This window comes from Argiope bruennichi, chromosome 3 (assembly GCF_947563725.1).
Source record: "Argiope bruennichi chromosome 3, qqArgBrue1.1, whole genome shotgun sequence".
Taxonomy (NCBI): domain Eukaryota; kingdom Metazoa; phylum Arthropoda; class Arachnida; order Araneae; family Araneidae; genus Argiope; species Argiope bruennichi.
This window is the reverse complement of record NC_079153.1, coordinates 35,532,503-35,604,591: the sequence shown is the minus strand read 5'-3', so window position 1 is coordinate 35,604,591 and position 72,089 is coordinate 35,532,503. Positions and strand designations below refer to the sequence as shown.

Genomic DNA, 72,089 nt, shown 5'->3' with positions numbered 1-72,089 from the left:
ATGCGCAAAAGCGCACAGATTTTTAGAATACGCTGATGAACAGTAATTAGATTACTCTTTTTTAACTATGTTAAGAGACAGCAACGAAGGATCATCTAATTAGATAGATGGTCTGAATATTTATTAAACGTGACTTGTGGCGGAGAATTTGCTAATATTAAAAACAATATAGGCTCAGAAACAAAAGAGTATATTCTGTGTAGTGGTGGATTTAGACATTTTTAATCTTTCGCATACAATGGCGTGTCTAACACGCGCATCGAATTACTAAATTTTTAGTTTTAAGTTTGCAATTAAGCGACAAAATTAAGTCTTTAAAAATGCAAAAAATCATTTAGAAAAGCTTCAATATCTCAAATGCTCCTTATACTATTATAAGATTCAAAATAACAATGAATGTCCAAAATAGGATGTGTCATCTAATTAAGAAGTTAAATACATTCGTATTTCTAGGGGTTAGGTTCCAAAACAGTGAATATTATGAGGTCTCCCTTTTTTATAACTAGCCAATTTAATTTCACATATCAACAAATTCTAAACTTAATTAAACTTTTAATAATTTACTTAAAAAATGTTTTTAGTTTATTTACTTTATGAATATATATATATTTTAAAAGATTAAAGTGACAGAATAACTGAAAAATTAATCGTAATTACTAGTTGATCATTTCTTTAGTTACAAATAAAAACATTTAATTGTTATAATAGATTAGAAGGAAAAATTAATCTTTAAATAGATATAATATTAAAAATTGTTATTTTACTTCATATATATTTTACTTCATTATGTTATTCGTAGTAGAAATATAATACAACCAGTTAAATGAATAGTTAATATTCCAAATATTATAAATACGTATTTAAATATGCTTTAATATATTTAATAAAAAATTTAATAATTTATTATAGCTACACATTGAAATCTAATATTTTATAATTCGTAGAACTTAAATTTTTAAAAAATTTATTGTCTAATAACTAGGCTAATAAAGATTTTTTTAAAAAAAATAATCTATAGATCTATGGATACTCAACTCAAGAAATCTGCCTAATTAGAAAATTCACCAATGATTATTCTATGCAAAAAATGAAATATCTTCTGATTTTTCTGAACTTTACCCTAATTTATATACTGTGAACTATGGTTGTTTAAATCATTCATTCGAGTATTTTAAGTAATGCAGTACCAACGTGACAAGAAAAAAATGCTAAACTCGAAACAAGATGATTTAGTTTTGGAAACGAACCATCTTGAATTTAATTTTCAAGCATAAAGCATCCGTTTTACTTTGTTACTTTGCCCTTTAGAAAGATAGCATATTTAAAAAATGAATCATAAAAATAATTCCTTTGAACTTGACTTTGTAGTAGCTCCAGTGAATGAGCTACACTGACTGAAAGAGAGCGAGTGTGTAGTAGTGTTTCTTTCGCATTAATTGTGTGATAGATAATGGGTGTTGTTCAATCAACCGGGGAGCCCAAGTGTTTACGGCTGTCCCGCGGAATTGAGATGCTGATGGAAAACCGTATTTATGTGCTTCAGAGTTAGATAACTCTGTTCCAGACTTTGGACCGCTGATCCCAAATAGATAATTAAAAGTTGGTTCTGTGCAGAAACATTCCGTTTGTCCTACATCTTGCATCTCTTGACTTAATAATGTTCTCATTTTTATTTTCAATTTTTTTTTATTATTGTTGTTTTGTTGAATTGCTGTTACTAACCAAATGGGCCGTGGAATTATTTGAGTAGAATAGTGCTAGATTTTTAAAAGTTTTAAATCTGTCATTAAAAGGAAGAGAATGGTCATATTAATTAAAGGTTTTCAGAAATTCAGGAGCATTGAAATGTTCAGAGAATTAATTACATTGTTTTATTTTAAGTACAGTGGAAACCAGCTTAAAGAGCATATCTCGTTGCTCAATCTTACACGTAATGCGAAACGCTCGTTAAAAGAAATAATTTTTTTCCTCATAGGAATCCATGTAAAATAGAACAATACGTTCCATTCCAGAAAAGAAAAAAAAAACCTTCACAAACAAATTTATAATAATGTAATTTATTATTTTGAATGCATGCTTTTTTTATTATAAAATTGTCCAAAGGCATTTGGTTTTTCCCTACCATTCTCAAAATCTCTTGGAAATGTGACACAGCATTATCGTTAAATGTATTTAAAAAGAGCATAACTATTACTTATCAGTGTTGTACTTCTCACATAAAATGCAATAAGTTTCTATTTTTTAGGAGCCTCCTTGTTTCATTGAAAAGTGATTGCTCCGTTACTTCTATTATTTCTTCCTCTCCTCACCAAGTTTCCTCCGCAGCTTTTTGTTGTGACACAGAATGCAGCTCCATAAGCTGCATTCTGTAAATTCTGCATTTCTGAGAATCGTGTTCAACAACGCTATGCAGCCAAACCGTCTCTCATGTTAAGCTTAAACATTCTCTTCAAACAAGCTCTCACTATAGGCTGATTCAGTTCAATCCAGCATGTGAAATAACGGTTCACCTCGCCACTCGTTCTGCGAAACATCGCTCGATAGCGAGTCACTTTTTTGGATTTTGTTTTGCTCATCATGAGAAGTGCTCGTTAATCAAGGTTTGTTCGTAATCATATTTTCTTAACTTTGAGCAGGGACGCTGGTTGTGGAAAAAACGGAGAGACAGAGAGTATTGATAACATCTAAAAAATGTGCAAATAAAACATAAAATGAAGTAATTTTTCAGAAATAATAAGTTACTTCATTATCTTAAAAGTAAGAAAAATTTGCTAATCTATTACTATATTTTCTTCGTGCTAATTCACTCACATTAAGAAGATTCCAGAGAATCGGATTTTGAAGAGAAAAAAAATTTTCAAAGTTAACTGTTAGAAAAATTAAATGTAATCAATTTTTTCCATTATAAACTATTTATTAGACAATCTTTTCAATTAATTAATCTTTATTCATTATAAACTATTTATTAATAAATAAAAGGTGGGGTCATCACGATATTCAACTTAAATATCATTTTTTTAAAACCCAAGTATAAAAAATCGAGACTATCCTGGTTATTTCAGGAAATCTGGTCACTTTACAAAGACATCAAAAAGTTTGAGAAGTTCAACTTTTTTGAAAATCTAACTTCTATAAAATTAACCTTCTTATTATATTTTAATATGAGCTATTTACTTATAATTGAATTACGTGATATTCCAGAATATTCGATTAGAAACAATTGCAGTATGTCGTGGCGTGGCATCTATTTATCTTTATTTAATCAAAATTCTATTTTCAAGATTCTAATCTAGAGTTAAGGATCGATAAATAATGATTTTCGATCCTCAATAAATCGCACAGAATAATTTTGAAACACTTACAAACACATAACGCTTTGGTGGATTAGTAATTAGGTGAACAAAACAGTTTCAATTCGTTATGTTAAGGGAGGTTGTTGGCAGGTCGATTAAAAAAATATTAATTTTGTTTTCAAATAAATATATTTTTAAAAATTATGAACTCTATGAATTATAAAAGTTAGGACTGCAATGGGTGCTTATATAGAATTATTAAAATCATTATTCCATAAGTTAAAGTATGATTAATCAACTTTTTGCAATCTATAGGAATGTTAATTATTCATTTAATTGGTTATGTTATTTTCCAATTGACAGGTATGGTAAAATAACAATTTTTAATTTTATATTTGTATGAATATTATTATTTCCTTATAATCTGTCAAATAATTAAATATCGTATTATAATAATTATTTACTTTTGCCTACTAATAGAACTAAGGAAATTATTAATTAATGATTACAATTAATTTTTCAAGAATTTTGTAGCTTCAATCATGTTTTCCATCCTATATATTTTTTAAAAAATAAAGAATATATATTTCACAATTTTTTTTAAAGTTAACCAAAAATAATTAACATGTTGAATAAGTTAAATATTTTTTCGAAATGAAAAATTAAATTGACTAGATACCAAAAAAGAAGCCACTGCCTTGGACCGAAAAATGCCTACTTTCACTTCTTTTTTAATATGAACCCTTTGAAGTTGGATATCTTCTCTGAACTATTATTCAAAACGATGCACTAGCTTGACGTTTAATTAATTAATTTTTTTTTTCAATTTTAATGATTAAAATACGTAGTGGGAAAAGATGTAGATTAATTTTTCGGAAAAACATATATTTATTTTTCGAAGTAATAAAAAAGTCCTTGTATTATGTGAATAATTATGCATTGAATTATTTTTCCGTGTGGAAAGGGTCAATAAGCAGGAATAACCAGAAAACCATTTTAATTTTTGTTAAAATTATTCAATTATAATTTTTTTACAATTTATTTGAGTTTTGAAGAAATTTTTATGCATTATGTCAATGCCCTTACTTTTTTTTTGTCTCTTTTTTTGCTATCGGAATTATTAAGATTAGAAATTATTATTTCTGTTTAAAACAATAAATTCTTTATCAATTTTTTTCCCGTGAATACATGCAAGAAAAATTAATTGTATTTGGAAGAATACAACCAGTTATTCTAGATTTTAATAGAAAATTCATAAATCGATAATGATGCACAAGTTATGACACTAATTTAAAAGAATATCATATAAAATTGAAACTTTTAAGTTTTGCGTCGCATTATCCAATTTACTCTGTAATCTAACCTCCAATATCACACTCAAGGTCATGATATTAATTTCACTGCCACCGCAGATTTCTTTTTAAATCTTCTTTTGAATCTCGACACTTGCATCTTTTCCATTCAATTCAGAAGCTAAGCAAAATAGTGGCGTGAGTTACATAATAGAAATGGACAACATACGTATAGCTCACAGAAAACAAGACTGCAATTCGCTGATTAAGCAATTTATAAAAGATTCTTTTCGAGCGACTGAATACGGCGCTTTTTGCACACAAAACAGAAAATGAAGACAATAATCGGAATTATTTCAAAAATATAATGATAAAAAGTTTTCCAAGTATTATTTTTTCTCTGAGATTTTATTTTTCTTTTCATTTCAATCATTAGTGCAATAGTGCTAAAGTTTGTCCCATAGTATTTTAAATATACTACTTAAAATTATGATAAAAATTTGATAGTTAAAAAACTTAACGATAAAAATTTTCAAAAATTTTAGCAATTGCTATTGAAACCGATATTTTTATATATAAAAAAAGATATTTAATTTAAAAGCGATATAAAGGACAAGTGATCGAAACGAAATCCTCTGAGATTTGAAAATGTAAAAACTCTGCATAATAACAAAAACAAAAAAGCTTTTGTTTAGAAAATAATTAAATTAATATAATATTTTTTATAAAATAATAAATTTATAAAATAATTAAATATAATTAATTTTATAATGATAATCGAAATTTTTATATTTTTTTTTCCAGTAATGTCGGAGTATATTATGACACAAAATCTTTTTTTATACAACTTTAAAATTAAAAAAAAAATTCTGTATCACCAAATTGATGTCAGTGAACTTTTTTTCCTTGTTTTTAATAACTTTTTCAAAATTATCGCAAAACACAATTTTGTAACAACGTTTTTTTTTTTTTTTTTTTTTTTTTTTGTAACTCATTGCTACAAAATAGCAAGATTGTGAATAACAAATATGAATGGTTCAACAACCGTCGTGCAGCTAAGCAAAAATAGACATATTTTTCAGTTTATTACAAATTAATGCTTTAATATCATTAAAAACGTTGGATATAGTATTTCGACCTGTTAATAATTTTATGTTGCCATTCTTTCTCTAAACTACTTGACGTAAAAATAGCTACATAGATAATGCAAAGACTGATACAAGCATCTAAATTGAGATAATATAGAAACCAGAAACATTATCATGCTGTGATGTTTCGACTATAGATTCAAGATTCTTTTTTTTTTTTAACAGGTAGTTTTTTTTTTTTTTCAAGAAATTATCTAACTTCCTAATTTCTTTTTATTTATTTCAGAATCAAATAAAGATTTTCTCACAGCATTCATTGTAACTACTGCCACAATGGAAGAAGCTACTCTTCCATTCTTGAAAACTTTTGAACATCATTGCAAATGTTTATTGGCCTCCATCAATTCTCCACTCTATGAGAAAACCACTATTGGTCTCCAAAATATGAAGTTCAATCCTATTCATAAAAGAACAACAAGGCTATTTTTTTTTGTTAGAATTTCTACTGGGCAGCAAAAAATGATTTAGAGATTTAGTTAGCAGCAGTTCCAAATCATTTACAAGCTTCACGTCTAAATATGGTTGAATTTCTTTCACTTGCATATAATATTGCATTTTTAAATATTATTTCTATCTAAGTAAAATATATTTTTATGTTTCATGATAAAAGTTGTTCATGAAATTCATGTATTGTTGTTCATGATAAAAGTTGTATCATGTATTGTTATTTCTTCAGTAAATTTATCAAACAAAAAGCATGTAGAATTGCTTTAAAATTCGAAATTGAAGATAAATAAACGTAGTGATAGGCCAGACATCCCTATGTATATTTATTGTTCGATTGTAATGTAAGATTTTTTATTTATCAAAATAGTTTTGAACAACTTTTCATTTTTGTGGACATTGTAACAACTAGCATAAAGAATAAGTTCATTTAAATAAATGATAGTTTTTCTGTTACACAAAATATGCGAGGTTTATCCTTAATATTAAATACAGACTATGTCTCGATTTAGATACATGTCATAATGAAATTTGATCTGATACATATCATAATGAGACTATATCTCGATTTAGATACATGTCATAATGAGACTTATCTAGATTTAGATACATGTCATAATGAAATTTACATGTCATAATGAGACTTATCTCGATTTAGATACATGTCATAATGAAATTTACATGTCATAATGAGACTATATCTCGATTTAGATACATGTCATAATGAAATTTGATCTGATACATGTCATAATGAAACTATATCTCGATTTAGATACATGTCTTAATGAAATTTACATGTCATAATGAAATTTGATCTGATACATGTCATAATGAAACTATATCTCGATTTAGACACATGTCATAATGAAATTTGATCTGATACATGTCATAATGAAACTATATCTCGATTTAGACACATGTCATAATGAAATTTGATCTGATACATGTCATAATGAAACTATATCTCGATTTAGATACATGTCATAATGAAATTTGATCTGATGTATAATTAATACCCTTATTTGAAACTAATTGGAGGCTATTTTGAGGTGAATTATTATAATTTAAAATCAAGTGTGATCGGTAATTTATTCTTCTCATATCCATGCTAAACCAATAAGATGTGTTCGAATGTTCATGATAGATTTAATGAACACCTGATCAATATATATATATATATATATATATATATATATATATATGCAATGGATTTTTACATAGAAACTATGTCCATCGTCTTTCGACCGTGAAGTCGATCCCTTACACAATGCGACTGAGCTATGAAGAACGGCAGCTAAATATGAAATATCAAATATTTTTGAGCATTTTATAAATTTGACGGTTAGTTGCTATTCCTATTGTTTTAACTTTAGATGGATACATTTAAAACTACATAGTAGATACATTTAATACTATAAAAAAAATAATACTTTGAGAAAGAAATAATGTGGAAAAGATAAAATGATTTTTTTTTCTCACTTTCTCGTTTACGAAGAGAAGATTTTGTAGTTGTCAAAAAATTCGAACTCAAGAGTTTCAAGAATTTTCACGTTTAAGACATTGCTGTGACTGGAAAACAACTTTTTAGAACTATATCTGTTTATCTGTGAGCATGATAATTCAAAAACTCTTAGATCTAAACGAATGAAATTTGGTATATGGATTTTATATTAAATTTATATCAAATTTTGAACAAAATACATTCAGAGGAACTCTATTTGCCCTCATACAAATGAAATCAATAACTACAAATTGTAGATAAAAACATTTTACGATACACGATTTAGCATAAAAAGTAGATTTTTTAAAATCAAATTCTGAATCAAATCTGTCAAGTGTTTACTTTCATATTCATGCAAACGCAATCACTCAAAAATGCAGTGTCTTAAATAAATGAAATTTGGTATGTGATCTTATGAGTATAATTATAGTTCGATAAAAAAAAATTTAGTACCAATAAATCCGTAAAATAATGTTTAAAATACATATTCGGGTTTTTTTTTTTTTTTTTTTGGCATTTATGTATGAACCGCATCCCAAAGATTACTCGCCAAAGATCGCACGCTAATAAGTTGCTTCGTAACTATTTTCCGCCAATAGCATAAAGTTAATAATACAGGGACACCAGTTTTCTAAGTTAAACATCAAAAAAAAAACAACTCTAATATGCGGGTCTGTGAAAATAAATATCTGAGCTCTCAGGGTCTTGTTCAAGGTCCCCAATTTTGTGCGAGACAGGGGAAAAGGATAATAGGTTTATTAGAGAGTATATGAGAAACTTTTGAGGAAACTAGTTAAAAAAATTGCATCATGCGATCATTAAATCACTATTAGGTAATATACAGGGTGGTCAAAAAAAAAAAAAAAAAACTTCCCCTATATATGAAACCCTAGCGGCCTATCCGCTCAACCAATCGAACCAAAATTTCAGACATGGTCGTTTGAAGGTATGCGCTCGAGATTGTGATGATTCTAAACAACACAGGGTTAACGGTTACGGGTACAGTGAGAGAATTTTGAAATTTTCGAATGGCAACACCCATTTTTTCCTTGCGCAAATTGATCAGCGTATTGAAAAACCACAAATAGCATTGGAACGATTAGCGTGTGACGAAAATTGCCGCCGTAAAGCATTTACAAAGAAGAGCATTATAAAGGGAAAATGACAACACAGAGAGGAAAGAGAAAAACAGTTTTTATTGGAATTGAAAGTTATAATTACAGGTTTTCAACGTGTTCATCTTCGCAGGCGACAATGCATTGCATTCGAGAGATTGTGGACAACAATGCCGAACGTAACATGAAAGGAGGAATCTGCATAACTTGACGTGTTATCGCATCTTGCAATTCTGACACAGTTGCAGAATTCCGTTATTCCTGAATTGCAGCAACGAAATGTCATTAGGGACATTGTATGGATGCAAGATTGGGCTCCTCCACACGTCGCCCAATGTGTTCGACCAGTGCTGCAACAACACTTTGGTGATAGTGTCATCTCTAGTAACTTTGCAGTTTCGTGGCCACCGCGATCCCCCGACTCACTCCTATGGATTTCTGGTTCTGGGGTTATCTGAAATCTAAGGTGTACACGCCTGGTTCACGAGATGTGTCAGAATTGCAAGATGCCATAACACGTCAAGTTATGTAGATTCCTCCTTTCATGTTACGTTCGGCATTGTTGTCCACGATCTCCCGAATGCAATGCATTGTCGCCTGCGAAGATGAACACGTTGAAAACCTGTAATTATAACTTTCAATTCCAATAAAAACTGTTTTTCTCTTTTCTCTCTGTGTTGTCATTAGTCCTTTATAATGCTCTTCTTTGCAAATGCTTTATGGCGGCAATATTCGTCACACGCTAATCGTTCCAACGCTATTTGTGGTTTTTCAATACGCTGATCAATTTGCGCAAGGAAAAAATGGGTGTTGCCATTCGAAAATTTCAAAATTCTCTCAATGTAACCGTGAACGTTAACCCTGTGTTGTTTAGAATCATCACAATCTCGAGCGCATACCTTCAAACGACCATGTCTGAAATTTTGGTTCGATTGGTTGAGCGGATAAGCCGCTAGGGTTTCATATATAGGGGAAGTTTTTTTTTGGACCACCCTGTATATATATATATATATATATATATATATATATATATATATATATATATATATATATAATATGTAATTTAATATACAGATAATTTTTCAACAAATTTATCCCAATAATAATTAATAACATTCGATATCAATAACAGGAACTAATAACAGAATTTGATTAATCAAAAACTGAACTTTTTACTGAATTTATTCTACTAACCGTCGAAGTCCGACGAGTTATCAAACTTGTACGCAAGCTCGTTCGATATACAACATCCAGATTCAAAATCTAAGCGATAAATATTTTTTTTTTAATTTTAAAATCAAAATTTAAAACGGCGAGAAAAATGCGTTTCGAAACTAATTTTCAAATTACGAGCTGAAAAGCAGCTTAAACAGAAACTTCGCTAATTTTTCTATTGACATTATTCGAAAACTTTAAGAGATCTCTTTGAAACAGTGATGATAAAAGTTGCTTCATCTGATTAAAGTAATCCTTTGAACCCAAGCCTGTGAGAATTATTTATTCGCTTTAAAGACATGAGTATTGCTCAAGTCTGCAACCCATGCAAAAATTTTCAAGGTCTTTTGGTCGCTGAAAATTAAATTTTAAATTCGATAAAAACTGTTGAAACATCTTAACAGAATAAGAATAATGCATTTAATACTTGATAAACTTGTAAACGTGAGTTTAACAAATTAAAAAAAAATAAATGTACTGTCTAGCACAATAGGATAGTTTTATCCTAATAGGAATAGTTCCATAGTTCCAAAATAGGAAAAAAGTTTAATGTTTTGCGTGTTTATAATAATAATTTTCCTCTGATCAACACCATGGTTTTGTATTTATCTAGAGAGTAAATGTACAGAGTAGGTCAAAATGAATGCTCTAGTTTCATAGGTGCACCACACAAAATGTAATAAATGTATTAATTAAAAATGCACATACGTCCAGAGTTAATATAAGCAAGTTTTGAATGTATTCGTTACAATTGTTCGCTATGCTCGCCTTTTGTTATACGGCATACATGAAGTCTAAAATGTAATTCCATGTATGCCTTTTGTTATACGGCGTACATAAAGTCTGAAATGTAATTCCATGTATGCCTTTTGTTATACGGCGTACATAAAGTCTGAAATGTAATTCCATATATGCCTTTTGTTATACGGCATACACAAAGTCTGAAATATAATTCCAAGTATGCTTTTTTTTTATACAGCACACATAAAGTCTGAAATGCAATTCCAGCCAAACTTTGTGCAGGATATCACTATTGATGCTGCGTTAGTAGCTGTAATATGGGTTTTCAAATCAGTTATGGTAGTTGGACCTGGAGGCACGTACACACCATCTTTTACAATTTGAAAGCCCGAGCATCGAGGCAGATGTACACAAGTTTGGCAAGAATTACACTTCAAATTTGATGTATATCGTATAACAAAAGGAGCGCATATAAAACATTTATGAGAAATACAGTCAAAATTCGCTTATATTACCTCTGCATGTACGTATTATATTTTTAATGAATACATTTATTACATTTTGCGTAGTGCATCTATGAAACTGGGGCATTCTTTTTGTCGTTCTTTGTAGTAACGCTAAAACTGGTTCTTCTGCCAAAAAATATAAGCAAACTCTAGAGCATCCAACAGAAAAACATAAACAATCATAAGAATGCCAAATCTCCATCGTGTGCATATTAGTATACAGAGTAGTTTGAAGTCTCCAAAATGTTTCAAAAATGATGAATAAGGAAAAAAATATATATATATGCATGCATTCTCTTATGGAAACTTAATTAATTTTTTGTCGGAAAATAATTCTGTAATAATCAAAGTGCATATTAATAACGATCATTGAGTGTTATATTATTTAAATGTTCATAATATTACTTGTAATGAATATAAACAATTAACTTGAACATCTAAGCACCAATTTACTTAATACATACCAGATAGAGTTTTATGTTTAAAAAAAAATGCTCATTTTTACAGGCCCTTTCTTTTCTTACTTATTTAATTCGGCCATATATCCGATTACGGAATATATTTCCTATAGGAGTTGGAGAATGGATGTTTGATGGCCATCTTACCACAGACATCTTACCATTAACCAAAATGCCTGTATTATTAACCGCGGTGAGCGAATTATAAATAATATAGACACTGCATTATTATTATTGGTAGTAGTAGTAGTAGTATTCAATATTACTCAAGCACTAAAGAAAAATAGGAATCATCATTTATGGCTTACTTATTCATTTATTTTTCCTTCCATTGCATCAACCAGTTCTCTATATTATTAATTGCATACCACCAAGACATGTATTATATAGTATCCAGATAGTGAAGTATACTTTGAGCCCGCACAGTTACATAATCTAGAGCATATATACTTATATTCATACGTAATTACAGAGATATTATTTGTAGTCAGAGAATTAAATACATTTAAAGTATTGAGGCCGAGTGCTTCTAAACATATGCCTGACCAAAATTTTTGTCAGAATCAATCTGCGACGTCCAGCCACTGTTATGGTTAGATTGCAATAACTCTGGTTTTGCGTCTACATTCGGATAGCAAAGGAAAACATCTGACAAGGCAATCAACATTTTACGTTCTCGTCTTATGGGGTCCACTGGACGGATACGGCACAGCTATAATTGTACTATATAACAGTATAATTGTTTAGGGCCAAAATTAATTGAAATACAAAACAGGGATTAATGCAAGATGTTTTCAGATTAATAAAGAAGTTTAATCTAATAAAAAGTTATTAAAAATTCTGGTCCATCTACATAAGCAACGACAATATCAACCGGAAATAACACTAAACGTCTGAGAGCATTAAAACAAGTAATATCATTTATTCCAAACAATGATGGAAACAGCTCAAAGTATTCTAAAAATATTTAAATCTGAGTACGTCTAGTCCCCTTTTCCTTATTTTGTAAATACTGCTTACACAATTACTTTTTACTGTTTATTTATTAGAATGATATTACATGATTAAAACAATCACAAAAACAACAACAATGGAAGTAACTTCCTTATTTATTGATTATGTAGTAAGTTACTAATTTTGTAGTAACTTCCATTACAGACATTCAAATGCGAAAATATTAAATCTGTTGTTAAATGATTATTATCTCTTAAATTTTTTAAAACAATAGAGAGCGATATATTAAATTCTCTTAGATTAAAATAAATAATCATGTGTTCTGTTTTTTTTTTTTTTTCTTCGAAAAAACTGAAGAAGAAAAAAACGCTTTAGTTATTTTCTTGGGAGAGGGTGTAAAAAAATTTAATTCTTAGCGTCATACTTAATTTTTACATGAAAGGTTTTACCCAAAATTCGTGTTAAAATTTGTAGTTGCGGGTTACTTGTTAATTTCTTAAAAATGAAGTTATTGTTTCGAATACAATGTAATCCTAAAGTATTTCCATTTAACAATAGATTTTTATAGCATAATAATGTTTGAAGAAGAATTTTCTTGACAAAACAAAAGTATTCAGAAGGAATCAAGAGACTAAACTAATTCAAAATAAAGGAACAAGTAGTTGACTGAATAGAAGGTCACTATCATTTATCTGGAAAGGGCTACCAAAAATCTAGTTCCAACACTAACAATGCAAGAGCATTCCTTAACATGCAAAAAATCGTATTCATCTGCAATTTTACATAAAATTTCCATTTCATTTGCCATTATTTCTTATAATGATGTCGTTATTTGGTGCTTCTGTTTCCGCCCATTGACCGGGTGGTCCTTGTTCGAATTGTATAAACAATCCCCCTTTCTCTTGTTCTCCATTGTCGGCCTTTATTGGCGGAGGAGCAAAAATACGATCGCGTTCCCGAAGCCCCGCCTCGCTCCGATAGGGTGTTGACGGATACGCCGACTTGTCCCGTGTGCTCTTCTTTTTCTCAAGGATGCTCCTACTTTGATCATTCTGCTGGTGTCAGGGTTGCCATATTATGGTGTAACTCGCTGATTTGGCTAGATTGTAATTTCAGTATCTGTAAGAAAAAAAAAGGAGCCATCAGATTGGAGGAGATATCTTTTTATTCGCAAATGTTTACGTATAATTGGAACTTAAACTGCGATAGAGGAGCTAAAAAGATAGAAAGATATTTTAAAATTACATTAAACTAAATAATTCAATTATAAAAATGAAAACAAAAATATCTGAAAACAGAAATAATAATAATAATAAAGCTGTTACAGTATTGATTGTGTTTACGTATATAAGAGAAATACAAAAGCAAAATGTGCATTCAGCATTATTATTTGCACATTTGTTTCTAAAATATAAATATAGAAAAGGAAATATTTTACATTATATTATATGAAATTTAAATCATTCAAATTAAAAATATCTTCAGAAACAGTATTATATAGAAAGGCTTTTATTGGGCATTTCTAGATATACTTTCAAAAAGAATTAGCAATATTGTTATATTTTAAAAACAACTAATATTACAATCTAAAAAGTTTATCTTGAAAAATAATTTAATAAATCATTATCTTGTTTGAATTAAAATAGAAATAACAAAGAATAATTCTAAGATAGTACCTTATATATAAATAAATATCACTCAAAACAGCACACAATGTTAATTATCTGAAACACATTTGAAGTATTCATTTGACTATTGCTAAAAAATGATTTTATTTTTCTAACCATTTGTTTTCTTTTATATTTTCAAACCATTTATTGTATCTTGTTGACAGAAGAAAGAGAATAAAGCCAATTAAACGCTTGAATAAAGGTTCAAAATGACATAAAATTTTTGAAATCTACAAGTTGGTGGATTTCTTAAGAATTAACTATATAAGTACAGACCTAGAGAATTAACTAAATAAGTGTGTAACTACACTTGTATACACCCAGAGAATAAACTATTAATGTAATTTAAATTAATTATATATATGTATAACTAACTACACATGTTCCACACATGTATACATCCAGGGAAAAAAAACCCTTCATACTTTGATTAAGAATTAAGACGAAACATTTGAATGAAACGAACGTAAAGAAAGTTTAATTATAGTTTTTGGAAGGAATTAAAAGAAATAATTTTACAGAAATGCATTATTTAAATCAAAATCTGTTAATCAATAATACAGAAGTGGGGGCTGAAGGGTTCCGGCCTCGAAATGTGATCCGATTACGTCGTAGATATATACGTGACCTTGATACAGATTATACCTTATGTCGAAGGTTAAACGCTCTTCTGCCGATTAAGTGTTGAAGTTTGTAAAAAGAGAGAGATGTATCGTTTGACAGTTAACTATCTTTATACTGCAAATTTTCAAAATTACGAAGTTCGACACAAAATAGCCCTCACATAGTATCAAAACTGGACGCTAATATATATATATATATAAACTAAAAAGTGAAAATATAGCATGTGTAGTTGATATTAGCGAATTGAGTTGGCAAATACTGATAATAGATTATTAATATTTACATCCATGTTATAGCATTATCTGCAATAAAATAAATAGATTGCCCGAATTTCAACCAGTAAAACTCTATACAACCAGCGGGAAGATATTCAAAGGAGTTAAAACGAATTCCTTTCATACTTTCCCTTTAATCCGTCTTTCTTTTTTTTAAACAATTGAAAACAAAATATTTTAAAAACGACACAAAAATAAAATACTAAAGAATTTGCAACCAGTAGTAGCTTTTGTATTTTAACCGCAGAACTGTTGCAATTTAGAAAACATATAACAGAATACATTTCTGTACAACAAAAATGCAGTGAAATTAAAAATGAAAATCAATAAATTATTTTTGGCTTTCCTCTTAACAAAGAAATCTGAACTCGGACACTGCTAACTGTAAATTAATTTGATTTAAAATTTAATCGTAATATGTTCTTTATTTCTTTCCTTTCTTATAAACTTATACCTTTCTTATAAAGACATATGAAACTGAAGGTTGAAGAGTAAGATTACAATAAATGGTGTTTCAAATATATCTAAGACCTCTTTTCAACAGACTCCTTCTCATATAACTGCACGTAAACAGTAACACTGCGTTATTGCTACGCAAGTGCAGTAGAAGGAAATCAAGAATGTATGAAATAAACCATTTCAAAAGACTTTTCGCTCTACGTTTCAAGTTTTTTAAAGATTGAGACTTATGCGGGATTTCAAACACGATGCACAAATATATTAATTGCTGATTAAATTTACACATTCAAAAAGTTGGGAAGGTTGGAGGTCCACAATGTTTATACGTGAGGCGTCACTATTTGAAATAAACAAGAAGGAACATATGCTAAACCTTAAATATGATTTACTGTTACTTTCACTACATTTTCTTCCTGGATTTCTTTCCAGAGATATTTCCTCAAAAGAAATCACAATTCATCACAATTTTGAAGATAATTCAACGAGTTTATTTTCATTAACTTGAGAGATATTATTCGTAAGACAATATATATATATATATATATATATATATATATATATATATATATATATATTTTAGAAAAACAATTTGAACCATTTAAATTTTTTTAAAAATACATACAGAAAAATACTAATTAGACTTGGAAATTCAAAAAAAGTAGCGTGATCATATTCTGGGTCTAGTAAACTTGGAAGGTTACCTTTTTAAAGGATGATTTTCAGAAATTATATTTTGTACATTTTTTGCAACTTTTTTTAAAATATTAAATACATAGTCATCTTTAAAAAAATGTATAATTCAGTAATTTTTTTTCAAGTGGAAATGAAAGATTATAAACCGAGATTGTCCTGGCTGAAAAAAGGACTTTTGTTCACTTTAGTCACCACTTAATAAAAATGAATGTCTAGAATCCGTCTCAGACAGTGTCAAAAAATATTGAACCATTAATGTCGCTTTATAAAGCCATATATGATGCAGAGGAGCAATAAATGATATTATGGGTAGAGTAATATTTTTCATTGCTATACCATTAATGTTTACATAGATGAAAAATTCATATTAAAGCCCTAACACCATCTCGTAATGTTCTAGTTTCGAAAGGAACATTTATTCCATCGTTGAACCGCCGTGTAAGCAAGTCTAGTGTTTGCGTTGGAACCAAGCATCCACTCACTGGTGGACGAAGATGCTTGGAGAAAGAATGCCAAATCGGGTGTCGTCCCCATCATCTGACCATGATTCAAAATTATGATATCCATTCCAAAATAGCCCTATTGTTACTTTAAAAAGGAAAGTTATAACAACTAAACAAAACCGGAAGCCTACTTACACATGCAATGATATTGATCGTAATTCCAAAATAATAATAATAATAATTTATTAATTATAATAATAATAGTAAAGAAATTACTTATAGTAAAAAGTTATAGTAGCTGAGCAATTGGACTTCAACATCCATCTTATGAATATTATTGAATAGTGTATCTTAATTCGCTTGTTATGGTATTGAATTTTTTCCACAACAAACTATTTAGAAAAACAATAATTACTTTTAGAAAAATACTGCATTAAAATTTTTCTGCAATATTTTTTTTAATAGTTGTAATTCAAAATTTGTGAGTGGGAATTGCTCGCCAAATTCATATCTCTACTAAAAATAAAGAAGATTATGTGAATGCCTAATGTATGTGTGTATGCATGTGTTCGCTTTTTTCAGACCAGATAGTTTAACGTAAAGCTACTAAATTTGGCACATATACCTTGGAGCGCGGGAATAAGCGCCTTGGGGTGACTTATTTGTAATTTTAATTACTTGAAAATTAAGCCCAATTTTGGTTATTTATCCACTAAAATTTCTGAAAATATTATTACAAAAAATAAATTTTAAACTCATTTACAAATGTAAAAATTAACTTTTTAATGAGAATTTAATAATTGTGCAAATTTTTTTCTGAATTTTGACAAATGACAAATTTACTATCTATTTATTTTCCCCCCTTATTTTTAACAATAGATTACATAGTTGCCTTGATAATATAAATGTTTTCACTGATGCATCAAATATTTAATCGTGTGATTTTCTTCCACAGTTACAAGCTAGGGAAAATGGATTCTGTTTGACATCTGCATAGTATTCATAACTATACAGATTACAAGACGAATAAAAACGGGAAGTTACGACACCGAGAAATTTGAAGATAGATGAACCAGATATAGGCGTTTTTATTGCAATATGATGCCATGGAGCTAGTCTCTAAATGAAAAGTTCAAGTGCACAATAAACAGAATATAAGTAACACAATTAAAATAACACGTCTTTAATGTATGGCAATTTGGTGGAATCACGGACATGAAGTTATATCTGAACGATTTTACTGAAATTAAATTTTAACCAATATTCCCAAAGCCAGGTGATTAGTGTTTAATAATATTCCATAAAATATTCAAAATTATAACCTTCAGCATTTATTAAATGAATTTTTAAGTTATTAAATATTGTTTCATATTTAATTCGTTATTATGATAAATGAATTAAAGCTCAATTCATTGAATTGACTGTTATATTTCTACAAACCTTGCTTTCACGCATATTTTTCATTCAGTTAGCGTTAAATAATAGTTAGTAATATTTTGCTTAATATTACATCGCGATGCTTCATAATGTTATTTATAATAATTAAAAAGATTTGATTTAATTAAAATATAGTTATGGTTATTCAGAAAGAAAATAGTTCTATCTCAACTAATTCCTTTAAAGTAATTATATTAAAATATCCTGAAGTCATCTAGTTATTTTAACGACAGCTAAGAGATGACATTATCTATATAGCAAAAACGTAACCATATTTATAATTTCTTTTAAAAATAAGCAATTATATAAAAAATAACCATATACTGTTAAATTATAACTATATTTATAATTTCTTTTAAAAATAAGCAATTATATAAAAAATATGATGGATTGTTTCGCCACATTTTATAAGTATTTGTGTATATTTATCTAAATTCGTGTTATGAATTTGATTAAAAATTAAGTTCTCTGATTATATTTCACCTTCAACAATTAATGAGCTAAAAAGAAATTCAAAAACCAACAGAGAACTTTAGCAACTTAAGATAATAATCTTGTCTATAAAAAAAATTAAACAGTAGCAAGATAGATTATTTTGAAATCCACAAAAAGAACTTAAAACAGTTTACAAGAATGCACATTTTTTTTTCTTAAATTACATCTCTAGAAGTATATTAGCTTTCAACAGTTTAGTGAATTAGACAAGTGACGTTTTTAAAATACTTTAAATCAGATACACTTTGTTTACTTTTTTAAGGTGTCTTATTTATAAATATACCATTATCTAGTTTCTAATTCTATCGCGATAAGCGCTATATAATCGAATTGAAACCTTGCTCAGATATTAACTTTTATATCAATAAACATTACATTAAACACACGCTGCTAATCTAAATAATTATATTAGAAAAGTAATCAATGATAAGGAACAAAGCATATTCTTCTAATGTCTCTACCTTAAATAAATATAAATTTTAATACACCAAACTTTATGATAAGACATGATTTTTTTTCGAAATTCATGACTAGACGATGATTTTGTTATTTTTTATTTGATTCTAACTATTAGAGCAAATAGAATTAGAAATTCCTTTACAAAAGTGATATTAATAAAAAATATCAATTTATTAAACATCATTTTTAGAATTTTATCTAAGTTTTTAAGTTTTCAATGGCAACATCAGTTCCAGTATATTATTTTTCAAAGAACATATTTTTTTTTTTCATACTTATACACAAATTGCGATTCCTAATTAGATGATTATAAAAGGAAATCGATTATAATATTTAAGAATATAAAAATATTTGTCTAATAAGTGAAAAAAAATAAAGTATTTATGTTTTTAAACTTCATAATTACAGATTTGGATTCTCTTTTAAATCAGAACTTTAAAAATAGTAACTATTAATAATTTGAAATTGTAATTGAGAAAAGAAAGTGGTGTTTTTCATAATAATTAAGGATTAATTTTTAAAATAAATTATGAAAAAAAATTTGATGAAATATTTTTTTTATTGATGAAAATGTAGCATTTAGCATTAATTTAGGAATAAATCAATATTATTTAATTTAATTGCTTTTACTTAATATATTTAGCATTTAATTCTTATATTTCCTAATTATATAAAAACATACAACTTGTATTAAAAAATTTCGAGAGTAAAGTGAATGAAATATAATAATTACATTCTAAATGAATTTTAAAAAAGTAATTATTATTAAAAAAAGGCAATGTTATGGTTTCATTAATAAAACATTTTTTTTAGGATAGAAACAAAAAACAACAATTTTTTTAAATAGTAATTTTTTACTTTTTAATTAATTTTTAATTAAAATAAATTTCGAATTTATTTTTAAATTAATTTAATTACATTTTTAATTAATTAATTTAAATTCAGTTTTTTATCATTATGTGCATGTAATGGCCTATTAGAATAGAAGCATGCCTCTTAAAATTTGAATTATGTCATAAACAATGTAAACATTTAGGATGCTTCTCTTTAAATAGAGATGTGTAATGTAAATTTTTAAAAAATTAGTTTATATACCATTTTTAATTTATCAATTGTTTCTTTCAATTTCTAAGGCTTGTTTTCAAAAATTTTTCTTTAAAAGATATGAAATTATTTTGATTCTTAATAACAATTTTTAAATTTCTTAATTGCTTTAAAATAATGTTCAGAAAAAATTATTTTTCGATGCTAAATTTGTAAGAAATAAAGAAAACAATAATATTATAACGATTCCAAGAAAATAAAGCATGCTGATTTTACAATTTTAAATATCATTATATAAATTGGCAAAATCATTATATCGTTAAAAGCAAATTCGCTCCTAAAAATTAAAACATTTAACCTTTCAATCCATAAATAAATAAATAAAAGCTTATACATTTTCCAAAAACATAAAAAAAAGAAATTAACACAAAATAAATCATTAACATATTTATTATGTTTAATATGCATTTACATTTGAAATTAAATTTGACTTAAGAGACCTTCATAATATCCCTTACCTTGGGATACAAATTGCCTACTTTTCCTAAAGAATATTATATTCCACAAGTGTTTAAGAACAAACCAAAAAGCAAGCCTGCCATTCAGCTCCCCTCTTCCCCATTTTTTTTTGGTCGATTTTTAAATACGCCGTTTTAAAATTCGTTGTCATTTTTTAAAATCCTGAATAAATTAATAGCTCTACTTGTAGCGCTTCATTTTTTATCTGCTTCAATTGAAATTTTATTAAAATTCCGCTTATATGCTAAATTGAAATCGAATAATTACTAATGACTGCAGAATCAACTTTAATCTGTATATAACTCCCACTCCTTTAAAAATAGATTTAACATTCATTTTTAGTGTAATACTATTTTTGTAAATCATTCAGCAAAAAGTTTGGACCTTTTTTTGATCTAATAATAAATTTATTTTTTAATACACACACACACACAATTTAGTATGAATTTTTATTGTTGTATTTTAATCTTGATATACCAATTAATTTTCCTCTGGTTTTCTATATGTTTTATTTTCTTAAAGCTGCAGTTCTAATAGTATTTCAAAAAAAAAAAAATGTAAGCCTTTTGTGCATATTTCATTGGCATAATTCAACCACGAAAAAAAAAAAAAAAAAGGAAAAGAAGAAAAGAAGGGGGAAATTTAGACAAAGCTCACACAAAGGAAGAAAAAGTCAAAATATTAAAATTAAATTATTAGCAAGGAAATATTGAGTATCTCTTTGAAGATCGCAAATATAAAATTTTTATTAGTGTTACAATTATTAGTAGAATAATTCCATTCTTTAATATTGTAGTCATTCTACTTAATAGTTGAAATATTTATCAGTATGCTGAATTGGACTCAGTAACACAAACAGGCACAACTGGCAACTTAATGGATTTCAGATGTATTTTTTAATTATTCGATTTGTACATTGTACCTCAATGTAAATAGTTTGCATTCAAGAATACAGACAACTCATTGCACAATTGATTACATAGTAAATATTAATTTAATTTTGCATAAATACAGGTTTTCTTAAATATACGCAGCAAAGAAAAGAGTACATTTCAATTAGTAGTATAATTATTAACAGAACAGTTCCACTCTTGTAGTAAATGTTTCCTTAACTAGACGCACTTACACAAAAATATGCTAGTAACAATTTAATGGATTTCATATCTACTATTTATTTTGATTCATATTCATATATACTACTTAATAACCTCAATGTTAGTATGCATTCGAGAATGCATACAACTTGCATAATTAATTACATAGAAAAAAATAATTTAGTTTATAATAAATACAGAATTCCATAAATATATTCCTTAAAAAAATGAGTATATTTCGATAAGTATTACAATTATTAACAGAATTCATTTTTTCTGAGGAAAGAATTCGACTCTTTTAGTAAAATTTTTCTTTTAGAAATTAAAAGAGGAAAGGAATCATTATAGCTGAATATCTAAATAATCGTCAGCATGCTGAATTGGGCGCAGTCACACACATACCATCAACAACTGAATGGGTTCAGATTTTTTATTTATTATAATTGTATATATAATACCCCAAAGTAAGTAATTTGTATTGTAGAATGCCTACAACTCGTTGCACAATCGATAACATAATAAACAACTTTTCTTGGCTCCTAAAGAAAAGCCAAAAAGGCTGAAGCTGAAATGAGCGATGGCAACCATCTAAACCTGATCAGCTGAGCCGAACACACCGGATGTTACACACAGGTAAACCATTTTTTTTTCTTTTTGCTGTTGTACGAAAAAGAATATGAATGTAGATGCATATCAGAAGATGAATGAATGATTGTGTGTGTGAACATATCACAAGTTCATGTAACATCATGCATCATGTTCATCACATACATCATGTTAGTAAGCATATTCTTTTCTAGCACATCTCTAATAAGTAAATAATTGTTAATATTCCCGATCATAAGGTTGAATAAATAGCAACAAGGTTTTATTTAATTAAAGATTAGGCCTAATATTAGATTGCCATCCGTTAATATTAGGTGCTTAGGCACAAAAACCTATCATTGGTGTGTAATAAACAATAATTTAGTTTAGGGAAAATACAAAATTCCTTAAATATATTCTGCAAAAATACGTATATTTCAAAATGTATGCCTTAGAGTTTGCTAATAATAGCACAGTTACAACAATTATTAAAATAGTTTTATTTCTCTATAATAATACTTATATATCCCCTCCCCAGCAACTGTAATTCATATTCAAACTCTATTTCCGTTGGGGGAAAAAATGAATAATTTATATAAAATATTATCAACCAATAAAAATCGATGACCAGCAAAAGAAACATGATTACGAAAGAACAAAAAGAATAAAACTGCGTTGAAGAACAATTTCGTTTTCAGTTTCCATCTTTCGCGAAACACAGTTATAACCCTAAAGACCGAGCCAAGGGGGAGGAGTGTGGGAAGGAGGGGGGACGGAGCTAAGTTACCGTTTCGTCATCTCCGGAGAGATAGAAAGTGTGATTTAAGAGATACTACCAAGAGATCGGGGAGGAAGAACTTTGGAACGTCAGAGGGAGAGAGAGAAAGGGATGGACAGATACTACACCTCATGTATCGAGTTCTCTTCAAAGAATCACCCCATCTCTCTGGCAATGCGTTGTTGGTAGATCACGTTTTCACCCATGCGCTCCTGAATTGACGTTTTGAAGTTCATTTCGAGTTTTGATGCAATGTGCAAGAGCTTTGTGTTACACGGTATGAAAATATTGCGGTAGTTGCCTCTTAACAATGTTGTGTCTCATGCACTCGAAATTTTAATAGAACAACAGAGTAGTATGACCTGCTTTATGTATTGTTTTTGAACTTGTTGGCTGTGGTGATATTTTCTTAGATCTATAACTAGATAGTTATATTTTCAACTATTTTCAATTTTGCCATTATCGTGAAATTTTACAGAAGTTAGCAAGGAGTTTGATTATTTATAAGTGTTCTTCGATTCACCAATGTTGGAATTTTCATCTGTCTACTAGATACCATGACTCTCGATGATTTAAATATCCAGTATTGTAGAAATACGCCAAATAACAACCATAAAGAGACAGTTTATGAAGATACGGACAACGCTGGTATGAACGATACATCATCCGCCCAGAACTGTATTTTCAATATGCAGAATAACGAACGTTTGTCATCGTGCGCGGAAATTAATTCCGAAGAGAATGACAGAAATAACGCATACAGAATGTTTAATAACATGTTCCAAAGACCTAATTCTCAGTGTTTCAAAAATGAATTACAGTACGATGAAATGCAAACATACGTTAATAATTCATTTCGACAAGCAATGATGCCTGAAAAACGAATTGAAAATCAGACAGAACCTATTCCTGCTCCGGATATAAAATTGGAGAAATATCCTCAAATGGTTTCCAATAATGTTAATGATTCGGGACAAGAAATGATGGGACAAAACCTTCAAAATAGAGATTCTGCAGAAAATCTTTCTAGTAAAGAAGATGTATGCATAGTTGACAGCGACAGGGGCACTGCTTCTTCAGATAAAACAGATGAAGATATGGGATCAAAAGAGAAAGAATTTAACACGACCAAAAAGACTGGATCGGGTATGAGAAAATTAGAAAAACCTCCTTACTCGTACATAGCTCTCATTGTAATGGCCATTCAAAGCTCTCCAACGATGAAATTAACTCTTAACGAAATATATGAATATTTACAATCAAAATTTTCATTTTTCAGAGGTGAGTATAAAGGCTGGAAAAATTCAGTCAGACATAATTTATCTCTCAATGACTGTTTTATCAAACTTCCTAAAGGTGTTGGACGGCCTGGAAAGGGCCATTATTGGACAGTTGACCCAGCAAGTGTCACAGTTTTCCAAGACGGTTCATCAAAGAGAAGGCCTAGAGGATTTAAAAGAAGGTGCCATCTACCAGACATGCAAAGATATTCCATGTACTATACCGGTGTACCTAGTCCTCCAATGATGGGATTCGACATGATGGGCCAAGGTAATGTATCATGTGGATCTTTGCAACAAACTGCTTTAGCAAATCTACTTCAACCGTATCCATCAGAATCAAACGATATCTTAGGCAAGAGGAACCATAGAATAACTGTCAGACGAAAATGTGGAATGCCTTTCCATCCATGCTATTACCCTAACTCTACACCAGGTGGTCCAGTAATTGGTTACGATGGTCTCAACCAACACAATCCAGCAGTACCTCCAGTTTCAATAGGAACAGTAAGCACAAACATGTCGGGACTGCAAACATACTTGTCGTCCAGTGAACAAATGATGATGCCAGGAATTTCAGGCAATCCACAACCTTATGGATATTCTCTGAACAATAACAATCCAGCACTGAATATTAATTCGGCTGGAATGGCAAGCAGCGGTCATTATATGCCCAGTTGTGCGATCGCCGGCACAGCTGCTACGTTAGGACAAACATCGCCTATCAACTCGCCGGCGACGGGATCCGACTTTGGCGGGGTGGCCACGACGGCACCTCCGTCGATGGGTTATGGAGGGACCGCATCGGATCAGAATCCGGTGGTAGGTTCTTGGCCGGTGCTGAACGGCGTTCCATCCACTTCGGACCCTTACATTAAACAGTCTCCTCTCAGTCCAGCAAGCAGTGCAGGTTCTATTTCTCCAAACATAGTAACACCAGGTACGCCAACGGCTGAAGGAATAAATTATACACCAACCGGTTCTGAACAGGTTTGCCAGAGACTCATGAACAACGATTCTGCAGAAATGCAAGTGTCAGGTGAGGATAGTTTCATTTTAGTAACTCGTTTTCTTGTAGCGAAATTTTTTCCATTAACTTTTTTCATTAATTTTTTTCTATTTAATCTAAGATATTAATACAATTACTGTATCCGTTGAATGGTAATAGAAAAGTGAAAAAAATCATGCCACTAATGTAATTTCGAATCTATGTATTTGTATGATATGAATAACGCAACTAAAATTTCTGATAGTCAAAATGATACATTTAATGAAAAAGAAAATCGCATGAAATCGATCAGAGCGCATTAAAATTCATTCATTATTATTTATGTTAAACACATCGATATTTAAAAGTTGCTTTTAAAAACTATCTGCATCTAGTGTGAATGCAATTCAATAATTTTATTCTGTTTTATATAATTTCTCCATATCAAAGTTAATATTCTTTAAGGACCAAAAAGTTGCAATCCTTTTTGAACAATAATCCACATTTAATGTGAATGCATTCCAAATATTATATGTTTTCCTGTGTAATTTTTCCATTTTCAGTATTATCTGTCCATAACTAAATTGATTTCATTCTTCGTGGATTAAAGATAAAGGAATTGTTTTGAAATCGTTGCTTTTTAAAAAAATTTCTGCAAAGACAATAATTTTTTAAAAATAGTTTTCTAAATAAAGGAAATTACTATTATGAAGTTTTTAAAAATTTCTACTCTGTTATAATAATAGCAGGAATTTATAGAATATAATCAAATATATAATTAAAAATCAGTATATTGCGACGATTTCTATGATTAGATTTGCTTTTTCAAATAATATGGAATATGAAAATAATATTTTGTTTTCACTTATAATATAAATGAATTTGAATTTTAGTTCAAACTTAAAACTTAATAGGATTAAAATATGAACCTTTAAATTACTACATTTTCAATATTTGTAGCATAAAAAAAAATCTTTTAAATATATTTCAGAAATTTAACATCTTTTTTAAAGACGATTTAAAATTAATTGACAATCTATGTAAATTATATTCTGTGTCTTGTAGTTATTTCTGTAACTGCATTAAAAATGAAATGAAATTAAAATTGTTTAATAGCATTAAAAATTTTCTTTATTCATAAATGTATATTTTGTTTTTATCAATATAATTCAATTCCTTATTTTACAATATTTTCTGTACTTTTTTTTAAAGAACTTCTAAAATATTTTTATTGTTTTTTCGAGATAATTTCATGTATTTACTATACATTTTCATGAGAGAGGATTTTTCCCCACATCTTTGTGATACAACATAATCAATTGAAGCAACTCTGACGAATTTTGATTTAATTTTTGGGGTTTAAAAATTTTTTAATGTGATTAAGGACGGTTATAAGCATGACGTGAACGTTAATATGTCACATTCTGCTTATAGTCGCTTAGATTATATTCCTATATCTAATGCTTGAATTTTAAAAGTAAAAATCTTGCTATTGGAATAATTAGAAGTATGAATTACATAAAAGATGGCATATGCTTGAAAACACTTCTATATTTTATATAATTACATTTTATCATATATGTTTAAGAAGTAAAAACATCAACAGCATATCAACTTTTGTAATACTATCCGATGCAAAAAAAAAAAAAAGCTTTTTATTAGGTAATTACGAGATTCAACTTTATACAGATTATTTTTTATTCGAAATAAAAATGTGAAAAAAAAATATTTCTATTCACTTTTATTGCAAAATTTTTGAATAATTTAATCTTATACTTTTAATTGCTAATTAGTTATGATCTTTATATTATTAATAAAATTAAGTCGGTGGAGTAAGACTATATTAAATTTCATTCTATTAGGAATCAAATCTTTCATCAGAAGTTGTATCAACTAAGCAGCAATCAAAAGGTTTAATTACTTTTATGCATTGACACAAAAGAAAGTTTTATTTTAAGTAATTTCTACTGTAAATTTTTCAAAACTTATCTGTTAAAAAATGTAGTGAATTCATTCGATCAATATATATTTCAAGAAATTTGTAATCATTCAAAATTAACCATCGTTCTGTGTATGTGTGTGTGTGCAACTATTTTCTGAAAGCTATTATCAAGTTTAATTTGACCAAATCGCAATTAAGTTATGCAAGTTTATTTCCATTTCTTTACATCTCATTTTCAAATGGAATCAAGTTAAACTACATGGAATAAATAAAAGGATATTAATTCAATTTTGAAATTTGTTTAATTTTGCATTTAAAATTATTATTATTATTATATTATCTGACAAATATGAAATAGATCAGCTAAAGCAATAAATTCGGTTCATTATTTTATATTTTTCAACTGACTTAACAAGCATTTCTTTTTTGTTTGTGAAAATTGTATGGAAAGGAACAAATAAGAATTATTTAATTTTATTACTTGTTTGTAATAACTAATTTGAAGAGATTCAGGTTTACTGCTCCTCTAAAATAATGATCCTTAATCTTAAAATTTGTTATTTAGAGTTAATATCAAATCGATAATTTATAATTTGAATATTTCTAATTTTAAATGACTTTAAATTTGTTCACATTCTCTCATTGAAAACTTTAAAAGTGCTTGAATTTAAATTTAATTGTTTTAATCTGTAATAATGATTCTCACCCAAAATTTTTTAATTTAATGATAAAATTGAAGCCTTTTAAAATAATCAAAAATTTCGAAATCAATATTTAAACGATAATAATAGAATTCCAACTTTTTAAATTTAGTAGAATTTCATTATGAATATCAGTCGACTCAAATGCTAATTTTTCCTCTCTAATTTGAAATTTTGGTTGGAAAATTTGAAAGTTTCACTTGGTATGAAATTTTAAAGACATCATTGACGGTGTACTTGCTTTTTGTATGATATTTTTATTTTATCATAGAATATTAAAAATTAAATTATATCATGGAATTAAACACAAAATTTGTTTGACACAGCACAATCATATCCTGCTCATGTGCTAATAGCCCACCTCCCCCTCAAAAGAAGCAACCAACCAACTATAAGTTGTACAACAGTCATGAAAGTTTTTTTTTTTTTTTTAAAGTTTAATAATTTTTTTTAAAAAAAATTGTAAAATAAACAGTAAAGAATAATAGAAATTTACCCAGCTTTTAGTTCTCTTTAAATGAAAATTTTCACTCATTTAAATATTTCAGTAAAGGAAAAAAAAAAAAAAAAAAAAAAAAAAAACGTATGATAGATTTATTTCATTTGTTCCATTCTTGAGGTCAATTCTATATATTTATTTATTAATAATTTAGTAGTTATTGTATTATTTAACAAAATAGCAATAAATTTTTATTTCGTTTCATTAATAGTTCCAAACTAATGCACAATTTTGATATTGCATAGTAAAAAAAACAAAAAAAAAAAAAAAAAAAAAACTAAGTTCTCATTAGTCTCTTTAAGTCTTAAATTGCGTTAATGTCGAAAGATGATTTTTCATGCTTTCATATATGAAATTTAATCAACGATTCGAGAACTCTTTCGTTACTAATTAAACACGGTTTTTATCCAGTAAGAAAATCTTTTTAACATTAAAAAGAAACAGAAGGTCAAATGCAACTGGAAGTTCTATTTTTAATACAATAATTTGAGCAATGCAAAAAAAATCGAAGTAGCACTAAAGAAATAAATTAAAATTTGAATAAAAATGCTGTTTTAGAATAATTTATTTAATTATTTAAATTCTTAAAATTTATATTTTCGAGATTTTTGTTCTAAGAATATGTAACGCGAGTTCCAAAATTAATAGATGTGTATTTTTAAAAGTCATGTTTTCGTTGAAATTAAGAATTGAAAATATACCTCTGCTGTTTCAAAATATAAAATAATTGTTCTTTTAATTAATAAAATTGAAGATTTTGAATAATATTTAGTAATAATCTTTTAAACTAATATTTTAGGAATTTTTAGGCCGTATCGCCTATTTATAAGATCGACAATTAAATTAATTAATTTTTAAACTATAATACGTACTTTAGATTCCTTTTACTTAAAATTTGCCAGTTTTCAAAAGATCTTCTCATTTCTGAATTTATAGTCTTAGAGTCAGCGAATTAACTATTCTAAGAATTTTTATAAAATTTATGTTTCCAAATTTAAATTTTATAAAGATAACAAAATTTTTTTCATCTCTATTTATAATATATAATCAGGATTTCATCTTTCTTACACTCTATGGTGTTTCAGCTGAAGAGATATTTCGATTAATTTTTACTTTACTTTCTACAGCTGATAGTGAAGCTTGGTGAAGGTTTAAACTTATTGTAGTCAGATTATTATTTAAAATATTTGCTTTTAAATCAATAAGAAAAAAAAATGGCGTTAAAGGAATCATGTTGAAAATCAATCAGCATTCTGGTGGGATTAAACCTATAAGGATTTTAGTTGTATTTCCATGATTTTTTTTAACAAAAAACCGATCCGATTAAATGTCACCTTCTGCTGGATACAAAATAAAGAGTTTTATAAATATATGCGTTTCAGGGTGGATCATGCGAAAAGTTGCATGAAGGTATTTACTCATTAACACAATTGGTGCTATGTTTCTCACACTGCTGAAAATGGTGTTATTAAATTCATTTTACTCATTTAAAAAAAAAAACTGAAATTTTATACTAAATTTTCGTTTTTACTTAAAATTGTTATGATATATTTATTATTTTTGATGAAAGCATTTCAGGAGAATTAAATGAAGACGATAAGTGAAGAAACATCCAATTTTATCCATAAGGTGAAGTCCTTTTTCCAATGAAGAAAATACTTCATATAATTACATACTGCTTAAAAGAAAATTTATTTATAAATATGATCACCACAAGTTAGTGAACTGAACTATTTTCTGAAAAAATGATTCGAAAACGTGCATATAACTTTTAACACAGACAATCATGAAAAATAATGGGATAGGACGGGATAAAAAAAACACCAGAAAAATAATGAAATTATGTACATGTACATAATCACATCATTTTGCAGGCTTTTTAAAAGAGAATAAATTTACAAGATCTCAAGGGTAATTTAATTTCAATTGAATTATTAAAGTACCTTATATTTTCTTTATATATTAATATGGCTACTGAATAAAAGTAATATTATATCAGAAGTTCACCATATTTAAATGAAGAATTGTTTAGCAAAATTTAAATTGAAAAGGAAATTTAAATATAACTTCCTCAATTTTTTTTAAGTTTAGAAAAGCTTCCAGACGGAGCCAAAACTGCAGTGAAATTTCATGTCCTTTCATTTACATACAGTGGCTCCCAAAAGTGTCCGTACACTAAAGAAATTTGCAGAAATTGTGTTCTATACTTCTTAATAAAGCATTTTATTAGTTGGTTTTTTAATTAGCATCTTTACATAGTTCTTAATAAAACTGAACAAATATTTTTGTAAAAAATCAAATAGTATTGTTCTAAAAAAAAAAAAAAATAATGTCACAAAATTAGAACACATAAGTCTTCGTACATCCAAACATTATTTATTTAAATTCATCATAAAAATATCTTTTGCGGCTTATTTTTCTTCTAATTGAAAAATACACTAAAATCGTTTGATTTCAGTATTTAATATCACAATTATTTATTCTATTTACTTTATTCTTAGATATGACGCGCATTCGTAAAGAAACGAGTTTAGACGTACGAAAATTAATTATATTTCATTTTAAAGCTGGAAAATCAATTAGAGGCATTGCAACTATAACTAATCTACCTCATTCAACGGTGCAAAGCATAATAAAACGTTAAAGAGAGGGAAAAAGGATTGCAAACAAGCCTCGTAATGGTCGCCCTCACATTATGTCAGCTAGAAGTCAAAGAAATATTGTGATTAAATTTCTAAAAAATTCACGTCTGAGTGCAATAAAGTTTACTTCACAATATAATGAATCAAATGGAACTTCTATTTCCTGTGAAACTATTCGTAGAATTCTTCGGAATGCTGGTATACATGGCCCCTCTGCATGAAGAAAATTCTTTGTAAGTCAGAAGAACAGAATTGCTAGGCTTAAATTTGCCAAATCTATGATAAACCAGCCAGAGAGCTATTGGAATCGTGTCTTATTTGCAGATGAAAGTAAGTTCAACATCTTTGGGTCATTCATTACGGCACTCCATCCCAACACCGTGCACGAAGCACATCGTTGGCAACATCTTTGGGTCAGATGGGAGAATCATTGTATGGAGGGAAAAAAAAAAAAAAAACTGAAGAACTTAATCCCAAGAATTTAGTTGGAACAATAAAACATGGCGGTGGAGGTGTCAGGGTTTGGGGGTGTATGTCAGCGGCTGGAGTAGGCAATTTAGTATTCATTGATAGTATAATGGATCATAGAGTTTATATAAATATTCTCAATAATAATTTTAGCAGTGGCAGCACAAAAATTGGGCATTTTAAACAACTTTGTGTATTACCAAGACAACGATCCTGAGCACACGGCCTTGAATGTTCGTCTTTTTTGCTTCTATCATTGCCCTCAAACTCTTAAAACACCAGCTCAATCACCGGATTTAAACCCTATAGAACATATTTGGAAAGAATTAGAGGTGCGAATAAGAAGTCATGACATTAAATCGAAAATTCAACTGAAAGCAGTAATGATCGAAGAATGGAACAAGATCGGTGCAGAAGTAACCGACCGTTTAGTTAAATCTATGCCCAAACGTTTAAAAGGTGTTATAAAGAATAAAGGATATCCTACTAAATACTAAACATTTAGAAAAATTTAGAAAATTTCATATTTAGTGATGTTTTTTTAAAGTGTATGATCACTTTTGTGTCCTATTTTTGTGCAATTTTATTTATTGTCATTTTTAAAAAAATAATTTGCATCGTAATTAAAATTTATTCTTCACTGCTTTATTAAGAACTGTAAAAATATGCTATGAAAAAATTTTCATGTAAAAATAAGAATATATAATGGTAAATAATGAGGTTTTTAATTGATTCTTATTGGTGTACGAACACTTTTGGGAGCCACTGTACATCCTTGATTTCCTTTATATTGTATTAACATCATAAAATATTTCTGAAAATAGTGCAATGAATTTGAACGAACAATTATTAATTTTCATCCTTTATTTGTTAAATTGATTATTTGATCATTTTAAAAACTAATTTTGGAAATATATCCCAAAATTTCCATGAAAATGACATCATTAATGCGAATTTCAAATGAACATTTAACAGGGAATTGTATTCTAAGAATTTATTCATTTTTTAAATATAAATTAAATTATATCAAATGATGCCACAACATACGGGAAGAAGCAGCGATAACTTGTGATATCATGATATGAGGAAGAATTGGAAAATAAATTATGGAAGCAGGTTAAAATCCTTCAAGGCTAAAACTAAAATGTAAAAAGTGCTTTTATAATAATATGTATTTCGTTTTTATTTTATTTTTTCTTTTAACGGTTTGTTTTATTACAATAAAATTAAAAAAACTATTAGCCATAAACAAACAGATTATATTTCATTCTTCATAAACGTACTTTTGATCATTTTTTGAAAAAATGTCCCGCTTTAGAAAAGTTCGTAATATTTAAGAAGTTGGTACAAGAACAATCAATGTAAAAATCAAGGGTTCTAAAAATGCATAAAATATTTAATTAATAACTAATAAAACAATATTCTCCTAAAAATCGCGTATTAAAAATAAAAAGACCGTATCGAATCTGAAAATGCGATAAATTACTTCAAAATGTGATAAATTACTACTTATATATGCCCTTTATGAAAGAATTTCTCTAATTAATAACTTAATAATAATTATAATCGTTAATAACTATTTAATAACGATTAATACCGCATTAATAATGATTATAATCGATAATAACTACTTAATAATGATTATAATCGTTAACAACTATTTAATAACGCATTAATAATGATTATAATTGCTAATAACTATTTAATAACGCATTAATAATGATTATAATTGCTAATAACTATTTAATAACGCATTAATAATGATTATAATTGTTAATAACTACTTAATAACGATTTGTAGCATGAGATAATAATTTTAAAAACATCTAAAATTCAAATATTTAAAAATTCATAATTTTGATAACCAACTATGTATTAAAATAACTGCAGGCTTTTATATCAGTAATGCTTCACGAAAAATCATATAAACATTTCAAATTATTCTTGAATGTATATTACTGAATATGTAAAAATGAAATCTAATTCTTATTGTTAAATATATTTCGATATACTTAATTACCCTATAGCAATTGATTTAATTTGTAGTAATTACCATTATGGCCATAATTCTTTTTAATTTTTTAAAGACAATTAGCAAGTAAATGCTGTTTCGGAAAAAAATTCAGTTTTGACTACCATGTCGTGTAATTTGAGGTCCTAATTAAATCGCTGTAAAATGAATTTACAGAAATGTCAGTCAGAATATTTTTGGTCACAATATGAGAGGCTGAAAAATTATTATATTGCATTTGAAGTACTCGATGATTTTAGAAAAGACTTTTTAAGTTAATATTATCAAATTAAAGTTACATTTTTGCGAAATTTTCTCTGACAGATAATTTCTTAAATGAGAAAAAATATATTCTCTGAGAAATGCTTCATGATTCAAATTTTTATTCTAATCTTATGATTTTTAAACTCCAAAACTTTTTAATTAATATTAAATTTTCGAATTTCATTTATTTAAAACTTAAGCATATTTATTACGTTTTAATGAATGTGAATTTTGTTTTTAAAAATGTCCACTGATACTTAATGAATTATTGTTGTGGAATATTCAATTTTTGTATTACTTATTGAATATACCAGTTACGTATTGTTAGTTGATAAAAAATTTTGTCCGGAAATTTATTTTTGAGCCAATCATTTTTTTTTATCTGGTGCACATCTTTAAAAATTAGGAGATGCACTGCTTATTCGAAAAGTTCATAAGGCCACGAAATTCAGTCCATGATCTCCTTATCAATCAGATATGTTATCAGAATTAGAGCTAGAAATGCTGAATATGCCAAATTCATTTCGATGATCGTACACAGAAAGGTTTTTTAAAAGAAATTTTATGCTGACTCGCCAAGATCGGAAATATGCATCCAATAGAAAAAGAAGTTCAAATTGTTGCATCATTAATGCGATTCACTTAAATGTTTTCATAATTCATGGTTACGAAAGATAAAGAATCTTTTTTAAAGAATAGACTGCAATGTATCGAATTCCAGAGGATCGGCTAATTTGCTTCAAAATGTTGAATTTGTTTCAAAATATATGAAATAAAATTTCATTCAAATTAATGCAAACTGTCAGATTATTTTCATCTTGATTCTTTCAATCTTCTGTTAAAATGTTTTAATGTATTAAAGCACTTAATAAATAATAAAATATATAAATCTTTACAGTGGTAGATTTCTAATTAAGCCCATTAGAGAGCTGAAGTTTATAATTTCTCCATTATGTATCATAATAATTAAATGTCTTAATTTGCAAGTGAAGAAATCATTAACTAATGATGACAATTAAAATTTTTAAACATTTTTATTATTTTAATTTTATTATTTAGTATTTTCCCTGTAATATATGAAACATTTTTAAATGATGAAGAAAAATAGTTTCCCAAAATTATTAAATAAAATAAATCCTTTATATGTTTGATAAAATTTAAAATTTGCAGGACTGTGAATCTAAGTTGATAGTTATCAAAAGGAATAATCTCATAATGTTCTTGGCTTGAGGCTACAAAAAACCGAAATCCACTATTGTATCGTTTAACATCTGTTCATCAATATCGTAATCATTAACAAATATAAATAATTCAAATTATTTGAAATACTGTCCAAAAGTGATTTATTATTAGTCAAAAAAGTTTGTTGCAAATATGTTTGCAACTTTTGAAAGCGAATTACTACATTCGTTAACAAATTGTTATTAAATTTTTAAAATATGAGAGAAATCCAGATGTTATACAATGAAATAATTTTAATATTTAATCATCGTACACAGAGATAAATATATTTCAAACACAATTTCATGATGTTATATTTCATTCTTTTTTCAACTATCAATTTTATTGTAAATTTTATTACTACTTTTAAAGACGCTTTCGTTTACCATTAAATAACGGATATTGATATATTAAGAACTATACATCATATTCTTTTGTATAAATGAATAATATAAAAATACAATAAAATAATCGAAAAATTTAATGACAAGTTAAAAATATCACAGATTACCTTCCTTGCACCAGTTTTAAATGGTAGATATTTATTTAAACCGAAAGATAAATAATATTTTAAATGTACCACTTTTCATTTGTCTACGAGACTTTTGCAATTTATGTACATGTTTAAATGAAATCTTTGTAAATATATAACAAAAAAGAATTATAAAAATACTCAACGTGTCTTATAAAACTTTTAAGAGTACTGTAATTATTAAATAGTTTTATTTCTGATGTACAAAATGCTTAATTTCAAAAAAAATTAAATATTTAACTTCAGGTAGATATAAATATGTCATCTTATAATCGTATAAGCTTAATGTATCACCCGAGATTAGTTGAATTAAATTAGATTAATTAATTAGCTAAATTTTTAGTTTTACCAATAAAAACTCAATATTAGTAGGGAAATAACTAAAAACTGTACTTTTTAAAAATAAAAATAATTTGTAAGTTTTCAATATTAATGTTATATTATAATCAGTAGATTTGTAATGAAAAATTAATTACAAAATTAATTTACGAAGTTAAAAACAAAGTTTAATTAAGTGAATAAGCGGAAAAATATATAATAAGAATATAGCCAAAATAATAAGAAATGTCGACTTCACTGATAAATTATATTTAATAAAAAGTAATTAGGCCAGGTAACGTGGTTTCTTCACGATATTATTAGATTATATGTATGAACGATTATATTTCATTTCAACTTGGAATAATAACATAATATTAAATATTTTTAAAACAATATAAAATAATTTATATTAATTGCTCAAAATTTTCTTCTAAAAATATTATTTTAGAAATACTAAGTTTAATTGTGTTATTAGAAAAATTATTAAAATCGGAACAAAAATAAATAAATGATAAATCAAGTATGGCTACCTCTTTAACTTTAAAATGAATTTAGCTTATACTTTGTAGCAAAACGTTCTAGTAGTATAAATTACATTCACAAAATATATGAAAGGAAGCAAGGATAGTATTGTTAGTAATGAAGGAGCAAAGTTATTTAATTACAGTGCGATCGGTAATTTTAATATCAACAAATTTATTTTCACACAAATTATACCTGTCATTAAGTACATTTTTGCTAAAATTCCAAGATAATTTTAGGTCTGCTTTATGATTAAAACTTTTTAAATGATTAATTTGAAAGAAAAATGCTATTATTAATTTCATTTTCTTTTACATATTTTTATAAAAATGAGAAATAACAAATAGAAAGCATTTCTTAAAATAGCAAATAAAATATTTTATTCACAATAAAATATTTTCTGCAATTTAAAATATTTTATTCATATCAATCTAGTCTTATTTTAGAAGATTTCTTTTTATTCGTTAAAATTGCATTTGTTGCTTTTAAAATTAATAATATTTAGAAAGTTTGAATAAATAAATTCCTTCAAAACTTTAAGATGAACTGAAATTTAAAAAAATATTATTGCTATTGCAACAATCTAGCATCGGATAAAGTTAAAATAAGCTTCGGGTTTATTAAGATTCAGCCCTTAATTTTGATTCTACAAATTCTAAGTAGATTATATATTAGATTATATATATATATATATATAATCTATTTAGAATATAAAAAAATGTTAAATTATTTCCACTGATTTAAAAGCTTTGTTTTTTTACAATAGGTTCTATAATAAATAAGTAATTGATATTTACCTTTCCAGCATTTTAGTGCAGTTTGCAATTGTCATGGATTATTTTTATTAAAAGATCAACACAATTGCATAAAGTTATTCAGTCATAAATCACCGTTTTGTGCATTTCAGTTTCAGATTTTGTACAAGACGTAAGTGTACGCTGTTTTTGATTCAAAACTGAACTAAATTCACTATTTACGCAATTGAATGTTTATACTGCAATAATTAATTACGAAATATTACAGCATTTGAATTTCGTTCTGTAATGATTTAAAAAAAGTACTCGTATTTAAAAATGTATGTATTATTTAATATTACTTGTGTAATATATCAAATTTTACAATAAAGAAATAGATTTTGAATCGTATAATTTATGAAATCAGAACTATCTAACGATAGTAAATCGATTTTGAAAAGTTCAGATATTTACATGATTAGGAAGTAGACTGTTATTCAAAAATATTTAGAAATTTTAAAATAGTACTTAAAATAGATGATGATAATGATGAAGATGAGAGTATTACTCAGGCGCAAATCTTCTTGTAGAATATTCAGAACTAATTTTTAAAAGATCTTTCGGGAAGTTTATAGTTATCTTACAATAGTAACTTAATTTTGAAAAGTTCGAATATTTCTATAATTAGGAAGTAGACTGTTATTTAAAAATACTTATTAGTTTTAAGATAGTGCTTTTAAGATAGTTGACGATAATGACGGTGCGGATATTATTTTGGCTCAAGATCTTGTAGTATCAGCTGCTAATCGTATAATGTTTTTAATCGTGTTTTTTTTAAAAAAATATTTAGAAATTTTAAGATAATACTTAAAATAGATGATGATGATGATATGGGTATTATTCTTGTGCAAGATCTTCTTATAACACAAACAACGAATCGTATAATATACGAAATCAGAACAATTTTTAAAAAAATCTTGCTAGAAGTTTTTAGTTATTTGTAAATCGATTTCGGAAAGTTCAAATATTTATATGATTAAGAAGTAGATTGTTTATTTAACAACAAAATTAGAAATTTTATCATAATAGTTAAAATAGACGATGATTGATGTGGGTATTATTCTTGCGCAAGATCTTCTAGTAGGTTAAACTGCCCTGACTTCAAATAGATGTAAGTGACTTTTAATTCTGAAATTACGCAATCTTTGAATTGATATCTTGGATAATAACGTTTTAAGCGATGAAGCTTTATTTTTAAGTGTCCAATTTTGCATCATTTAGGCATCCAAATCATATATACAGAAGTATATTAAAAAGCAAATATAAATGCACTTACCATGATATTTGCGATCTAACCAGGATGTGTTATTCTGTTTGGACGAAAGTTTCAATATTGATATATCATTTTGCGTTGCAATGACATTGAAGATAAAATCCTCATTCAAGAAAATGTAGCCTTAAATTTGGCATACAATGACCCAAAATTGGTGAAAATACCTTGTCCCAAAAATCCTGGACCAAGAAAAGATCCTTCCCAGTCGATTCTTGAGTCACAACTGGAAGAATCCAAAACCATCTTCAAAACCAACCGTCCCTTCTTCTAAGTTAGCATCAACAACTTTTGTTTATATCCCAGAGTTTACTCTTAAGGATTGGAAAGTTTATTTGGACTAAAAACCCGATAAGTTCAAAAGGCTGGGAAATGTTTGTTCAATCTGTTGAAAAATCACCAACTCTGGTCAAAACGTAAGCGCTGCTTTACTCCAAACCGCCAGATATTTCAACGTTCTGCGGTGCGAAGAGATAAAATGCAATTATGTAAAGCGATGAGAACGGAGCACTGCATATATATACAAATTGAGGCGTTTAATATATACAGAGTAAAAATACGTCTGGCTGTGTTTACATGATTGGAAAATAAACAATTAAACGCTCGGAAGTAGAAGTGTATACACTATCCACCAAACGAATTAGCTCCGGTCAGTGATTGCGATGTCTGGTCGAATATGTTGAGTCTGCGTGCTGGTATTTAATATGTTAAATAGATGTAGTGGTACAAGTGATATCTGCGGATACCGATGTCCGAGTGTCATCTTGTTCTTTTTTCATCTGAAATATTATAGCTCCGCTGATGTATCCCTGGAATGCAAAATTAACTTTCTCATACAACTCTTTCATGTGGAACACATATATAATGCACAATGCCTTATTTCCATTTAGTCATATTGGGTGCATCGGTATTTTTTATTCTTATTAAAATCTAAAAAGTTTATTTGATTGTGCTGAAACTAGAGTGGTTTGTATTTAGATTTTATTTGTAAACATTTTTAAACAATTATTAAAAAAATTAATGATTATTTCGTTTGGGAGTGATTTGAATGAAAAGGGTTGCTTAAAAATTTTAAACACAATTTCAACATTGATTAAACACAAACGAAGCTAATCTATGACAACTTAAACCAACTGTAAACTCAATATATAACTTGTAGTTCCTTATAAAAGCAATTAACGAGAAATAAAGAAAAGTATTTTAATCCTTTTGAAGTTTACAAATCCCTTTTGTGTTACCAAAATGCCTTATGAATTACCAAAATGTCTCATGTATCTGGCGACTATGTCGTATTTCGTCAAAGACATGAAATCCTAAAAATAAATATATTCTTTATTAATATCGGCCACTGCTAATGTTATTTTTTAAGCTGTAATTGAGCTATTGTCTTCAAATAATTGATATTTTAAGGTATTTAAAGTATCAAAAATGTAAATTGAATTATATTAAAATTTCCCTTGAAAATAATATTTCAAGATGGCCACTTTTTCATTCATTAATTATCTGGTTCTGTGATGTTATTTTGAGTTGAAGTGGTACTAAATTCGACTTTTAAATTATTCACATTCAATTAGATACATTTAACAGTGCCTGCTAGGAACTTGCCATTTTGTATGACTCTATTATACTCATTATCAAGTTTATTAAAAATAAACTCAAAGACACCAGCATTTCTGGTATCAGAAATATCAGGAGGCATGCACAAACCCTCCATGATAATATAGCACCCAAATATGAGTTTTGTTTCGACATTTGAATGCATGCACTTTTTAAAAAACTATGCAATCGCTAAATGGAAGTCGATTTTATAAAAAAAGATAATTTATTAAAATCTTCATTTAACACCTGGTTTTGATATCTGATCCACTTTTATTATTGAGATGTGTCACTTGTTTAAAATTGCTTAGCAATGAATCTTGTTTGGTTATTTTTCTGTGAGTCATTGTCAAAAAATACTTTATAAGCTTTAATTCCATACCTGATGAATCGTTTTTTTTCAATAGCTGCGTTTTACCTCGTTTAAAAACTCCAGCCATTGTTTTGTTTATTATATAAAGGATGATACTGTAATTTGGTTAAAATGGGCAGATTTTCTTGAGTTTGAACCCAAAAAAACTTGGTTCCCCAAAGTGTAGTGATGAAGCTGACAAAATTTAGGTACTAAACACAACAAGGTTGGGTGTGTTAGATAGCAAATGGTAATAATAATAAAAAAATTAAGCTGTTAGGCAAAATAAGAAGAATTCAGAAAAAAAGAAAGAGAGAAATGAAAAGAACATCGTATTATAAACTATTAAAAATGCAAAAAGAAATGGATAAATAGGGCTATAATGGATAATAAAAGCTTTAATAACACTTTCTTCTTATTTTATCGACCTGATTCATCCGCAGTATGTAATCATACTTTTATATACTAAAATAAGATTAGGAGAATTCGTCAAAAAAATAATTATTTTAAAATAAAATCTCATTGATCAGTTATTTGTAATATAGCTATTTATGTAGTAATTACTTACTTTACTACCTCCGGATTAAAAAAAACAACACATTTTTCAAATAGCCACTTGGGGAATATCTGGGGCATCTTATATAGAATAAAAAAAACTTGCGAAGAAAAATCTTCGGGTTTTTTTTAGATATAAATCAATTATTCTTTAATTCGTTAATATGAACTATTCATTTTGAAATCCAGACAATCCGGAACATTCAGTTCCAATTTAGTACAAATCTAAGATATATTTTCAATCTGAAATAAAATGTGAGACATTCGGAATATTCAGTCCAAATCTGAAATATATTATCAGGCTGGGCCAAAAATTTCGATAATAAATAACATTCAGTCCCATTTAAGAGATTTATTTTCTATTTGGGACACAATTTTGGGCTAACTAGAGCGTTGAATTCATATTCAATATATATCTGAAATAAGTTTTCAATCTGAAAACAAAATTTGGGATAATCCTAAATATTCAATACAATTTTATGATATGTTTCTCAGTCCGGAACAATACTTGGGATGAACCAGAACATTGAATTCAATTCGATATAAATCTGAAATGTGTTTTCAATTTGAAATAAAATTTAGGATAATCCTTAACCTTCAATACAAATTTATGATATGTTTCTCAATTTGGAACGAATCGGAATGTTGAATTCATATTTGGTATAAATCTCAAATATGTTTTCAATCTGAAACAACATTTTGGATAATCCGTAATACTTAGTATAAATTTATGATATATTTTTCAATTTGGAAAAAAAATTGCGACAATCCGTAACATTTAGTATAAATTTATGATATGTTTTTCAATCTAGAACAAAATTTGATATAATCCGTAACATTTAGTACAAATTTATGTTACGTTTCTCAATCTGGAGCAAAATTTGGGACGAATCAGAAAGTTGAATTCATATTCGGTACAAATCTGAAATAAATTTTCAGTCTGAGACAAAATTTGGGATAATCCGTAAACATTTAGTTTTACATTTATGATATGTTTCTCAATCTGGAACAAAAAGTAGGACGAACCAGAAATTGAGTTCATATTCGGTATAAATCTAAAATATATTTCCAATGTGGAAGAAAATATGGGATAATTCGTAACATTTATTATAAATTTATGATATGTTTTTCAATATGAAACGAAAGGTGGGACGAACCAGAAAGTTGAATTCATATTCGGTATAAATCTGAAATATGTTTTCAATCTGAAATAAAATTTCTGATAATCCGTAACATTTAGTATAAATTTATAATATTTTTTTCAATCTGAAACAAAATATGGGATAATTAGTAATATTTAGTACAAATTTATGATATGTTTCTCAATCTGGAACAAAATTTGGGACGAATCGGAACATTCAGTTGAAATTCTTTACGAATTTGAGTTACGTTTTCAATCTAGAACTAGGAATAAAAAATTATAACTGTTCAACCTCATCCGAGTAAGAACAAAAAATGAAGTAATGCGAAATTATAATAATTTGATGTTAGTTTCTAAATTGAAATGCTCATTGCAACATGTACGTAAAACCATCCCAGTTTCGTTCAAATATTGGACGATTGAACACTCTAAAGCGGAAGGTCTAATATCACAGCGACACCAGAATTCACTTCTGCTGTGCATCACCGGACACTCACATAGCTTTTCCTCACTTGCTCATACGGGGCATTTATCTAAGGACACTTCAAAGTTCCAAAATGCCACTCAAGAATGATCTTAGGAAAGTGAAGTTAAGGGGTGTGCCATCTTGAGCCCGATCCACAGGATGCTGCTGTTTTTTTTTTGTTGTTGTTGTTCTTTTTTGTTTTTTTCTCCTTTCCATCCTCTTTCTCTCACACACTTTCTCACTTAGATCCACGTAACATTTTCCGTTGAGTGAGGAGCATATTTTTGGAGTATTTTTGCATCAAGTAACCTTTTTGATTCCCATACACTGCAGCGAGGATGTTACTAGAAAAAAAAAATAAAGTTGGGAAAAGATTCACTCAGGGCAGAAATAGGAAGTTTTACTTGATTTCTGAACAATTGGTTGTTGTTTTTCGAACTGTGTATTCGCTTGAAATAATATCTTCAAAACATTTTACAAATTGTATTCGATTTTTTTTATTACTGTTTAAGTTACAATTTAGTTTTTATTCACTAGTCACTAGAAACTTCGTCGTCAAAAGAACGCTGATTTTATAATTATATTTTGATTTTCCATGAATACTGATTGCTAAAACTATAACTTGAATAATAATAATGAAAAAAAAAATTATCAAGGAAGAAGTATATATATATGTAATATTATTTGTTGTGAAGCATGATGCAGTTTGAAGACAATGAAGATACTTTTAATTTTGTGACGTCGTTTTATTTCATTTTGAAGAAGCAAGCATATGTACAAGCGACGAGCACACAGAAAAGAATGTGGGAAGAGCTCTTGGACATTTTATCCCTGGTCTTATATAACCTATGATTTTGATAGGGAAAATACTTCTTTACAGTGCTAATGTATTATGAGATTTCGATAGGGATTTTCATTACACGGGTGGACAAGGTAGGGGAAACACAGGGAGATTTTAAAAAAGAATTTGCTTGATCAGCGGTATGTTATCTCTTCACGCGTAGTGTGGGAAAGTTAGATTTTAGCTGATTCAACAATTTAACAAAGCTTTTCTTGAATTAATCAAGTAGAGACAGTGGAATTGTATCACGAAATAAGAGAATATTTTAGAATGAAGTTACTATGGGCTAAATTAAGATGAAGTTACTATGAAAATTAATTAAATTGAAATTAGAGTTAAAATATAATTACATATATATATATATATATATATATATATATATATATATATATGGGAATATAAGTTACGTAATTTTGTAGATTTTATTTTTAGCAAATGTATAATTTTAATAAATTCCTTTTTATTACAAAAAATATTTTATTCTTTTTAGTTATTCGAATTTGTCTGCATTAAAATCTTGAACGCGAATTTTTAGAATGGTAATGTATTACGAATCACAAATCGAAAGCCCAATTCTCGAAATTGATTTTTGTAGTTCGGCTGATTTTAAAGTTCATAATAAAGCCTTTTGCCTTGTATAAGATAGATAAAATGTTTAAATTATCGAACATAAATTGCACTATTCGAATTCCCCTAAATTTGAACGTGTCAAGAAAACTGAAAACCTTCAATTCAGCTTCAATTTAGAGAATGTACAATCGACTTTTTAATGCAAGTATAAACTTTCATATGTCAGGACCTAAAAAACAAGTAAAACTTTTTTTTAAACTTGAAATTTTCAGTATAGTGTTTTTCTAACCTGCGCTATTTGCATATTATTTTCTGACAAAAGTTTTTGCAAATTATTATTTTGCTTATTAGCTAATTAATTTTTATGATATATATCACTAAATAAATCTTACCAACAACGGGGGGGGGGGTTGTATTAAATAATTTACTGCTATTACTTTTTCACTTTTTAAAAATAATTTTTTGAATTGCCTTATTTATGTAGTATTTTAAATGAGATCGAGTATTGATAATTTAAATCTGTTCTTTTTTAATAAATTTTCCAAAATTTTGCTACAATCGGTATTTATTGCTTGAAATATAACTGTATTCAAACCATTTCATTATTTTAGGTCAGCCAACGAATGGCTCGAGGAAATGCCATGCATCGAATATTATTTTTTTTCTCACTAGATAGCCATTGAAAAGGCCTACAATCGTTTAAAGCAATGAAATTCAAAGCTTCATAATTCGGCCGGTTGTAGTTTCAAAAAGGTGGAGTGTTTAGTGCCTCAAGAATATTTCATCAAATACAAATAATAGAATTAAATGACTATATAAAATGTTTTCTAAGTATATTTATTGATTCATACAACATAAATTTTAATCCTTTCTGGCATTTAAAGTATTTTTCTAATTCGAAAGATATTCTTATTGGTCTTCAATAATTTAGAAATTAGATCCGCGATTAATGAGCGTCTTGTATACTACATATAATATTGATATGCATAATTCTATCTGCTGCATAGATGACATTTTATAACAATAAGAACATATTAATTAGTTTCTTTTTCTCGTTTTGGTCATTTTTAGCCACATGTTGAATATGTGTGTGTAAGTGCACTGTTTTATGAAAGCCACATTAATTTTTGTCATTTTCAGCATTAAAATGGGTTTTTTTAAATAAGTCAAATAAGAATATGTAAATGTATATAAGGAAAAGAAATATAAATAAATCTATTAAAACTACAATAGCAAATTTATTAATAAAAATTAATTCATTTTCACAATTAAATGCACCCACAACGACTTGTATATCCTCAGGACAAAATAGGTTTCAATGTCTAAAACATCATCTACCGAATTTTTTTTACTATATAAAGAGATACATATTTATTTTTTTATGACTTATACTGTCATTTCTTCGACTTCTGGGGTAATTCTATCGCTTTGTTTCTTAACCGAGAACTGTCAACACATCATCAGTCAGAAAACCACCTCCTCACGCTTATTGCCGGCGATTTTCAGCAATTAATCGTGAGAATGACGATGATGAAGTAGCTTCCTAATGAATCCGTGAAAAAAAAAAGATAACAATATAGGAAATTCTTTGCAAATTCTTGTACATTCAACGTAATATTGCCGTGATTTTCAACTCATGTTAGGCATAATGCAGTCTCTGATAAAGGAGATTGTAATCCCCCCCCCTTCGTTTTATAATCAATCGATTTAATTTACATTCCAACGAAAATTGTAATAATCTTGAATTTGTAAAAAGATAAGAATTGTTATTCATTTGCATTAAAATAAGTATATCATGAAAAAAAAATGACTAAAATAATGAAATTCTTAAAAATTCAACCGCAATTATTAGTTCATACTTTGTTTCGTTAAAAATAAAAAGCTTAATTATTGTGATAGATTATATGAAAATAATAAATTTCAAACAAATAAATTATTAAAAATAGCAAGTCCAGTAGAATAACTAGTTAAATAAGTAATTACTATTAACTTTTGTTATCAATTGTACTTTTATATAATAATTTTAATACTTTACAATTCATAAAATTTATATTTTTACAAATTTATTACAAATTTTGCAGATTCTTGCATTATCTTTTTGAAACCCCGTCGCAATAGAAGATTAAATAATGGTTAATTCACTCTCCCCGCACTCTTATTGGCAGTCATTTTCAGCAATTAATCTGAAAAAAAAGGACGTTGAAATTTCTTCTTAATGAATTCATAATAATAGCATAATGCAGAGAGATCTTGTGCGAGAATTGCTTAATTATTTTTAAAACCATCGCTACTCAAAATTAAATAGCAGCGAAATTACTCAACTAAACTATTTACTTTTCTTTTATTGGATTTCACTGACTTATTTTAAATTGACGAGCCGTTTTAGATTTGACAAGATACAGTTTTCTCATCCTATATTCCTGAATCAGATCCAATTTCTAACATAATTATCTGGAATGCACCACTATTAAACTTACATTAAAAATTTTAAAAAAATTAATTATCTGAATCTAATTTTTTAAATATTGAGAATTCTGATCCCCAATTGACCATTCCTTTTAGTTAATGACCTCAGTACTTTTGAATATTACTTAATTCTATTACATAAAGGCGTGTATTTGCTAAAGTGACTAGCTCCCCAACAGCTATGACTTCTTGGTTTTTTTAGTTATTTACAGCATGACTAGTTGCTCGATATCATGAGCAACGGTGCCTAAAGTTAATTTCTTTCTATATCTTTAATTAGTCCTTTTATTTTTGAGTACTCCCTACTTTTATATCCCAACCATTCGTTTGTGCTAAGAAGTTGCGTAAATAATAGCAGCGGAAGTGGTCTCCTTAAAACTTTCTCGTATACTCTCTGATAAAGGTGTTATCCTAGAAAATATCTTGCATGGCATTGGCGGACAATAGTTACGAAATATTAACCTTTGGCGTGAATTTAGCCTTTTAAAAAAATCCATCGTGTGATCTTTGGCGAAATTGTTGCCGATTAATCCCTGGCATGTGGTTAATAGTGACCAAAAACCTAATTTATGTTTTAAACGCTGTTTTCCCCAACTTATTATAACAAAAAAAAATGTGAAAAAAAACACTATACTTGTAATTACAATATCACGTACCAAATTTGATACATGTAAATCGTTATCGTTTTTCAATTCCTACTATTAGTTCACACTCTCCCTATACATATTTATATATCTTGGTCAAATTTTCAATCGTTAATAAAATACTTTTTATTCATCCACTCAAGTTCAAATACATTTTTTTTAAACTTGTAGTGGATGACACTTGATGTTAATACGTTTTCTTCAAATATTAATTCATTAATTAAATTTAATTAATTTTTAATACTTTAAATAGAGTTTTAGCAGTTTGTAATGACAATTGAAATCTACTGGTATTAGCTCAATCGGTAAAATGCAAGACAAAAATCAATAATTTTTGATACTTCATAATTTTTTTGACAATTATTTATTAAAAAGTAACTAAAATAAAATTTTTCTTTGTTGACCTAAGTAGGAATTGAATTAATTTTTTTTTATATTACTTGTTTGAGTTATTGTTCTGAAATTAGAAACTAACAGACAGTCAATCTCTTGTTGAATTTGGTTGAAAATTTTGTAAATGTCTGCACTATAGTTGTTAAATCTGTGTACTGAATTTTATTCATCTATTTCTCTTCGTTTTATAGTTATCGTGTTCACTTACTTTCGAACAACCGGACAGACAGTCTTCTTCTGAACGAATTGTGCTCAAAATTTGATTGAAATCTGCATATTTGATGTAAATATATTATACCAAAATTATCCGTCTAGTTCAAAGCATTTTTGAGTTATCTTTGTCACAGACATACGGACGGACATTTTCCAAAAATACGTAAGCGGCTTGAAATATAACTTCATAAAATTAGTAAGATTTATATTTGGTGTAGTATTTCATTTCATTTCTTATAAAAGTATTGATTCATGTTTTAACTTTATAAAAATGTAGTAAAATAATTTCAGCATTATATAATGAAAAGATTTAACAATTACTAATCTTTATAATCAGTTATTCAAGTAAAAGGAATTATAAACCATTCTTAATCTTTCATAAAGTTGAATTTTATTCAATTAATTTCAATATAATCCCAAGTTGGGAACTACATCAAGCTAATTCCGATGCTTGATAATAATATACGCGTAAATGAATATGTGCTTTCTACAAATTCTGTATTCTTGAAAGTTGTTAACATATTCAATACCTTTTATAAACACTTGTTAAAAATTTGTAAAATTATGTTCTCATTACTGCTCTTTCACAGCTGTTCAATATTTTGACGAATTTAATTTTCACTTCACGCACGTATTCGAGGAAACAAAATGCAATAACTTTTTCTTTCACCTTAATTCCTTATATTTTGTATTTTTCGCCAAAGCCAATATTATTTTCGAGTAATCTTAAATGGACACCTAGATTAACTTACCACACAATTTGGGCTGGGACATCTGTCTCATTAGTCTATAGCCCTGAGGCGCCATTGATCCAAGGGTCTCCAAGAATTTAGTAAACTGATTTTATTTTAATTTTGTACAAAATTGTTTATTTATTTATAATTTTGTTTATGTTAAGAGTAGAGGTATGATTAAGAATTTTTTCTGTACCTTCAGCGGTATTTTATGCTTCATAAACTTGTTTATCAATTCAGAAAATCTATGTGATAATGTAAAAATATTTTTTATATTTATTATCTATTCGATAAAAGCGATGCCAACATTATTTTTTTAGTAATCTTAAATGAACAATCGGCATACACTTACCACAGTTTGGCAAGGACGTCTTTTCCCAACGGTCTCATCAGTCTCTAGTCCTGAGGCCCCATCGACCCAGTGTGTCTAAGCATTTTGTGAATTGATTTTATTTAAATTTTAAACCAAACAATTTGTTTATGATTTTGACTACATTAAGAGTAGAGATATGATTGAAACCTGTTTCTGCACCGCCAGTGATTATATTATTTTGCATAAACTAGTTTATCTATTCGGAAAAATTCATATACAGACAATGTAAAAATATTTTTAATATTTATAATCTGTTGGATAAAAATGGTCATATATACAATTAGGGGTGATAAAAGCTGACTTGAAGAATCCTATTTTAAAATGGTGTCAATTTAAAAAAATTGTAAATTTTTATCGAAGAATAGGCGGGTTTTTTTCCACTCTTTAGTTAATCTATCAGGTAGGTATTTTCGTTGGACCGTCGCGTTAAAATTCGTAATTATTGTTCTAATGAAGTGTTAAGTTACTCGATCGCGGGACGGTCAACTTCTTAAAAATTGCTCGTCATATTAGAAACCTGTTATCGAGAGTTTTCCTAATTGACAATATCTGTCAGTTGGACGAAATTTAATTTTTAAGCATCAAACTTTCTATTAAATTCACGCTACATTTAACTTCCATTTAAAGATGAATTCCTTTTATTGAAATTTTTTAACCAGTTAACTGTTTCGACCTCTTCGGAAAATGCGTATTTAAATTGTGTCGTAAAAATTTAGTGATGACGAGTATTATCGTCAAACACAGAGTATGTGTAATATCGAATTACGTTGTACTGAAATGACTTATTTTTATTTTATTTCAATAATCATATTTATTTATTTACTTAAACTAACATACATTTTTTGCCACTGGCATTTTTTATTTCAAATGTCAACTGGATTTTTTGAATTCAAGAAGCGGCATTTTTTATCAACCATAAAAAATGCCGCTTCTTAAAATATGTAAAAAGGATACAAAGGATTCTCATCCCGGTTTTTATTACCAGGTGCGCCACTTATTGAATAGTCTAAAACAATTTATGGTTGCCTATTTGCTTCTGGGATGACTAATACAACACAGCGACTTTTTTTACTTTTTAAAAAAACAATTCAGATTATATGCAAGTTTTTTTTTTCATAATAATTAATAATAATCTTTTATTTGTTCCCTTTATTTCGACTTGGCCTCTAAATATTTTAAACATCTTGAAATTTGCGATGTTTGAGTTTTTACTAAAATTGTAATTCAAGCTGCAAATTGTCACCACTTATTATTCCTGACGAATAAACTCGTCATAACGCAAAATGTTATGCTTTTACCATGTCCAGTTTTTGACGATTATACTCGTCAAAAACAATTAACCAGTTAATATCAACTTAAACATAAATCAAAAAGTAAAAACTACAAATTGTCACTATTTATTACTCCTGACGAATAAACTCGTCATAACGCAAAATGTTGTGCTTTTACCATGACGAGTATACTCGTCAAAAGCAGTTAAGTAATTAATATTAACTAAAATATAAATTAAAAGTAAAAGTTGAGACAAAAAAGAAATTTGTAGTTTCTGTGTGAATGTTTAGCTTGGGAGAATTCCCTTGTAAAAAGTTAATGCACATCATAAAATTCCCCTTAATCTTGAAAATGGAAACTACAGTTTAGAACTTGGCTACAGCATAGGTTAGTGCAATTCTTACTTTCATGACTTTCCTCCTGGTCCTATTAAGACCACACACGCTGTCAACGAATAAGAAAAGGGGGGCTTTGTCAATTCGGGTGCAATCTCTATCTTTTAAGATAAACCTTGCATCAATTGTGAGGCAACCGCCTGTGACGATCCGCAAAAGCGGGAGAGAAAACAAAAAATGGTGAACTGTGAAACTAGGTTTTTCTTTCATTTTTTTGCTTTTTTCGTGTTCATAAAAAGGAAGCGTTAAACTATATTTGGTGCAATGGATGTTTCGGTGTTCCCTTGCGAACTAAATGACTTAGTGCCAGATGGGAAATATTTATGGTAAACAGTGTCCGTGTCATCGGAAATAGATGCCGTGGGACTCGCATTCGCTATACTGTATAGTAGATTGTTTTAAGAACTTTATTAGAATTTTTCTCGATATAATAATGGGTCTTTTTATACTATAACGATTTCTCAATGTTATTATCCCACGTTGCTTAAAATCTCTTGAATCCTGATATTTTACAGGAAAATTAGTTTTCTCTTTTAGTTTTTAAATATCTGGAAAACCGAATTTAGATCGGCAGTTTTTTTAATCGTCTTTTTCAAAAAAAAAAAAAAAAAAAAAAATACGAATTACATACTGATTACATATGAATATTCTTCTATCTTACCTACATATGAATTGGTCCTTTAAATGACAAAAAAAATCACGAATGCACTTAGTTTAACATGTTATTCGAACCAATCTGCAATATTACAGTATTCATTTTGCAGTTTGTCTATCATTACTTTCATTTTTGAACTCGGACTCAGTTTTACCATTTGTGAAATTGGATCTGAGGTGGCGCTATATAACATTGTCAGTGTGGGAGTAGATAAAAAAAAAAGGCCCTAAATCAAAAAATCAAATTGTGAAGATGGAATTTTATAATAGCTAATTCACTGGGTTACTTGTGTTCTAAAATTTTGTAACTGGTGTGCTCCCGATGGCAAAGCATCATGTTATTTAATTTAATTATCAACCAGTCGATTAATTAAAGTAAATGTTGATTTCTTAGTAATGATGCCCACTTGCTAGTAAATTTGTGAAGAATTGATTACAATAATTCCAAAGCATTGATAACGATGAAATATAAATAAATAAAAGGAAATAGATTAAATGAAAAGAAATTATGCTTTTTAACATATTAATAGAATGTTTTTAGAAATAATTTATATTCAGTTCATTCCACAATTTTATAAAGCAAAAGAAAATCAAATAAATAAAAGTAAACCATAAACTACCCAGAATAAAAGAAAGGGATCTTTTTGATTTAGTAAGTTCATGTTTCAAAATAATAGTATTGCATTACTATTTATTAAACATGATTTGCCAACCATTTCTAATGATGTCTTCATGTAACAATATTTTACATAAAACTTGAAATTGTTGTTTAAAAGAATACTTTTTTTTTGTCATAATAATGGCATTATATTATTTTATTTGGTGGAAGAATATTTTTTTGAGATGATTAATTTCTTATCTGATATAATTTTCTTTAACGAATAAAAATTCAAAAAAATACATTGCTGAAATTAATTATACATTTTCCACATCGTTTTATTTTTGTTAAATATGTAAATAATGTTGTTTATATTCAATCAGATTTAGCAAATTTAATTATATTTAAGGAATTTAAAATAATGCATTGTTAACCCTATTTCTGTTATACAAAGTTTATAGTCAATTTCAAAGCTTGAAATAATTAAGAAAATGATTTATCAGTAATTGAAGCAAAGTAAAATAAAATTAACTATTAATGACACGTCGAAAAAAAAATCGATTGTAATTATATATTTAATTATAATAAAAAATCTTTTAATTTTTTAATTAATTTTATTTGAAATGTTAAAGCAATTGAACGTAGAAAACTTTAAGAATTTATATAATATCACACGGAGGCCACAAAATTGGTGTGAATGACTTCTTCTGTACTTGCTTTGAAGAAAAGTTGTGAAAAATGAGCATCAAATAATATCACCAAAAATGTGATGTCTCTATCTTATATCTTAAAACTTGGTTGATTCAAGCATTTTTATTTCGAGTTCCTCAATAATTCGCTATTTTTCTTTGATTTGTCGAATTTTCTATTAACATCATGCGAGAAAGTTTCAAGGAAACCGCTGCCGCTGGTTAAAAAAATTCATATTTGTTAGTTATGAATTTTGTTGCTTATTTTTAAGATAGTTGTATTTATAATTGCTTAATGATAATTGAAATTATTTACTGATTTATTAAAATTATCATTTATTATGTTAGTTAAAAATTATTATTATGAATACATTTATTAAAATTACTTGATATTATTCAATAATCATGTATTATTTATTAAATGCCTTTTTTGCTGGAAAGCTGCCATTTTCCTATTTTATTGTATAACTTTCCAAATTATTATTAGCATTTTATTTACTTATTTGATGATTTTGCCATTCTTAATTTAAATGTATAGTTTTTCTCTTTCGATAGTCGCTTTTGAATCATTTTTTTCTGCAATTGCTCTACCTCTGTATTTGATTTTATCAGTGACTAATTTCATGCTGATCTTGTAATCATTTTCAATTTTCACTTCCTTTCTCTAGCTCTATCGTCTGCGATGAACCAGTGGCCTGTTCGTCTTTCTCAGCCCCTGACGTCACAAACGTGCGATCGCAACTACATGGAAGGTGTCACTCAACAAACCATGGAATCTGCAACGCAAAACAGCGTCTCCCTACCATCCATATCGTCTCTGTGTAACTCATTGACTTCTAGCATACCGGTAACGCAAGATTCTCCTTATGTTGAAAATAAATACTACAGTACCTTTGCTCAATAACTGCGACTGTGACTAAATAATCAACGACGATGAAAAGAAAACTGCATCATTACAATTGAAAGTTGTATGACGAACAATGATCTTCAATATTTTTAAAGAAGAAATTTTTTTTAAATGTTGGAGTGGTACTTGTATGACTAATGATATATTTTTGACATCATATGCTCCACTGATAGAAGTTGTAGTTGCATTTGAGTTTATTACCTGTAGACCAAATAATTCTGCTTGATTATTGTTATGTAATTGTGCAATGAAAAGACTAAATCTGATTAATTCACATAAGTTCAAAATAAAAGAGAAAAAAAAATCCACGAAAATTAGCAAAGAAACTCAAAATTAATTATATTTCTCTTAAAAATCTCTATGTATTTAATTTAATAAATTTTAATGTATTATTTTCGTAAATATGGTAAATGTTGCCATAATATATATGCCATGTATGCTTTTGCATACATTGTAAATTGTATAAAATTCTCTCATATCATTCGGCTCTTTATATTTCTTTACTTATTTATTAAGTAAAAAAATTTTTAAATTATTTATTCACATGTTTGATACGTTTTTAAATGCTAGTTCGAAAGTAAATATTTATTGAAATATGCTTAATACTTGAAATATATTTAAATGTCCAAATAGAAAAAAAAGTACTTCATTAAATATATAATTTATTTATTTATTTGTGATGTCATCTCATAATGACAGATATCGTTTAAGAATGTTGGTCTTCTTGTTTATGTATGCATTGAATCATATCTCAGTTTGCAATTTTGTGCTTAATAATGAAATGAAACATTTACAATGTTTTTTTTTTATTTTTTCATTAATATCAATGGAAAGAAGGAACATTTTTTTTCCCTACAAAAATATCATTTCATTGTAAAATAATAAATTAATAAATCTCATGGATGAGTGTTGAATAGTTTGTAAAATATAAAAAAATATGGAAAAAAAGTGCAATATTGTATGTGCTTGTGTTTCGTTGTTGCCAGCTTGGAGATTTAATTCGATTTTTTTGTTTAAAATGCTGAATATAATAATTATTTTTCAAAAATATTTAATGCAATTATTATGTTGTATATATGTATAGCCAGTGAGTACTAGAAAAATTATATTTTGTTAAAAAAAATCCTTCTTATTTTTTAAAAAATTATTCGGTGTTAAAATAATCATCTGAATATTACATTGCCACTTTAAAATGTTTATATATTTTTAATTAAATAAGTTTATATATTTTTATATAAATAAGCTAAGTAAACTAAAATGGCAATATTATTTTTTCCAAAATATTTTGCTAGAAACATTTTTAATTGGAAACTCGCAAAAAAGAAAAAAATAGAACAATTATTTTTTCCTTCAATAAAAAATAAATCCAGATGTAAGTAAAAAAATTTAAAAATTAATTATTAAAAAAATAAAATTGTTTTTAGAAAACTATACAATGGATTTCATTTGTGTGTTTGTAACACAAAATCAATAGAACAAAACCTGGACAATTTTTGAAGTAATATAATTTAACACGTTCTAAGGAATGATAATAATTTTTTTAAAGAAGTAATATTAGAAAAGAAATGGCATCATGGATTAGCTTAATATTATAAAATCCATAAATATAATTCATACTGCCATTTCTAGAATTTTAAAAATCGTTTGCTTATCTAAATTATGTGTCTATATTTTTAAAAAAATTAGATCGAATTTTAACTCATTAGAGGATAAATAATAATAATTAATAATGAAGATCCTTGACAAAATTTGGGAAATAGTTCAAAATAATTTTATTTCTTTTTTAGTATATTATTATTATTTTCATGTCTTTAGCAAAATTTAGCACTATAATTTGGAAATTACCACGAAAAACAGCTGATTTCTGCAAAATAAGAACTTTATATATCACATTTATGCAATAAATCGTTTGAAACGTTCTTTCATGAATTCCAGGATGTCATTGTTTATATTCCTCTATTTCATTTTGTTGTATTTTATTTATTTATTTTTCAATATTAGAATACAATTCTTTGATTTTTTTTCTCATTTGTGTAGTTTTACATATTTCATAATGAACGAAACTAATACTGTAATAATAAAGAATATCACTACATCTGCTCAAGACTATCTGTAATTGTTAAAATGAAGAAACTTAAAGGAGAGTGAGTTTGTAAAAAGTAATGGATTATTTAAAAGTTGTAATAATGACATGTAATGATTATTATCTATTTGAATCTTATTTATTTATTGGTTATTTTAGCTTGCCATATGTGTTATATTGGGCTGCTTTGAAATATGAGCTATAAAATAGTGCTTTTATTGTTTTAATAAAAATACTGTAAAAGAAGTTTAGTCTTTTTGTTGTAATGTGTAAAAAATTTTACTTTAAATATTTAGATTCTTGTAAATATTTTTTATCTATTTCATTAATTTACATAAATTTTGATTTTAGGACTTAAGAATTTTTAATAAATATCTATTGTTTTATAGAAAGTCGATCTGAATTATTTTATTTATTTATTTTGCGAAACTTTGTAAATTATTGTGAAATGGTCAAATGTTGATTTTATTCTTTTAGGTACGAGAATTACCAATAGCAACAATACACTGACAGATTAACTACGCCATACTTTCAGGATGTTAGTTTGGCAGCAAATTATTTAACTTATTTTCAGTATGAGTTAAATTAATATTCAAAATTCATAATCAATTTTATGCAGCTATTTAAGAAAGATATTTTATGTGGTTGTCAAACGTATCCTTTTGAAAAATGACTTGGTACTTAGTGATGGCATTTGGAGTCTTGTGTAATTTTCTATCCGTTTTTAATTTTATATTTTGATTTTTCGTAGCATGTATATATTATGGTTATTATGATTAATTGATTGCTATTAATAATAACCAATTAATCACATAGAACGTAATAGATATATTATATACATATATAATTTGTGTCAAAAGCGAAAAATGATTTTTTTTAAATATTTTTTCTCGCAGTTATTTTTTTATTATTTTAAGTAGACAGCGCATTAAATTGGTGTCAGTATCATTTCGAGATTGAGGATTCAGTATCCAAACCTGATTCCAGCACCGATCCGTCTTATACGTGGATCGTATCAGTGGACCCGGACTGAACCACTGATTTAGCAGTGGTGTTTGTAGAGTGTACAAATGTCATTCTCGTTTTCTCGCAGAGATTTAAAATACCCATCGTGTTACTTCACACAAAGGAACCTTAAATTAATTCAAGAAGTTTAAAAATGAGTTAAAACTTTTTGTTAAAATATTGTCACTTCAACTTCAAATCAATTACGTGCTCATTTTAGTTGGGCAGTGTAAAGAACTAGTATTTATTTATACAGCATTTTAATGAAAAATACTTTTTTGTAGGGATTTTTTTTTGTAGAAGATCATTTAATTCAGATTAATCAAGTCATATTATATATATCAAGTCATATATATGCAGACTAATCAAGTCTTAATGTAATTAATCAAGTCATATATATTGAGACTAATCAAGTCTTAATGTACTTGATCATATATATTCAGACTAATCAAGTCTTAATGTAATTAATCAAGTCATATATATTGAGACTAATCAAGTCTTAATGTACTTGATCATATATATTCAGACTAATCAAGTCTTAATGTAATTGATCATATATATTCAGACTAATCAAGTTTTAATGTAATTAATCATATATATTCAGACTAATCAAGTCTTAATGTAATTAATCATATATATTCAGACTAATCAAGTTTTAATGTAATTAATCATATATATTCAGACTAATCAAGTCTTAATGTAATTAATCATATATATTCAGACTAATCAAGTCATATATATTCAGACTATTCAAGCCATATATAATCTGACTAATCAAGTAATATAGCCAATTTAAGAGTTTGGATTTATGTTATTTTCAATAAAGAATGGAGAGCCGAAATAAATCAAACGATCCAGACTTTTATGCAAATTTCGAAATTTCTCTTTCGTCAATTCTTGAAATTGTTTTATCAAGCGCAAGTTGTTCATTCCATTATTGATTTTTATACTTATACTCTGTGACAACCTCATGCTATTTTAGGTCCCCCCCCCCTGAATTCCCATTTTTAAAAATTTATTTACAATTATATATGTATTATTGTTTTATCAGTATTCTCTAGGCGGCATTCTTAATTCATTTAACATTAAGCGGCGTCCTAGATAGTTCTTTTAAATTCTTGTGCGTTCTAGAATCAAATAATTCACTACTTCAATTTGAAATGAAAAAGAAAATGTGTCTATACGGTACAAACTCTTAATATATATTTAGAAAAATAGAATAGTTAGCATTTTAATGTATTTCCACCACGTTAGGGGGTACTTTTTTTAATTCTCATTTTTTATTTATTTGCAGTTACTTATTTCATTATTTATTATTTTGCCAGTATTCCCTAAGGGGCATTCCTTAATGCATTTAATACTAAGAGGCATCCTAAATTATTCTTTTAAATCCTTGCGCGTTCCAGAATCAAATAATTCAGTACTTCAATTTGAAACGAGAAAGAAAATGTATCTATACAGTACACATTCTCAATTATATTTAGAAAAATAGGACACTTAGCATTTTGATACATCTTCGCGCGCTTCTATCAAACGCGAGTTGTTCGTTTCACTTCTGATTGTGATACTCAACTTTTAAGTAGATTCTCATACCCTGTGACCACCCAATGCTGCGTAAGCCTTTTTTAGTATTACATCACCTAGAAACCGCAATTCTGCCTTTAAGTAAATGCACATACATCCTGTCCTTGCCTTATCTCGCTGCTTTTTGGGCAACGTAAATCAAGATCTTTGAACGGCGGCAGTGCAAGAGAAAACTGATGACAGGCCCTTCTAATGCGCGGGTCCAAAGGCCCTTCTGCGTTCCACAACAGCCCTGGCTATTCTAGGATCACTCTCATTATAGCCGTTCTTTGAGAAAACCAACTGTTTTAGCGGAAAGAGAACTCGACACCAGATGTTGTTGTCCTCCCAGTTAAAGCAGGCTCAAAGAAAAAACAAAGAGAAATTCAAATGAGACTTTACTATGAAGCATCCTCTGGCAAACGATCGTTTGGAACTTTCTTATGACGTTAATAAGAAGGATTATCGATATAAATAGATAGGGTGGGCGGAAAGAATAACGGTTTTTAATCACTAAAAATTGTTTTTAACTTGCCTTTTTTTCCCCCTTTTCTGCCTTATTTTCCTATGTGACGTTTTATGGTGGAGATATTTTTACTGAAGTTTTTGTAAATCGGAGACCTCCCTAGAAAGTAAACAAAAAAATTAATTGATTGTATTTAGTGATGCATAAATACAAAATTTAATGGGAGTCGTAGTTTTAGGCATTTTGCAGCTTCAAATATTATGCGATCGTTTTTATTAAGTTTGCGAAAGCATATATTTTTTTATTATTTTAATAAGGAAAAAATTACCAAAGTTATAAAATTTCTATGAAAGTTAACCATCATTATTAGTTAATGATTTCTTACTTACAAATTTTTGGATTATTTAATTGATGAATGGATATAAAATGTTGATCAGATTTCCGTTAATTAATGTATTGATATAAATTTTAATGTCAGTAGCGAATTTAGGCATTTTGCAGCATCAAACAGTGCGCATTATGTAACTTTTAATAACTGGTCAGTTTAATTTCATATTTAAGGATTTTTAATTTAATCAACGTTTTAATGATTTATTTCAGTTTAAATCAATTTTGGTACTTCAATAAAAAGTACACTGTAATTATTTTATAATAAAATTAATATATTTATTTCATAACTAAGTTAATAGCAGTTTTTAATCGGCCTGCCTGTCCCCACTCTCCTCAATCTGCCCTAGACTGCTGTTTAATCGGAAATCCATGACTGTTTACTCGGAATACGCTGCGCAGTAAGAAAAGCAGCATTATTGTTTAATATTAATTTTTGTTCTGACATTTGCCTTTAATAACTTACTAATAACCAAGTTCAAATATGATATTTATGTAGATATACCTTATAAAAGAATTAAATTATCATACATAAATTTTTTATGCAAAATAATAATTTGCATGTATTTTATCTTCAAGTTATATTTTTATCTGATCTTAAAAATTAGTTCCGCTGCACAATTGACTTTATTGAAAATAGCCTTACACAGGTGCCCCTCCCCCACCCGTGGATTCCACCGCGGGTGGGGGAGGGGCACCTGTGTAAAGGGGATTCAGGTACGGTTCAGCCATTCAGGGAATTAAGGTTCTCTCCATTTTGTTGGATATAGTAATGATGTGGGATTAAGTTATCTCTTGCCGATGACAGGACTTGACTTCTACTAGTGGAGCTGGACTCTGCCATTAAGATTCAACGTAGTTTCCGCCTATTGTTATCGTGGTTAATGATTATTCAATTTAATCGCATATTTCGTGTTGATTCAAGTATGGCGCGTTTGGTAATTTACTGGCCAAAAGAAATTTTATTTATAATAATTTTGATTGATACACATAGAAAAAAATAATTTAATGAAATATTAATTAAGGTTATGTGTTTACTTTATTTAAGGTTATGTTGAGGATTCCTCATATACGTATAGTTAAAAAATACGACGGTGAAGAGAAGAAAGATTAATATTTTAGTAATGTAATTTAATTCAGAAATGTTTTTTAATTTAAAATGAATAGTTAAATTGTTATTAAATGTAAAATAATTATTAAATATGCATCTTTACATACATTTTATTTAACTTTCAACTCCGAGTTCATTTTTGATAAAATAAAAGAATTATAAACATTATTATAATTTACTAATGTACTGCTTTGCATCGTTAGAAAATTTCTGGAACTAAAAATACCGAGGAGATAAATATCGCATCTTTCAGTGCCTTTTTTCAGGGTCTATTTGTGCTAGATTGAAGTTCTGGAAATCTGGCCACACTAGTTCTACATAATAATTGTTCCGTTTCTGACACAAATATTATTTTCAACTGCATTTCAAATGCCACACATATCAAGAAAATCATTCTCATTATGTTACTTAAACATACTCAGTGCATAAAACTTCCTGATCCATCAAATATTCCTAGAGACGACAGCCAAAAAAAGAACATTCGGGGAGGCCGAACGATAAAACTCTTTTCACTCTGTCACATGGGTCCACTTTACGACCCCATTAGCGTCGTTGAAAACGTAAAATTTTGTCCGCTATGCACTCCGTACCCATTTGTCAGTAGAGTTTCAAAAACCTAACAAAAATCCCAAGGAATTTGAGACAGCCTAATAAAATGACGAAATAGATCTGACTCCTGCAAATTCCGCGAGTTAATCTCTGGAAATGAAGAAGAGAGATAATAAATGGTTAAGTTGGCGATGAAGTTAATATTCGGCGGCGTTCATTAGCCGTTCAGTATCGGTTTACCACTGTTAATAGATGTGGCTCGTGGGGCCCGTTGGCGAAAAGCAATTATTTATAAAATGGAAGGCTTATCGCCAAGGCCGTGTCGTGCCGCCAAAGGGGATAGCTATGGTTATTATGGCTTTTTTTATTATTATTTTCTTGTATAAAAGTATAGAGAAAGTATTGTAATCGTGAAAGAATTCGTATACTAGTTTTTGACGTATCTACTCCCTCAATCCAAAAAACACATTTTTGCCACTATATATCTCTGTGAATACAATAACTCAAAAGCGCTTTGAGCTAGACAGCTGAAATTTGGTATATTGAATTAGAATCAAGAATGTAGATTTCTATCAAATTTTAAACGAAATTCATTAACAGGAAGTCTGTCTGTCTGGGTGTTCTAGTACAATTGAACTTGATAACTGTAAAATACAAAGACCTAGATAGATAAAATTTGATACACAGGTTTAGCATATCAAATATAAAATTTTGAACCAAATCCGACAAATGATTGACCGTCTATCGTTCGTACTTTTGAATGCATGTAAAGACAATAATTCACAAGTCAATTAATAATTCATAAATGACTTAAGTCAATGAAATTCGGCTTGTTATCTTACGACTACAAGTGTCGTTTTGTGTCAAGTTGTGTTGCCGGCCAGCAAAAAGGAGTCTAAAAATACGTACTCTTGCGATAGATTCAGTGAAAATGCTAGATTCAGGCAAAGTTTTATATTTTGTAACTATCGTTCACCAACACCATGCATGGTATTCGGGGCCCTACAGAAGATCTCCATTTTATGCAGAGAAAGGGGGGGGGGTAAGACATTTATTGAAGAGTATGCGAGAAAGTTTCAGGGAGATCATTCAAGTTGATTTTAAAGCAACATGTCTGACTTTCTCATACACGAAGTATACAAAGAAAAAAAAATGCCATATCTTAAAAATAAAAAAAATCGAACTGTCGATTCGGAGAATCTTCACGTTTCAAATATAGGTGAATACGAAAAACACATTTTCTGAATTGTTCCTTCATTTCTGCCTGTGTACACGATGGACTCTAAAATGCCTTGAACTTGATGAATGAAATTTGGTATCCAATGTGTACACTCGATTTGTAGATTCCTGAAAAATTTTGAACGAAATCCATTCATAAAAAATCTGGCGTTATAGTTATCCTAAGTAATTACAAAACAAAAAGAACAATATGAAAAAAAAATGATACGCCTATTTAAGACCTTGTGGCGGATCGGTATGAGCGAGGACAGAACTTGGGACTTTGTGGTTCGCAACTGAGTAACATGACCACAATACAAAAGCAATTGCTCGTGTCGCGTAGCTGTTAACTGGCTTATAAGCTTTCACTATAACTTAAAATGTAGATCTTAAGAACTGAAAATCTAATTATAAACCATGTCTATCAAGGCGCTGATTTGGAAGTTTGTATTTCCGTATGCATGCAAACGCTATTACTCAATAATGCAACCATGTAATGCTGTTATTAAAATTGTTATTTTGCGTCAAATTTTGGTTTTAATCAGTCGGGGAAAACAAAGTGTTAAAAATATTTATTAGCTTTCTGAGATGTACAAAACTTTCAGGTGAAGGAATAACATTGTAAACATTCATGGCGTTTAATATGCCTAAGTCCATAATTTTGTACAGAGAGAGAATTGGAGATAATACCTTTTTTAGAGAGAATGCGAGAAAGTTTCGAGAAGACCACTCTCTCTAGTTTTCTTGGTTTTTTTTAGCACTTTTTCATTCCTTTCAATCGTATTATGATTATCATATTGCCAACTTTATAAAAAGGAATCTCAAAGTTGTGAAAATTGTACATGTGAAATATTTTTTTCTATCATGTGAGAACATGATATTGTTTTGGTTAGGGGGATTTGAAGCTCGAAATCGCGTATGCAATGAATATTGAAACTCGAAATCGTGTAGGGAATGAATAAAGCATAAATGGCGATTTTCATCATCATCTTTTAATCGCATTTTTTTTTACATGCTTTTACCAATATTGCATTATTATTATGTATGCTTTTTTGAAAGCAGATGCGTTTTTAAAAGGTTGACTTGGAACTATGACATCATAGCTGTTATTTCATCTTAAAATCGGTCGAGCTTCAAAACTTTGTTATGATTTAAATTAAAACAAATAATGACTTAAAAAATAATAATGTTCTCACGTGATAACTTGAAATTTGAGATTGTAGATTTGATTAAAAAAAATTTTCTGTGTCATTTGCAGAAAAATATTTAAAGCTTACAAATTTGATAAATCAAATTTTTTTATTATTATTATGCAAAACTGTTGGAAACCAAATTAAATGGTGTTGAAGTGTAAAACCGAAGTATATAAAACAAAAAAGAAGTTTGTGTATGTATAATTAGTAGCAATATAAGGAAATTTTATTTTAAGCAATAAATATCCAGTCATTCGTTATTGTCATTTATTGAATTTCATTAAACTGCTTGATGAGACAAATTCCTCCACGTTCCTATTTATGGAAACTGACCAGAATTTCTTAACGGCAAATCAATAGTTAGAAGCAAAAAAAAAAAAAAAAAGGCTATAGGTAAAATCCGAAAAAATTAATAAGTTTAAAAAAAAATTCAACGGTGAAATAAAAAAGTATAATTTTCTCAAAAGAAAAGGAACTGAAAAAACGCAAATAAGATATGTGGTTATTATTTTGACTTTTTTGCATTAGTCTCATTTATCTGTATTAGCCAAATTAAGAAGACCCTACTCTTTGTATTGCAACGCAGAAATATTTTTACTTTGATTTAAAAATAACTATCACGACTACGTGTTTTAAAAATCAAATATAATTAATCTTTTTTATATGACCTTTAATAATCTTATATGACATTTAGTTCAAATTCAGGATAAATTTTTCAATCCTGGATGAACAGCCACCAATAGGTCCAAAGTTTTATAAAGAAAAATACACTTTTATTGCCGATCACATACCAAATTTTATTTACCAAGTTTGCTAAATTATTGAATTACACACACAAATAGACAAACATATGGGCAATTAATACGTTCATTGGTTTTGTATTTATCTTAGAATGACCTCTGAATTTGATCACATGTCAAATTTCATGCAACTGGCTTTTTATACATTTATTTTATTAAGCTTAAATGTAGACGGACATAAAGCTTTTTAAAAGCAGGGAAATTAAAGCAGTAACAAAGTAAAGATTCAGAAGATCTCGAAGCCGGATTAAAAAAAAAAAGCAAGAGATTTCTTAAAATTTTCCTTTGAATAAAATTTTAAGAGAATTGTCTTTAGGAATCTAATATACCTTTAGAATAATTCTTTTCTTTACGAAGCACCCCCTCTTTTTTGGGGGGGGGAGGGGAGGCTTTATTGTAGTCTAATTTTACTATAATATATAAAAAAATTGAATAGCAGCATCTTAATTACCTGTTTCCTTAAAAAATGTTCCGAAACTACTGTGCAAATCAATACAATCAACTGATAATTTTATACGGAGCTGTGAATTATTTTTTTTAAATTAAAATTTATAGAGAGCACGCATACTTTAATTTTCGCAGGACTATCGGATATTTGTTAGAATTTCAGAAATAATGGACTTTTCACTTAGAGAACCAATACAATCTATTTCCAATCTTATACTAAGCTGTACATTTTTTTTTTTTTTTTTGTTAAATGTGAAAACATCCGAAAAAATTTGCCTTAAAAAAATATCGTAAAATAACGGACTTCTCACTTTTTACTATTTTAATAAATATATTCCTAATCTTAACTATAATTATTCTAATATATTCTAATATTAACTATTCTAATATTAATTATTCTAATATTAACTATTCTAATATTAGTTATTCTAATATTAATTATTCTATTATTAATAGAATTTATGTATGAAGATGAAAAAGAATGAAGAGCAACAAAAATAAACGCTAACCGATAATTAAAACGAAACTGAAAACGCAAATTAATTGTGAATATCGATTTATTGTATCGCGATTCATCGTGAACTATTATTCGTTATCATTATTTCGATAGATCGATATTTTTCGAAAACTGGCATCGAAAAATCGATTTTTTTTTTCCATAAATCGAAAATTGGCACAGCCCTAATTATAATGTCCCAATTCTTGGTCATATAGAGGTTAAAACAAGTGTTTCTGTGAACTAATTCTTTCCTCTGTACATAAATTTTGTAACCAGCATTTCAGACTTGATGTCAGTCTTCAAGAAATGTTTGTTCCAACCAGAAGGAATTTCTTCCATATGTGAGTTGAGTCATGCTTTTCTATCTCTTGTGTTCTATCATGTAACTTTGGCATTATCGTACAACCACCTACAGTTCAAGGTTATCACTTGCGCATGCAGACACGCTTGCCCCAAAGACACTGTGCCACGGGGTGAGGTAAGCACCAGACACTTTATGGGACGGCATTGTCAGCATCATGGTTTAAGGAATACCCTTTTAGCTCGTAACTAACTCCGAAAACCACAGAAAAAAATGTTGTGGGTGGCAAAAACAGACCCCCTACGTTGACAGATACCCCAGCGCCGTTCAGAGGTCAACCTCACCCAACAAGATCTTCTCAAATTTCTGAATACTATCAAAGATTCGGCAATATCTGGTGGATTCCAGATAGTTTTAACGAGCATTGTTGATGGTGACAGTGGATTTATTATTTTCCGAAGAAATCTCAGCCAACATTATGGTGAATTTATTAGATACCAAGGAATAGTTAATCCGTTTGCAGTTTCTCAAGCACGAAATCCGCAAGGGAAAATATTATGATCAACGGGAAGTTAATTCTCTAAATTTTGGTGAATATCCATGTTTTGACATCCTGTCTATCTACAAACACGATAATTTTAAAGCGGAATGACACAAAACTCAGGATATTCTTGCCTATTCTTAACATAAATTTAACTTTGAAAATACGTAGATATAAAATTATCTTTCAGATGAATTTTGCCTAGATTGAAAATTTCTAGGATATTAAACAACTATTAGAAGGAGGCTTGTGCATTGTAAGCACGGCAACAATAACATAGCGAAAGAGAGAACGATGTAGATATAGATGCCTCGGACATCCTTTACATTTGTTAAGGTATGAATAAAAATTAGGGGATAAAAAATTATATTATGCCCTATAATGCATCCAGTGGCATACTGTCTTATCCTTACAACACTGCGTGGCAGTGAACTCTTAATTTTTAAAATTTGTGCATATATACGAAAATTATTTTCATGTGTATAAGAAAATTTAATGAAATTTACAGTTATAATAAATGAAAAAATCAATATTTTTATTATAATTATTATTTTTTATTCTATAATAATTAATTTTATTATAATAATAAAATCTGTCCTTATTTTGTTCTGAGCAAAAAGATATCAACTCTTTCATTATTATTATTTGTGAAAGTAAATATATATAAATAAATTATTTATCTGTTGATTGCATATGCCTTTTTAAACCGTATTTTCATTCATTGGTTGCCCCAAAAAATGAAAACACATATATATATATATATATATATATATATATATATATATATATATATATATATATATATATATATATATATATATATATATATATATATATATATATATATATATATATATATATATATATATATATATATATATATATATATATATGAAATATAAGGCAAATATTTCTTCAAATAAAATTTATAATTCTTTAAAACACAATGTAAATTCTTTTATATTTTAGAAGATCACGTAATTTATAATATTCTTGCATATAGAACTGGAACCATTTTAAGTACATTAGTAAACATATCTCAGTACGTAATAAAACGATGTACGGAACACAATGATGTTAAGATGACAATAAGAGAACTAACTGCTTGTGAGACCATGTTTGTTGCTTGCGCATATCACGGTTTTTTCACCGTTATTTACTCGTAAGTTCCTGAGTATATTAACTTAATCTTAATTCTTAAGTATTGGCGATTAAGTTCAGTTTCCGAGAATAATCGTTTAAATTTAGTTCCCGAGCATAGTCGTTTAATATGCGTTCTTGAGTAAAGCCGTTTAAGTTGAGTTATCGATTGCTACCATATTTGCTACAATTAATACGATTGCAAAAAAAAAAAAAAAAAAAAATGCAGAATATGAAAAATTCTTCCCTCTTTTTGTCAGAGAGAAATTGAGCAAAGTTTTTTTTTCCTTTTTGGAACAATGATATGGCGAATCTGGATATTAAGATAGGTAACTACGTTAAGAAGTCAATTTTTTACGAAAATGTGATTTTTTTAAAATTTAATATTCTTAAAGTCTGAACAGATTTCTTTATAAAACCATTAGAAGTTTACTTTTTGAGAAGTTACACTGAATTTTATATTAACATTTACATATGTTTTAATGCCATTTTACATATTTAGATAGTATTTTCTGAAATCCTAATCTTTGATAGAATTTTCTTACGAAACAAAAACTCGTAAGTTAAAGTCTAATGCATATTTTTGGTTCAAATTTAGTATAATAATTCTATTCATTAAGAAATATTTTATAGTTGTTTTAGTGCTTCACAATGTGAAAAAAATTGGAAATTCCTAGTCAAACCCTAATATTTAAAGAATGGATAGAAATACGGCTTATTTTTTAGTTCAGAAACTAGAAAATAAATTTCTTAAGCCATCTGCAAAATGTTAAGCAAATCATTTGATAAACCTCTAAACCAGAAGATTTGCTTTATATCTCTTCTTAAGTTAAAAAAAATATATAAACTTAAAAAAAAAGCTTTTGCCACTTAATATAAATTTATTTTGGTTTCCATAGATGGTATATAGATGGCTAACCTGGTATATCTTGGTTTCCATAGAGGGTTTTTTTTTTCAATCTTTTTATGCAAATATTCAAAAACTATATAACTATTTTCGAATGTTTTTCAAGAAATTCTTCTCGAAAAATCAAATGAATTTCAAGAAATTCACACCTTGACGAATACGATAATTTAAAACAATCATAATATCAACAAAAAAAAAGTAATCGAAATATCCGAATAACAGCTTAAGTTTTCAGAATGACTACATTTGGCAAAATAACTGACATGGTGGCAAATGAATATGATGTCGCAAGTTGCCAATTTTTTTTGTCAATCGATTAAGAAATCAGTAAGGCAGATGCTGATGGCATTAAGTCGACAGATTATTAAACATTATCCATTCACCCCATAGTTTGCACTATATTTTTTGGAATAACAGACCAATTGTCGCATTTTGCCACTTTTTATTAGTTTTTCCGTTAAGATATCACCATGGAGAATTGAGCATTTACTCACAATCCGCTATTTCGACCACCTATCAGTGGAATAATTAGGAAGATTGGAGCATCGGTATTATATATAAATAGAGTAATAGGCTTGTGTTCTCAGATTCAGATTTTAATTAAAAAGCGGCATTCTACTTTACAAAAAGATTCTGCAATTGTAAGATTTTCTAATTTATTACGTTATATTTTAAAATAATCCCCCCCCCCCACTAAAATAAGGTTAATAGCTACAGTAAATTCAGTAAAAAAATAGGCAAATCCTGTCGACATTTTTATGCAATATAAGCATGTTAAAAAGAGTTGTTTTGCTGAAATCAAATGATGTGAACTCATCATAAATCAATGAATTAAGTAAATTGTAGAAATGTAAATTAAGTTTACTTAACAAGGGTGTTTTTGGCATCTAATTTATTAAGTAACAATTATTTCACTCATGAAATAGTAAACACATTTTATAGGGAATATATATATGTGTGTGTGTGTGTGTGTGTGTGTGTGTGTGTGTGTGTGTGTGTGTGTGTGTGTGTGTGTGTGTGTGTGTGTGTGTGTGTGTGTGTGTGTGTGTGTGTGTGTGTGTCTATAAACATGATTTTTGAGTAGTTTCGTTGCCGAAAAGAGAGAAAAGACGTTTAAATTTTAAACTTCGCTTTGTTTCCATCCCGGAGGGCATAATTTATGTACAAAAAGCACAAACAAAACACGTCCGTTCACAACTTGGCACAAGTGAGAAAGAAAGCGAAAAAGGGCAGAAAATATTTTCCCCAATGTTTATGCACTGTGAGATTCTGATAGGAATTTCTTTACACATGTCATTTAGGTAAAGGAATTATAGGGACCTTTTAAAAAGAAATCGCTTAGGTTGACAGTTTTTTATCCCTTCACTCGGAGTGTCGGAACTTGTCGACAATTTTAGAACTCGTATTGAACTAATTAAATAAAAAACACATCTGTGGCCCTCCACCTGGATACAACAAATGATCAGACACAATGACTTTACTAGTGAAAAAGATCCACATCTGTCGGTTCGTAGGCACTTAACTATGTTTGAAACGAGTGACGTTACATTTGGGCGGAATGGCAATTACCATGTGAAGAAAAAGGGGAAAGGTTGCACCTTGTATCTCCAATCTTATAATAGCGAATGGAGAAAAAAAAATTCCTGGTAATTATTTCATTAGAAGTTCCATGGCTTGAAGACGTTGAAAGCACTAATATTTTTCAGGGTTAAAGTAAATGTTCCCCCCCCCCCCCTCTTTCTTTTCTTTAGAATTGAAAGAAGTCTGTTTATAAGAATAAACTTACTATTTAATTATTAACTTTTCTCTTGCGTCGATAAAACGTTCATTTTTTCCCCGTAGAATTATATTCTGTTGAATCTGTTCACTTTCAAGAAAATTAACTAACAAAGAAAACTTCGTAGCTAATTAACGCTTAATTATTTGTAAAATTAATTATTACGTGTTATTTTGAAGCTAAATTAGAAAAATGGTTTTTGACCCCTTAGTCGAAAAATTTCTGCAGCTTGCAGCATCTGGATATTTTGTATTTAACTTAGTTTTTATAAACTGTATTATCAGTTTTAATTTGAAATTGCAGGAGTGTACATTTGTAAATTCTTTTATAGTATACAAAAAAGAACTATTTTCTAAGAAATCAATAACAATTGCTGTATCAGAAAATAATTCTATTATAGTACTTTTCGTTTCAATATTCTGAAACCACCACTTTTCGGTGATTCTATTTCACTAAGGGGTGAGACGGAGAAGGATGAGCACATTTCCGGAATTCCTCATCATCCTTTGACTTTGATTTCCGTTCTATTAGATTACTTTTAAGTTCAATTTTCTTTCCTTTTTTCTTTTCTTTTTTTTCATGTGTCGTTTCTGACAACATTATTTTATTTTAATTCGAAATAAAATCAAATTTATTGCTTACAAAACAAATTGATTGCTTGTATAGTTAATTCAAGTGCTGGTTCAAATTTTGTTAATTATTTTATGCAATATATTTAAAATAATAGTGTTGTTAAGTAAAAAATCCTTATTAATAATGTTTTTTAAAAAATATCAAATTATACATTTATAAATACCATATATTTTAAAAATAATACTTTTAATATTTTTAAGACTTTCCATATTTACAGCAAATTCTTAAATGAAAAAAAAATTAAAATAGAGTAAAATCTTGATTATCTACTGATGTTAATCTCAAAGTATTGACAAAATATTCAATAACCTATAAGAAAGCATTTTAACACAAAAATTTTTGTTATTATTATTATGTAAAAAATTTTGAGGACAGAAATTTTCTAATTATTCAACATAATTTAATATTTAAGTCTCTTACAGTGAATAAAAATTGCTCTGAAATATTTTATTGTAAATTAGTATCTTTTTCCAACAGTATTGGTAACAGTATTACACCTCATGAATCCACGAGTAATCCGAGTTTATTGTTAAATATAAATATCCCCTACTTTAATCTTTCCTCTCACCTCTATTTTGACAAAATAAATCCATCCTAACACATGCGCAAAAGCGCGGAAGGTTTTAGAATTCGTTGGCAAATAATGTTTGTCTTTTGCTGGAATTATTCCATATATGAAGTCTTTAAATTGGTGAGTACAATAGAAAATCACCAAGAAGCCGGAAAAGAAATTTATAATGGATTTCAGACTTGATGTAGTAAATTCTACAAATTACAAAAATTTTGTATCGGCCACGAATGTAGAATTAAACAATTTAAAACTAATTGCCAATAGTCATATTTTAAGATATAATCCTAATAAAAAGCATAAAAAAGCTTTCAAATATTACAGTCGCTAAAATAGGTTTAGTATGAACTCTGTGGTCCCTGTAGCGCAGTGGATAGCGCGTTGGACTTCTAATCCAAAGGTCCCGGGTCCGAATCCCGGCAGGGATGATTCGTTTGAGTGGCCCTTTTTTGCAGCCAAAGTACTGTCCATAAGAAAACAGAGTGAGAATGAACACCTTGGAATTCAAAATTAACCCTTTGTATTGATATGGCGCATCAGTTTCATACATCGAATTATTGAAACATGTATTTAAATATTGAAAGCTGGGTTCTATTGGGTTGGCAACTAAGTAATTGCGGATTTCACTCATAGATGGCTTCAGTTGAATTTTTAGGTTTGCAGACGTAGTACAAATGTAAAACACATTTTGTTATTTGATAGTTGGCAATTCAGCTGTCAATCAGTAAAAAAAAGTTTTTTGATCGGTAGTTTTCGTTTGGCGTTCGTTGAAAAATGGTAAATCAAAAGGAACATATTTGTCATATTTTGCTTTTTTATTTCCGCAAAGGGAAAAACGCATCGCTAGCTCATAAAAAGTTATGTGCTGTTTATGGTGACGAAGTCTTAAAAGAACGGCAGTGTCAAAATTGTTTTGCCAAATTTCGTTCTGGTGATTTTTCACTCAAAGATGAAAAACACTCTGGTCGTCCAGTTGAAGTTGATAACGACCTAATCAAAGCAATAATCGATTCGGATCGTCACAGTACAACACATGAGATTGCAGAGAAGCTTCATGTATCACATACATGCATTGCAAATCACTTAAAACAACTTGGCTATGTTCAAACACTCGATACATGGGTTCCTCACGAACTGAAAGAAACCCATTTAATGCAACGCATTAACAGCTGCTATTTGATAAAGAAACGTAATGAAAATGATCCATTTTTAACTGACAACTGACGATGAAAAATGAGTTGTTTACAACAATATCAAGCGGAAAAGATAGTGGAGCAGGCCAGGTGAACAACATCAACAACTCAAACAACATCAAAAGCTGATATTCATCAAAAGAAGGTTTTGT

General features: G+C 28.1%; 1 protein-coding gene, 1 long non-coding RNA gene and 1 other non-coding gene across 3 annotated transcripts; 2 read left to right on the top strand and 1 right to left on the bottom strand.

Moving 5' to 3' along the window:
- Positions 1–13,340: 13,340 nt before the first annotated feature.
- LOC129963556 (uncharacterized) lies at positions 13,341–39,339 on the bottom strand. The gene is made up of 2 exons (XR_008783987.1): positions 38,704–39,339; positions 13,341–13,786 (listed from the first exon to the last, which is right to left on the bottom strand). It is a non-coding gene; the product is annotated as an uncharacterized LOC129963556 (long non-coding RNA).
- On the top strand, positions 23,360–55,912 carry LOC129963555 (uncharacterized). The gene is made up of 2 exons (XM_056078013.1): positions 23,360–25,561; positions 53,318–55,912. Exons 1-2 carry the CDS (start codon positions 23,800–23,802, stop codon positions 53,551–53,553), a joined length of 1,998 nt encoding a protein of 665 aa, XP_055933988.1. The 5' UTR covers positions 23,360–23,799; the 3' UTR covers positions 53,554–55,912.
- A 15,187-nt stretch (positions 55,913–71,099) lies between these two features.
- Positions 71,100–71,172, top strand: Trnar-ucu (transfer RNA arginine (anticodon UCU)). The gene has a single exon. It is a non-coding gene; the product is annotated as a tRNA-Arg (tRNA).
- The last annotated feature ends 917 nt before the right edge of the window (positions 71,173–72,089 follow it).

Bases quoted from the DNA above. Each gene is read 5' to 3' on its own strand.
- LOC129963555 (XM_056078013.1), top strand. From the start codon at position 23,800: ATGACTCTCGATGATTTAAATATCCAGTATTGTAGAAATACGCCAAAT. The intron at 25,562-53,317 runs GTGAGGATAGTT...TCCTTTCTCTAG, and splicing joins TGCAGAAATGCAAGTGTCAG to CTCTATCGTCTGCGATGAAC.